The sequence below is a fragment of the Danio rerio genome, chromosome 11 (assembly GCF_049306965.1).
Source record: "Danio rerio strain Tuebingen ecotype United States chromosome 11, GRCz12tu, whole genome shotgun sequence".
Taxonomy (NCBI): domain Eukaryota; kingdom Metazoa; phylum Chordata; class Actinopteri; order Cypriniformes; family Danionidae; genus Danio; species Danio rerio.
The window spans coordinates 34,481,451-34,553,539 of record NC_133186.1 but is presented as its reverse complement, the minus strand read 5'-3'; the positions used below and the strand labels follow the sequence as shown (position 1 = coordinate 34,553,539).

General features: G+C 35.3%; 1 long non-coding RNA gene across 2 annotated transcripts; it reads right to left on the bottom strand.

Moving 5' to 3' along the window:
- Positions 1-20,074: 20,074 nt before the first annotated feature.
- On the bottom strand, positions 20,075-49,940 carry LOC141376635 (uncharacterized). 2 transcript variants are annotated; one of them, XR_012387231.1, is made up of 3 exons: positions 49,738-49,940; positions 32,593-32,710; positions 20,075-23,175 (listed from the first exon to the last, which is right to left on the bottom strand). It is a non-coding gene; the product is annotated as an uncharacterized lncRNA (long non-coding RNA). The 2 variants fall into 2 exon arrangements; XR_012387232.1 differs by having other exon boundaries at positions 20,077-23,175; positions 49,567-49,940.
- Positions 49,941-72,089: the final 22,149 nt, after the last annotated feature.

The following is a 72,089-nucleotide window of genomic DNA, read 5'->3' as shown; positions in this document are numbered from 1 at the left end:
AAGTGTAAAAACTGAGCAGTTAAACAGACCATCTGCAAGGCAAAAATTAATAAGGAGCCTCCTCCACTTTGCATTGACTTTTGCTTTCTGACTTTCATGGATAAGGAAATGTGTTGAACACACTCACTGAAGACATCCGTAAGCCTACATAATTAATTTCATTTGTTAAGCACAAAGATTTGTCTCAAAACTATTTTTAAATTCAGTTTTAATTTACAGCAAACAAATAAATTAACAATAGTAACGAATTGTGGTCAAAAGGCATATATCCAAAGACACGCCATGTGCCTCATATGGTCCAAAACCTGACAGGTGCAAAAATCTAAGCTTGTTTTTTTTTAATAAAACAAATATAAATATGCATAAAATAAATAATACTGATAATAATATTAACATTATACAGAAGCAAGTTGACTTGAATAAACTGAAAGAAAAAACACCCGATGTGAAGGCATGATGGAGATACTAGTTTTCAAATTTATGTAAAAAAAAAAGAAAGTTTTTTTTGTAAAATTTTATTACTTTAATTCTATTTAATTTGTGCTGAACTAGACCTGCTCTCAGCTCTCAGCTTAAACAACATGCCGCAAAACAAAAAAAATTAGGGTTGCGTTGGTCTGAAAATCAAAACACATGTTGAAAACACGTCTTGCACCTTATTGCGTCGGGTGTATGATAAGGCCCCGTGTGAGCAATTATAAAGTATTTGTGAGTGGGCCTGACAAACCACCTGTAGAATCACTAATTTCTCTCAAAAATAATAATAATAAAAAAAAAAAATTTCTTACTCTAGCACCAATTATCTGAGGATTAATAGTTCATTTGTATAATAGCATTCGTGTGTGTATTGCATCTATTAAATCGCGGAGTGCCTCCTCAAAGTTGCTTTGGACAAAAGCGTCTGCTAAATGACTACATTTAAATGTAAACCAATAAAATGTTTTTAAATAAAATAATATATTTAAAAAATCCAATTATTGGAAAACTCGTTAAAAAAGTATGTTCTATATAGTTTCAAATACAGTTGAAGTCAGAATTGTTATCCCCCCTGAATTATTAGGCCGCTTATTTATTTTTTCCCCAATTTCTGTTCAACGGAGAGAAGTTTTTTCAGCACATTACTAACATAATAGTTTTAATAACTCATTTCTAATATATGATTTATTTTATCTTTGCCATGATGACAGTAAATAATATTTTATTTACTACATATTTTTCTAAGACACTTCTATACAGCTTAAAGTGACATTTAAAGGCTTAACTAGGTTAATTATGTTAACTAGGCAGGTTAGGGTATTAGGCAAGTTATTGTATAACGATGGTTTGTTCTGTAGATTATCAAGAAAAAATATAACTTAAAGCGGCTAATAATTTTGTCCCTAAAATGGTGTTTAAAAAATTTAAGACTGCTTTTATTATAGTTGAAATAAAACTAAAAATAAGACTTTCTCCAGAAGAAAAAAAATATTATCATACGTACTGTGAAAGTTTCCTTGCTCTGTTAAGCAACATTTGGAAAATATTTTTAAAAAGAAGATAAATAATTCGAAGGAGACTAATAATTCTTTATTTTAACAAGTAAAGAAAAAAGTTTATTCTATACACACTTCATAATCTTGCCAGAAATAGTATCTGGGTAATTTATGGCAACTTTTTTACTAACACTTTGATTCCAGAGAACATACTTTTATTTTACCTGTTATATAGTAGACGTATGCAGTTTTTGCTTTATTTTGCATAAACACTTTATGGTTTTTCCCTGATGATTCTCTTAGTTCAGCAAGTTCTGTTGCAACAACAAACAGATCCAGACGATTGTGAATTGAGATAAACGTGTTTAGAACGCAGCATCACAAAGCCAGAGATGCATTAAAGTCAGAGTTGGAAAGGTGGAGAGTCAATCTGCACTGCAAACTCTGATTTATACGCTGTCATTTGAGCAGGTGGACTCACACCAGCACATTGTGTTTGTGCGGCACTGTGATGAAATTACACTTAACACATTCACAGCCTATGGTGATGAAGTTGGTGTCATATAGTCTTGAAATGTCAAGAATTCTGCACATGAGTTTAGCATTTCTGACAGTGTTTTATTTCATTTTTATTACTTTTGTTTTTCAGTTTAGTTTAGTTTAGTTGTAAATAATGTTTTGAAGTATTGTCAGTCTAGTAAACGTAGTATAGTCTAGTGTATATATTGAAGATACATTAATCATATTTTAACTTCTATTATTATTATGTATTATTCTTATTATTGTTATTATTATTATTATTATTATTATTATTATTATTATTATCGATAATAATAATAATAATAATAATAATAATAATAATAATAACAATACATTTTATTTACATTAACAAAATGTCTAATGTCTTTTATTTATATAATTCAATAACAACAACAACAAAAACAATATTATTTATTATTATTATTATTATTACAATAACAATAATAATATTATTAATAATAATAATAAATAATAATAAAGTGATACCTAAATTATTTATCAATATAATTAGTATTTTTATTGTTATTATTATTATTATTATTATTATTATTATTATTATTAATAATAATAATAATAATAATAATAATAATAATAATAATAATAATAGTAATGAACTATTAAAATAAATAACAGGCATCATATTTTTAGATTGAAATAAATTAAAAAACTTGCCGTGTAATTGTTATTGTTATTATTATTATTATTATTATTATTATTATTATTATTATTATTATTATTGTTGTTGTTGTTGTTATTATTATTATTATTATTATTATTATTATTATTATTATTATTATTATTATTATTATTATTATAAACAATTAAATAATAAATAATAGGTCATTTTATTTTATTTTCTTTATTAAAATTAAGTTATTTCTGGTGATTTTGTGTCACCATTCTCTATATGCCAGAGTCTTAATAATAAAGATATTCTAAAGAGGTATGAATATGAATTGATAAAAGGATATTTTATGGCTATAGTTCCCCATGGTCTAGCTGAAGAACTACTGAGAGATTTCAGCTTGCTTTCTGGGCTTTCATTGCATTTCTACACCTCCTTTTTTTCATGTGTTCAATACTTTTGTTCTGTGTCATTTCATTTAATTTCACATAACTTCATTTGCAAACTAATTAATATTGTTTTGTTTTTGTATATGTATTTCTTTGATTGTTATTAACATCTGGTAAAAATTTCAAGTCAACAGCACCTTTAGAAATATGTTTTCTGAGAAAAATGTTGATGTTTTGAATACTTATTTCCCCCACTGTATGTACTATATAAGTAAATTCATGCATGCACTTTAATATAATATTCAGCAGCATTGCTTTTGAGTTCACATTTCCTTGCAACAACATCTCACATTTGCGTGATGTTTTTCCTCCATTACCGCATGCTTGTATGCTCTGAAACTGACAACAGGCAACTCCGTACTGGACGAGGATCTTAAAGAGACTGGCTTTAGAAGGGCTTGATAATTGACGCATAAACCGCTGTCACAGAGGCAGCGACATTTGCCGAGTAACACTACGATTAGACCAGTCCAGCACTCACATCACTTTGATGGATGAAGTCTCTGTATGCTCTCCTTCAATAGCGAGGCTGTACATAGCCCAAATTCTCAGCGAGGAGCCTGTCAAACGCACTTTGCTTGAGTTTTCTCCAACCATTATATTTCCATCGGCTTTTAAAGCTGATGTGTGTGTTGATCTCAAGACCTCGGCTGCCAGTGTTTAGAGGCCTTTTTGCTGCACATGTTGTCATGAGATGTGAAAACCCTGTACATGATGAAATCCAGTGGGAAAAAGCTCAGCGGCGCACTTGAATCACAAAGAAATGTGAATCTATACAGCATTATTGTATTCTGCTCATGCAGTTTTGATCTATCACAGTCTAATGCTCGGATTTGGTTTTGGTTTAGATTGATTATAGATGTGCAGTCAAACCAAAATGCATTCATTCACATTTATCATATTATTACAGTTTGCTCACTATAGGTTGGAAAATAATGATACAATATGACAAAAACTCAGAGTCTACTCATTCACACATACGTTTTAGATTCTCCAGCTGTGCCTCATGCAGGAATTTCTTGTTTTAAAGTCTGAATGAACCAGAAGTAGCTGAGACTTTTATTTTACAATGTTGATGTACTTCTAACAGAAACAAAATATTAAGGCGGAGTTTTCTTTTTGAGCATAATTTCCTTGTAGCAAACTAATGCTAAGGGGCGAGGTTAGAAATATTGTGGGTCTCCAAATGTGCGTGTAAATTTCCATGGCGACGCTTCCGGTTTATAATGTAGCACACAGCAGTCTGTATGACTCATGAATATTTTGCTTTATTTTGTTATAGTTTTATTTGTTGTTGTTTGTGACGAAAGTCGAGGCTGTCTTAAAGTTTTAATTAGTCTCCACCCGTTTGACGTTAATAGGGAAACGGGTGAAAATATAAAGAAGAAGGAGGGGTAGTGAAGAGGTGGAGTGACGTGGTATAAGGCAGTGTGTGGAAGAAAGAGGAAAACGGAAGAGGTGGCATGGCATGGCATAAGGTATCGTGTGGAAGAAAAGCGGAGAGTACAAAACTATTGTAGTGTTGTACCAGTACAAAACACTGAGTATAAAACATGGGAAAAAAATGTTACAAAACGCTTTCACTCATCCTCAGTTGACGTTGTCGGAGGTTCCTGCTTTTTGCCTTTTTCCTCCCTTTTCTGCAAATATTCACAAACTTCCTAAGTTTATTATTAAATATTAAATATTCTAATTCTCAAATGTGTGCAAAAACCAACACAGGTTCATTCTGAAGACAGTCCTGTGGACGTTTCTGGAGAGTGCGAATCATGTAGCCAGAGGTACATAAGGCTGCATTTCATTTTTTAAGCGAATGCTATGGGGCGGTGTGACGCTGTTCCTTTTCGCGCTTCTGGGCTGACTGTTTACCTCCATATGGAGGGCTTTCCCGCTGCAACCAGTTTGTTCAGTTAGCTTGTCATGTATGTCGGTGGACTTGAGATGCAGAGAGGAGCTGACCACGACAACAATTGATGACCGGGTTCGAGTCCGAGGAAGAGCGATTCTGGAAATCAGGTAAGGCAAAATCAAGTTCATAACAGGGTGAAAATGTGGTAAAATACGGAAACGTGGTAAAAATCAGACGAGGGCTTTCCTTTTTCTGGACAGCTTTTGCAAATTGTTGATTGGGTTTAGGGTTAAATGGGTTGGGTTAAGGGAAGGAGGAGGGTGGGTCAGTCGATTGGCCGGTTGCACAGTCAATCATTCAGTCAGTTAGGTAGATGGTTGTTTGACAGCAGCCTCTGGTGGGATTACGCAAGAACAGCGCGTGTGCGATCGGCATACAAAAAAGAGCACAAAGCAACCTCTTGTGGAATCGAAAAAACAAAAACTGCAAAAATACATACCTCTTGGGACGTATTTCGCGGTCTCCAGAAACGTCCATGGGACTACATTTTCAGAATGAGCCTGGGTTGGCAAAAACACCTATTTTGTCATTTTAAAAAAGCTTAATAATGATCATATTAGTTGACGGGTGATAGGGACCACCATGTTAGTTTGTAATGCAGTGGAGAGATTATAACTGCTGGATTTACAACATGTAAGTCATCGATTTCTCCCATAAAACAAGAAAGTAAGCTGCCTGTTTAACATAGAGGAAAAATAGAGTAAACATAGATTAAACACTCCTCACCGAACAAAATGATGTCTGCTAAATTGTTGCAAACAATTTATGTGTTCAATTTAAAAAAACAAACAAATTGCGTAATGTTCAGCTTAATTTGTTTGCTTAAATTCAGCCCAAATAAATATTTACAACCACTTAACTTAAAAAAAAAATTTAATCCAAAAATGTTGTAATCTTAAAATAGTTTTTTCAGTGTAGTTTTCTAAACAGCTTGTATCTGATATGAATAAAGGACATTGTCAAATTCTGCATAAAAATCATTATTATTGCCTTTGCTATAGACATCAGCATGTATCTCAGACATTATTCCATTTCATTTTGAGGCTTTGCAAGAAGTTTTTTAAAAAGTTTCATTTAAAAAAATGGTCTGCTTTTTGCAGTGATTTGCATTGGTTTACATTGTGCACTCCTGAGCATGTCACAAAACACAACAGAACGCAATTTAGTCATGATAATAGATGTTCAATCTCTATTTACACAACTATCAATACTTTGTTGGGTCATCCTTGTTCTCAGGGACAGCTTGTAATCTCTTAGGCTGTTGTCAACCAGGCTCAAGAAAAACTAAACTGCAATATTTTTCCAGATTTACTGGGTCTTCAGTTCCTGTTGGTTTTCATTCCTCTGTTTGACGGATTTTCAATCGTATCTGGCTGTACACTTACGTGTACTTGAATGTATTAGTCAATTGAATGGTCGTTACCAGTGATTATCAGCTGATCAGCTGATTATCATCGGCTAATACAACCTTATTTTATTGTGTTATCAAAAAATCAAATCTGATGACTGAATAACATTTGGTTTGACTGCATATTCTAATCATACCTGTCAACCCTCCCATTTTTCTCGGGATTCTCCCGTATTTTAGTTATATCCCGCTATCATCCTCTAAGGTATATTTCCGTATTTCTCCCATATTTTCAGTCCTTCTCTGAAGGGTGGCAATAAACATTAAAGAGCTGATCCTCCATATACACAACCCATACTGCCAAACCACCAGGGGCCGTCCCTTGCTCTTAAATGTAAGTCTGTTGTGTGTTTTTGCTTTGTTTTGGCATGAAAACACTTTGAAATAAATATAAAAACAGCAGGATTCCCTTTCCTTTTTATTACAGGTGCCGTCACCCTTTCATATGCAATGCTTAAAAATGTCATATAGCGGTGCGTGACTGTCAGCTGACGCGCTTCATAGTGATAAATAGACGCTGTTTCCCAAATGGATTCTGTACACCCGATTTGAAGTGGAGTGAAAGTCTGGGTTTCGGGTGCTTGTTTAAACAAACATATACACATAATTAACAATAATAATATCTAAAGATGTTGATCTTGGTGGGTAACTTTGTCCACAACAAATTTTGTCCTAAATGAGCATAAAAAAAGTTAGGAAAGCAATCAAATGTTGTCATTATAACGTTAGATGTGTGCATTTTTAAAGTGACACCTGTTATTTAATGTAATCAAACGAAAAAAAAATCGAAATAAATAACAGATTAATTAGATTAAGCCTTAGATTAGGCCTTATTTTCACATCCCAATGTTGACAGGTAAGATTCTAATGGGCTACAGTACATACTGTAGTGTATAATACACATACTGTGTAAGATCTCATCTGAGAAATGAGTCTCATTTAGGCATTCGTTATGAAAAATGTTATGGATTTTGCTATTCCGTTAACAGCGTGGTTTCGGGAGGCGTGCTGAATGAACGGCAGTGTTGCGCACATCAGCAGGAGGAAGCCACATGTTTATAAACACACGCTGTGATCTTTGCATGATGGGTATTCACGGATCTGCTGCGTGTCTCATCTCTCTCTGTCTCTCTGCAGTGCGCTTTTAGAGAATTATAGCTTTACGAATCTCTCTCATGGGGTGCCTTTTATCTTCATATGTCCTACATACAGGGTATATGTTTGTTTTGATTGAACTGTTCTGGAAAAAAAAAGAACTGAAAGAAAAAGAATTGAGGCATATGATGAGTAGACAGACAGTACGTCTATGTCTTCAGTCATTGCTTACAAAGATCTGAGGAACGTGTTTTGCATGCGTTCTGAAACATAAACATTGTAAAGACACTTTCTAATTGTTTATTTAACAGCTCGGTGAAAAGTTTTAGCGATGTATTTCAGAATGTTTCATCAAATTTACCTACTAGATTAATAAAAATAAACATACAAAGGCTATTCTGATGAGTATTTAGTATTTAATCTGTCACTAATATATTTGGATGTAATTAATTGCATTTACATAATAGAGTACTGTATATATTTATTGTGTATACATAAACACACACATACATCTATATATTTGAGAAAATGCTAATTTATATTTGTATTTTTTTTCTTTTTTAAATATTTCCCAAATGATGTTTAACAGAGCAAGGAAATTGTCACAGTATGTCTGATAATATTTTTTCTTCTGTAAAATGTGTTATTTGTTCTATTTCGGCTACAGTAAAAGCAGTTTTTAATAAAAAAAATAATAAAATAAAAAAACATTTTAAGATCAAAATAATTATCCCCTTTAAGTACTACAGGACAAACATTGTTGTACTATAACTTGCCTAATTACCCTAGCATGCCTAGTTAACCTTATTAAAGTAAAGCCTTTAAATGTCACTTTAAGCTGTAGAGAAGTGTCTTGTAAAAATATCAAATAGTATTTACTGTCATCATCATCATTATGTTTAGAAATGTATTGAAAAAAATCTTCTCATTCATTTTCTTTTTGGCTTAGTTCCTTTACTAATCTGGGGTTCACAGCGGAATGAAACGCCAACTTATCCAGCTTATGTTTTACGCAGAGGATGTCCTTCCAGCTGCAACCCATCTCTGGGAAACATATGTACACACTCATTCACGCTCATACACTACAAACAATTTAGCCTAAAATTCACCTGTACTGCATGTCTTTGGACTGTGGAGGAAACAGGATCACCCGGAGGATACCCACAAGAATGCGGGGAAGACATCCAAACTCCACATAGAAACGCCAACTGACCCAGCCGAGGCTTGAGCCAGCGACCTTCTTGCTGTGAGGCAACAGCACTACCTACTGCGCCATCGCGTTGCCTATCTTCTCGTGGCATGACCTAGTAATGGTATGACCTAGTATTAAGCTTGCTTATGAGGATGTACCTTGTGTCCTTAATTCAAAATGATTAAAATTTATACTTAAAGGGGTCTTTTTTAATATTAACAATTTTCCACAGATTTCCTGTGAGGATAGGGTTTAGAGGTAGGCTTAAAGTAAGGCCATATAATAATTGGTTTTACAGTATTAAATACATTGTTGCTATGTGTGTTTACAAGATATATGTACAGAACTCTTCAAATTTAGTTTTACACAATTCTGCATTATAATCCTGAATAAACACATCGATGAACAAGATCCTCTATTTTGTTTCAGCGTATCTGCTAAAGACAAATTTTGGTTATTGTTTTGTAGTTCACTGCCTGACAAAAGTCTTGCCGCTTATCTAAGTTTTAGGAACAACAAATAATAACTTGACTTCAAGTTGATTGTTTGGTATTAAAAGTGGCAAAGGTAAGATCATGTCTTGATTTTTAATCATTTTATTAGAACAGTAAAGTCTGATTTGCTTAGACAAAAGTCTTGTCACTTAACAGAAATAATGTACAGTATAGAACATAAAATCATGGAACAGTGAAATAAAATTAATATTGTGATTTTAAATTGTATTATTATATTTTTTATTTTATCACTTCGTTATCTGTTATATGTTTTACAAAAAGTCTGGCTGTGTGTATGTATGGGGGGAATGGGTGGAGGGTTTTGGGTTAAATTTTTACAAAAGTGTTTTAAAAGTGTTTAAAAAAAGAAAAAAAAAACAGAAATTAAACATTTTTATACAACAAATGCTATTCACCTGTGTTCAATAAATAAAATTTACCAAAAAAAAGCAAAAAAGTATTAATATTGTGTATGACTCCCTTTAGCTTCAACAACTGCATTTAAAAATCTCTGCAATGACTAAAATAACTTATTAAGAAAGTCATCTGGTGTAGAAAAGAAAGCATTATTGCAGGACTCCCAGAGTTCATCAAGATTTTTTGGATTCATCTTCAATGCCTCCTTCATTTTACCCCAGACATGATCAACAGTGTTTGTGTCTGATGATTGGGCTGGCCAATCCTGGAGCATCTTGACCTTCTTTGCTTTCAGGAACTTTAATGTGGAGGCTGAACTATGGATGAAGTGCTATCCTGCTGAAGAATTTGCCCACTCCTGTGGTTTGTAATGTAATAGGCAGCACGAATGTCTTGATACCTTAGGCTGTTGATGTTGCCATCCACTCTGCAGATCTCTTGCAAGACCCCTTTACTGAATGTAACCACAAATCATGATTATCTTTTTACCAAACTTTCTGTAAGAATTTTGCAACCATGCTGGTTCCAATAGGTCTTCTGCAGGATTTGTGATGATTAGGATGCAGTTCAACAGATGATTCATTGGGAAAATCAACCTTCTGCCACTTTTCCAAAAGTCAAGTTATTATTTGTTGCTCTTTAGGATCAATGACAAGACTTTTGTCGGATAGTGTACACTATAGACTGGATCAAAGCTAATCAACATGGACTAAAAGCCACAGAAATCCTATTTTGACTCAATTGGGGTCTTTAGAAAGCAACTTTGAAAGTATTGGTCTCCATTTCTGATGACTAGGTATGATCTAGAAATGGCTGACTACCTGGGCAGTGTACTGAACTATAGGGCTTACTGAGACATACCCCCTATTTTAGGTTTTCACATACTCTTTTTTTTTTCACTTTTGTATCAAACAATCCTCTCATCAAAGACAATGCTCCACTGTTTTCATCGCAAAAAGAAATCAGGCTGCAGTTTTCTTGTTGTGCAACTTTGAAGTGCGATGCGGTGTGTGTGAAATGGAGGCTGTATCCTGCTTAAATGTATGTTGTGTGGTAGTGGATGCTTTAATCTGGTGGCTCCTGAGAGCCTGGTCTCCAATCTCAACAGCATCTGAGAGTGTGTGGATCATACAAACCCTCACACATATCACCATTAACATTAGAGAGTTCACAAACACACACACACACACAGAGACACAGACACACACACACACACACACACACACACACAAAAGGAGAGAGTATGAGCCTGCTGTGTGTGCCATTTGAAGATGGATGGAGTAAGAGGGAATGAGCCCTGTGTTACCTGTTACCACGGTGACTGCTGATGCTGATGCTTCTCTTTCTGTTTCTCTCTCTCTGTTTTCCTCTTGAAACACAATTTTCTCTGACAGCATGATTACGTATGGGTCTGCAAAACATTTGATCTATTATTAGACACATGTATTGCATAAGTAAATGGGGGGTGCGGGGAAAGGGGACGCATATACGTGTAAGAGAAAAGGAGGACATGTAGCTTGGTGGGAAAAGTTTATAGAAAAGAGATAGGAAATATGTTTAAAAATCAGATATTAAACTATAAATCATGTGTTAGATCAAACTCTCCACACCAGCTAAATAAGATCTAACTCTAGATGCCAGTAAAACTCCCCAAAGGACGAGGTAAAATAATTCAATTCAATTCATCTTTATTTCTAAAGCGCTTTTACAATGTAGATTGTGTCAAATTATAATGAATTAAACAGTGTCAGTTCAGTTTTAAGTGTTTGAGTTCAGTTCTATTTAGCTCAGTTCAGTGTGGTTTAATGTTCTTTGCTGAGAGTCCAAACACTGAAGAGGAAATCCATCGATGTGCAGCTCTACAAGTCCAGAACCATGCAAGCCAGTGGCGACAGCGGCGAGAAAAATTAATTGGCGAAAGTGAAGGATAAAAAAACCTTGAGAGAAACCAAACTCAGTTGGGCATAAACATTTTTACTATGGTCAAATGTCTTGTGCAGAGCAGCAGTCGGAGGCTGGAAAATGCTGGATATTAGCGAAGACTCGTCTGTCCCTGGAGTCACACAGGAATCTCTCACAGGAGTCTCATGCTCTCCACTCCTCTATGGCCACCACAGCAGCTGCTCAGGATACGGCCTGGTCCAGGATTATGGGAACCTTAGGTTTATCGAGATCATTGAGATTTTATTTAAAATAAAAATGGCAATAAATTATGTGTTTAAAAAAAACTATGTGTTAGATTCTTCACATTGATCAAAAAATGCAAAGATGCACTTTTGAAAAAAGGAATAATTTCTCAGGTAAGGCAGTGGCGCAGTAGGTAGTGTTTCCCAGAGATGGGTTGCGGCTGGAAGGGCATCCGCTGCGTAAAAACTTGCTGGATAAGTTGGCGGTTCATTCCGCTGTGGCGACCCCAGATTAATAAAGGGACTAAGCCGACAAGAAAATGAATGAATGAATGAATGCATGAATAATTTCTCATTTTGCTAAATTGTGTAGCTTTTTCACATTTACCAAAGTTAGCATGTTGACACAATAGAGCAGAGACAGCACAGAGATGCTGCCGATTTGCCAGTTGCACTTTCATGATGTGACATATTAAGCGTGTTAATCGCACAAAATGCTAAATCGCACCACTTTATTCACACAAATCGCATCATTCGCTCTGCCTCATTCACACGTGTCGTTCAACGTCCAACCTAAAGCCAATCACATATCAACGTATAATGATGTTACAGCTTGACGTTGTGTGGATTTTACCACTATCACGTCTATCAGACGTTGGATTTTGGTTGCCATACCTGACGAATAAATGTCAGTACATGACGTCAATAGGACGTTGGTTTAAGATGTTGGCTCAATGTTGGATTTTGGTCACTTTCTAACACAACCTAAAATCAACTAAATATTATTGGACATAACACTGTTCTTAGACGCTGGCTAGACATTGAATTTTGGACACCTGACATCACAACCTAAATCTAACCTAATATTAACATCTTATGGCATTGTGTGCCTGCTGGGCAATAGCTAAGTGCACTACAGAATGTTACGTTTACACACATGTAAATTGCATGTAAATGCATCAGTGTTTAACAACGTAATGCTCACTACTCACTACTCTTCAGTACTTTTGAAAGGGGTACTTATTACTCCTACTTTGAGTAAAATTTACAACAGATAGTTTTACTGTACTCGCACTACATTTTTAGGCAAATAACAGTACTTTTACTTGAGTATGATTTTTCAGTACTCACTGGCTGCAACAGGCTCAGTGATAGTACAGAGTGCCAAAAAAAAAGGCCAACGTCCATCAATACAACCAACGTGACCATCTGCCTTGCAACCATTTTATTTTTCAACTAATTTTGTGTTGCAACTAATTTAATATTGATAGTTATATAAGATATTGTCAGTGTTTTTCATTCTCCTTTGCAACTTTTTAAAAAAGTGATGAAATACAAAGTCTCTCACTTCAGAAAACATAACTTTCCAGACCTGTCAGCTGGAAATTCAGTTATTCTGTCAGTCAGTAGGTCAAGAAATTACCATACATAAACATATTTAGAATGATTTGCATGGAGGTATCATGTTTAATCTTTGAATCAGGAGTAAGTTTTATTAATGGTGTTGTTGTCTTATTTTGTACATTTTTCAATTTAGAAAGTCTTTAAAAAGTCTAAAATCACTAAAATATTGGGCTGTAGGTCTTAAATCATTTTAAACAGGTCTTAAATGTCCCACTGTATGTCCAGGTAAAGCTACTCTATCAAAATAAAACCCAATCGCCAGTAATCTATCTCAAAACGCATACTCAATACAAAAACTATTTACAGAAGTAACCAGCCCATTAGAAAACAATCCTAATGTTTAGCCCTGTATAAATCTAAAATTTCATTCATAATGGTCTTAAAAAGTCTTAAATTTGACCCGAAGAAACCTGCAGAAAAATACTGTCAATACATTTTGTGGCTCACACTAATTCACTAAATTGACTGTATTGACAAAAACTTGTTTGGGACTGCTTTTAAACTAACTTTTTATTGTTTATTCATTAGAATTTGCCACATTCTTTCAGTAAAGACTTTTCTGCTTATTATATTATGCATACTTATGTTTGGCAACTATTTTTTACTTGTAATTTTATTTATTTTAGAAATTGTGTAGTTATAGTTCCATAGCCAACCCAGCACACACACTGCACAAGTAATTGAGTCATATCCTTCTCAATTTGTAGCATATAAAATGCAAATTTGTGTTCACAATATCCTGACTAACATCATAGGGTACTAGGAGGTGTAATGAAATACTCCCTCTGCCTTGAAGTTTGGTTGTGATGAATGCTGATTCAGTTAGCCTTTAGTGTCTAGTTTTTCCTGTTGCTTTTCTCATAAATAAAAATCTTATTTAGCAGAGAAGAACATTTTGCCCCTCGTGGAGACCCTATTTCTCTTTCTTTTTCATGTCGCCCTTCTGTCACAGTGACAAGTGAGCGATACGGTTATCTGAACAAACCCCAACAGCGGCGTGTCAGGCAGACCCGACATGCAACAAACCGAAGTAAGCAGCTGATGAGAAACACACAGAGAGAGAGACGAGCAGTTTACGGTTTTGGCATGAAATGTTAAGAAGTTTATAGCCAAAAACTGAGGCAATTATTTTTATCATATGTGACTGCGGGGCCGGGGGAAACAAGCCTAGAATTATGTAAATAAAATGCAGATTAAAAAATAACAATCAGACATGATAAGTGCATGAATTATTGCCCTGTACGCTAATGGATTCTGTTCGCAAGCCCTTCTACATACTCTGCTTGTATTTATCTACAGAGATGTGCGTTTAATTGCTTTAGCCGCTAGCAAGAGTTAGCTGGCACATAAATAAACGCATGCAGAAGCTAATGGAAACGTCATATTAGCTGAATAATTACTTCATAAACAAAACAGCCCAGTTCTAGTCATGGGATCATTGAACCACCACTGGCCTAAATTTCACTCGACTGTTGTATTAACTCCGGTCTAATATAAACACTCTTTATAGGATTTAAACTGATAGATCTTCGCCTGAACACAATAACTGGACTCTCGAAGAGACAAGTCATGAAAACCCCTTCGAGCAGAAGAAAATCCAAGCAGAGAAAGATCCTCGCATCAATAGGTCAAGGAAAGCTGGGGTATAAATATACCATTATGGCACATCAGATCTGATTCTTTCAGATTAATCTGACAGATAAGGACGCTGTTAATATTCACTCTTGGTAACTTAAGATTTTAAAAGCTCATGCTGAGTTGACGCCATGCTAGGCGCTCAGATGGGACTAATCTACATCAACATGCTAAATGAGGACTTTAGTCTTGGTTGATATAATGAATATGAGTACTAAGTGTGGGTTACAGTACAATGACTGAGTGGATCTTTCATCTTAATGATGGCTAGTTCAACCTCCACTTGCATGGATTTTTATTTTGCGCTCGGAGGTACAAAAAGCGCATAAGATCGGCCGAAGAGTGGACACTCTTCATCCCAGATATCTTATTGTTTTAATGACCAGGCCCTTGCCCATTCTTAGCCTTTTCAGGCCCATTTTTTGCCCCACGCACAGGACAAGTCACACGTGTAAAGCAAGACGACACTCAGGACTGGATTTGTGAGTGTGACTCACCGCGCTATAAGAACTCTTCTGCCGTGACATTCTAGCATGGACAGTTGTGTACTCGCCGTAGCGCAGACGGAGTGGTCATTTTCCTTCAATTTTGCACTGACCCCCTCAACAGCCGAACTAGAAAAAGATTGAGTGAGCAGTGGAGGAAAAAAGGACGATAAGTGGCTGCGCGCTCCGGGTGAGCAGAGGGGTGGGAGGAATCTAACAAACACAGCCTTTATGAACCTCGGTGTCCTCAAGAGAGACCACCTGAAACCCAAGTTATACAACGAAACGGTCAATGGTTCATTTAAGACCAGGCCTTTCACAGGAGATAATGTTGTTTTTGTCCCTGTCGCCTCTGTTGTTCAGGTAAAGATCTGAACTGACGTGCATCGAAAAACCAAGGGTGCTCTTTTATCCTCAGTCCAATAGATGACCTACGAGCACGCATGTATTCGGTACATCTGGCCATTACTGCTAAATGCAAAATGTTCTTGTAAAATAGCCTGAGCTCGGAGCCCTTTGAGAGCCTGTGAAAGAGCAGGCGAGGAACAACGTGCCGCTTCTCCGATTTTGCCGTGACTCACTCTCTCAAAAGAACGGAGGAAATGTAATTGAGACTGTCAGATCATCAGTCCCTGAGAAATACGATTCAGAGAGAGAGAGTTATATTAAAGAGTTTTGTTTTTTCCTCACTTTAACTTTTTGTTGCCCTTTCACTTTTTTTTTTTTTTTTATATACACACAGGAGGGGAGGGACTGAAGAAAGGAGAGATGTGAATAACAAAATACAAAAGAGGATAGAGATGGCACTGAGAAAGATGAAAGCAGACGGAGTAATGCTAGAAATCGAATGAGAGAACGAAAGAGGCAGGAAATCCAGCAGAGATTTAGATTTTGTTTTTCAGATTTTTTAATTAACACAGCCTCATTGAGGCGAAAGACTGATCCAGTTCTGCTCTCTCCAGCCCCATATTCTAAACACAGGACACCTGCACAGCATGGTTTGGAAAATACAAAGAAGTGACAAAGAAATGAGCGAGAACGAAAGCACAGAAAGAACGCTGGAGTAGGTATCAAAAATGTGAAGTGGGCACTCAAACCCTTACTGCTTTTACAGATGCTTTACAACATTTGCCATGGTAACCACAATTCCTGGCAGAACTTGTTACTAATCCTTTTAAAATCACAAAAGCTTCAAATTTATCTCCTATTAGGGTAAAGAAAATGAGGAGATGGGGCAGAATGTATCGGGCTAAGAGCAGAGGTTTACATGAGCAATTCATACAAACATTTTAGAGAAAATGTCAAACAGGTGGGCGTCCAAAAATTGATTGGAGAAAGAAGTGGGCCCCAAAGTGAAAAAGATTGAGAACCCCTGATTTAAGCCACGGGTTTCAAAATTAATAACTGGAGGGCCACAGCTCTGCAGATTTTATCTCCAACCACCTACAAATTATACCTGCTTAATAGTCTTTAGCAGTCTTGAACACCTTGATTAGTTGGATCAGCTGTGTTTGATTAGGTTTGGAGCAAAATTGTGCAGAGCTATTTATATATATATATATATATATATATATATATATATATATATATATATATATATATATATATATATATAATTTTATTTCAATTTAATCTTATGTAAAACTAAAGCTATAAAATTATATATAAAATGTTATATATATATTTTATTTTAAATATATATTATTTAAAAAAAACATACCAACATGAAGATTGCAAAAGACCATCTTCTGCTTTAAACTTGACTGACTGAATATCTACTATTAAATATCTACTATTCAAAAATATACAAACAAATGTAAAATACAGTAAAACAGCCAAAATCTGTTGAAATGCATCGATCTGATGGCAGTTGAGTTTGCAGCTGGATATTATTGAGAGATTGCTGACAGGAACAGTAAACTGCTCCACCAGAGAGCATCTGAAGCTCATATGCAAGTTTATATTACATTCTATAGTAGAAACCCCATTGTGCCTCACTAGATCATTCTGTATGGATGCACGTCCGTTATAAAACACTCACAGGACATATAGTTGGAAAGCTATGAGGATATATTAAATAGTTTACACAAAAATACACAGAGACATTCACTTACACTCCACTATTTAAATCTGGAGATGGTTAGGAGGCCATGATGGACAGAGGCCAGTGGGCAAATTTGGCCAGGATGCCGGTATTCTATTCTTTTTCATAGGACATCCTAACATCTCATCCGAAAGATGGTACTCACTGAGCAGTATAGAGTCACCATCAATATACTGGGCCGTTAGGGCACACACAAAGCACAGGTTGAGCGCCCCCTGCTGCTCTTGCAAACACCACTTCCGGTAGAAACCTAGCTTTAGCTTCAGCTGGCGACCATGTGAGCATTGCAGACAGCTAGCTGCAAGGTAGTACATTTGTTTAACGGTTCGACGCGCTGTGCATTTGAAGATGCTGGTCTCTGCAGGTCTCAGTTGTATTAAGTTGTCAGAAATCAGTTTCATAACCCTGTTCCTGCAGGCACACCAACACTACACACTGATTATTATTATTATTATTATTATTATTATTAATATTAATATTATTATTATTTTATTTATTTATTTTTTTGTAATTATACATAACATAACTCATCAATTTATAAGAAGAGACTCAGAAGTATGTGGGTCAGATGAGGAAGGTATCCAGAATGTGTACTGTTGGTAGCCTACAGGAACAGGGTTGGGAGACACTAATCTAAGTAACTGTTACCTTTCTATCAGCTCAAACCTGTCTGGTCATTCTCCTCTGACCTCAGGCATCAACAAGACATTTTCACCCACAGAACTGCCGTTCACTGAAAATTTTCTCTTTTACGGTCCATTCTCTGTAAACCCTAGTGATGGTTGACTGTGGAAATCCCAGTAGATCAGCAGTTTCTCAAATACTCAGACTAGTCCATCTGGCACCAGCAACCAAAGTCACTTCAATCATCTTTATTCACCATTCTAATGCTTGGCAAATTGTCTTGATCATCTTTATGTTCCTAATTGCATTCAGTTGCTACAATGTGATTGGCTCAGTAGATATCTGTTTTAAATGCATTTAATAAATAGACTTCAAATTTCTTTAAGTAAAATATTAAACAAAAAGACATTTGAAGGTTTCAAAGAGTTACTCTCTTAGATGTGCAGGGTCTAGTATACCCGGTATGAAGAATACGTCAGACACTTAGATTACATTTACATTCCATTTACGCAGTGGCGTAGCGGACGGGCCCGCAGGGCACGCACCGCGGGGGGGCCCCGCGTGATTAGGGGGCCCCACGTCGTCGCGATTTTTAATAATTGAAAATCCAGGAACCGCAATAATCAAACTCTTGGGAACAACTGTGGTCGGAACCAAAGTTTACAGGTCTGTGTTCTCTGAACTCCGCTCAGGCGGTGGACTACTTCATTCTGATTGCTTGCCGCCGAACCGCGTCATAGCCAATGAAGACGCGCCGCTGTTTCTCGCCGCAGGTTCTCGTTAAAAAATGAATGACTTCTGGCTACTTTGACGCTCTCGCCACTTTCGGTTTGTGATCGATCGCTCCTCAGTTTGAAGGATTCCCCGCGTTGTCACGCCACTCCGCCTCCTTTCCCCGCTCCTCAATTTGTGACATAGATATATACACTAGATATCGCATAGGGACCCTGAGCATGCGTCTATAGCGCCGCCACATTGGTAGTCACTTACTGCATTCACCATAAGGCAAAGTAGCACCAACTCGCACTAAACACTCGGTTTATGCTAGGTTTGTTAAATAAATCAGCAAACAATGCAAAAGAAATATGACAAAGAGATGTTGTGGTGCCAGAAACTTGTATTATTGTCGGCTAGTGAACGAGTCGTTCATAACGGAGATTCATTCACAAACGAATCGCTCCCTCCGTCAGTATGAAAAGTAAAAACAGGAGAGGAGGTGTATTTCAGCACATGATTAGATCAAATTTAACAGGGAGAGTGAATAGTACATTTACATACACACAAACACAAGCTTTTTGTCAGGAATGCCCGTGCGATAAGTGATCCATCAATGTAGAAAAGTGATGTCAAATAAAAATGCTAATCATTAAAAAAAAATGCATACTAACATCCAGGAAAACTCCCGATCATAGACATATGTGTATATGTGTATATCTATGTGTATATCCCCCCCCCCCGCCTTCAACTGGGGGCCCCGTCGTCGGTGATCCCTGCAGGGGGGCCTCCGCATTTTGCGCTACGCCACTGCATTTACGTTTGTATGTTTTTCAGATGCTTTTATTCAAAGAAATAGTCCATTAAAGGACATACATTTTCATCATACATTCTCTGTAAACTCTTGACCTTGGCGTTGCTACTGCCATGCTTAAGCTATGATAGTATTAGCAAAGCTATTTAACTGTCATGTTATGTTGATAACATATGAGCAAAAATGTAGAGGTTGAAGTATCATGAAATGATAAACAACACAATTACCAAGAGGTATGTTAGCCTATGCCTCATTATATATATATATATATATATATATATATATATATATATATATATATATATATATATATATATATATATATATATATATATATATATACTATGTTCAATTTACAGTTAAAAAAAAAAAAAAAACTTTAAAAAGTGTCTTTTCCCACCCTTTTCCCACCATTTGAGAGCACAAAAATGGTTTCCAGAAGTCACCCTATGATTACAAGGGTAAATGAAAAAAATAAAATTCTGTTTTCTATCACACTTCTTTCAGACTGCAAGCTGATCTATCTTTCCACCCGTGTCTTCCTATTAAGTCAAGCACTACAAACATAACATTAATTACACTTTATTTAGAAGCGCTGGTACATTCCATTAAGAAACAAATGTGTTTTCAGTTCTTAGGGGGCGCTGAAATTTGTGCCGTGCTCGAATTAAGCATCCCAGTGTATTAGTGAAAAATGCATTACAGATAATAATAACAAACTTCATTGTGGGGATCAAGATAAGGAGAAGTCAAAGAGAAAGAATGAGCATGCCATGCTGAAAAGGCTGTTAAATCCAAATATGTCAAGCCAAATAAAGTCTAATTTAGTTCACTCTTGGCCTCTGTCCTCTTCTTTCCCAGAATAATATTGCGTTGAGAAAATAGGTACGTTTAATATGACCCCTCATTTAAAAAGCTGCTCCAAACCATTGCGCCATCTTTCAGTCTTTCGATCTTCGCACTTAATACAAACTTTCTTTGATTCGAAAGCTACTTTGCGAACTGCCAAGCTCGATTGGTCATCTGATTTATTGTCTGCATACATACATCATTGAGTATTTCCTGTCGGGCGACAGGGTGGACAGCCCTGATTTGTATGTCTGTTTCCATAAAGACCAGTGCCACCACTTTAGTCTGAGTCTCATACGGTTAACGTGACAATTTAGACATCAATGGCCTGTGTCAGCTTCATAGGCCTGTCTCTCCAAGAGTATACAGGGAAGAAACAACAGCTCTGTGAAAATGCTTGATTAACCTTGTATCAGCATTGACCCCCTCTCGCTCCGTCAGTATGACAGCACACAGATTAGAAGGATGGTGAAAGCAGAGCCAGCTCTACTCATCTAATCTCATAGAGAGCGCTAGAACAAAGGTAGGCAAAATAAATAAATTAATAAATCAACATGCAATCGGGAGAATTGCCTGAGAGGGTTGGAGAGGACGGGGAAGAGATGAGACGGCAAGATGACAGCAAAGTTTGTAAAGCTGAACCACCTTTGTGACATGACCCCAATGCTACTTCATTTCCTGTTTATGATGGACCTGCCAATCAATCAAATGCTCGATGACAAACGAAGGGAAACTGTGGAGTTTCTACATGACCAACTGGAGGTACAAACCAGTTCTACAAATTCTATAAATTGCATCGCTGCCAACAGTCGCGTTTTTCCCGGGAATCTACTGTATTTCAGACCCATCCGCCGCCACCATCCCGTTTTGTTATTTCTCCTGGAAAACCGTCATTTTACCCTGCCCCCAGGCCTCAGCTTTTTGGTGCAGGCTGCTGTAACATCCGCGGGTTGCCAACTTTGGTCTAGTATCTGATCTCAACGGCTAACTTGGTTAATAACTGTGTAATTCAGAAAAGCAAATACCGCCAACAAACTGCTCCCAGTCCTCAGCTTTTTGGTACAGTCTGTAACACCCCTTCATTGCCAACTTTGGTATAGTATGTGATTGCAGCGGCTAACACAGTTTATAATGGTGTAATTCAGAAAAACACACACCACCAACAACCCGCCCCCGGTCTTTAGCTTTTGGTACAGTCTGTAACATCCCCCGGGTCCCCAACTTTGGTATAGTATTTGATTGCAGCGGCTTACCCAGTTAATAACTGTGTGATTCAGAAAAACACACACTGCCAAACACCGCCAACAACCCACCCCCGGTCCTTAGCTTTTTGGTACAGACTGTAACACCCCCGATCGCCAACTTTGGTATAGTATCTAATCGCAGTGGCTAACTCGGTTATTAACTGCATAACTCAGAAAAACACACACCGCCAAACACTGCCAACACCCCGCCCCTGGTCCTCAGCTTTTTGGTAGAATCCCCCCCTTTCCAGAATTTCTGGAGAGAATAGTTGGCAGGTATAAAATTTTTGATTCTGTAACACACAAATAGCTTTAATTTTCTTGCAAAGATGTTAAAATAACTTATCAGAATTAAGTTGCTGCATATAGATATACAATGATGTGTATTAGATATAAACACTACCTTACAAAAGTATTGTTGTCTATCCAAGTTTTAGAAAAAAACAAATAATAACTTGACTTCTGGTTGATCATTTTGTGTCAGAAGTGACATATGAAAAGCAAAGGCCTCGAGATTATGTTTCTTTTACCAAAATAAACTTTGATTGTGCCTTAACCTATTAATAAAGTCATATGGAATGGCATTCTTGCAGGACTCCCAGAGATCATCAAGATTCTTTGGATTCATCTTCAATGCCTCCTCCTTCATCTTACCCCAGACATGCTCAACAATGTTCATTTATTCTTGTCGTCTTAGTCCCTCTATTATTCCGGGGTTGCCACAGTGGAATGAACCGCCACAATGTTCATAATAATATCTAAATCAATAAAATAATAATGTCAATAAAATCTAAATCAATAATAGCAAATGTCAATAATATCTAGAGACTGGGCTGGCCAATCCTGGAGCACTTTGGCCTTCTTTGATTTCAGGACCTTTGATGTGGAGGTGGATTCCAAATTTCTCATCTGTTTTTGTGCAAAGCTAAACATAACTGAAGTCTCTTTGACTAAACAAGCATGATCTTTCATAATTCTCTTTGAAAGTGCAAGGTTATAAAAACCTTTGCACTGTAAACATCCCTCCCAATCCAACAAAGCATTCATAACATTTTCCCTCATTCCTTCTCATTGTTCTTTGCTTGTCGTGCACTATTCAAGAAAGCCTGACTATTACCAGGAAATGCTTTTTTAAAACTCTGTCACATTTGTATTCCTGTGATCCCAGGCCCACTTTAGAGGATTGAGAAGGAGAGTGTATGCATGTGCAAAAAGAATAAGAGAGACATAGAATTTGTATGTATAGAGAGCCATGATTATATTCCCACTTCCCCTAAAACATCTCAAGATTGCCTCTACCCACAAGCTCTTCTGCTGATTGGATTGTAGCCAGAGACCCGTACGTGAGTGTATATGCGTCAGTGTGTGTGTGTGTGTGTGTGTGTGTGTGTGTGTGTGTGTGTGTGTGTGTGTGTGTGTGTGTCTGATATGGTAATGATGACCACAGCCGCTCTGTCCAAGGCCCATCAGCAAAGCCAGGCATCATCTGAGGAGGCGGAGCAGGTGTCGTGTGTCTCCAGTCTCTCAGTGCTCTTAAATCATACACTCTGTTGCGTTTTCATAACATTTTCATCCCTGTAGGAAGAAACCACATATTATAGGCAAGGCACTGTACATTTTCATTACTGTTAACATTCAAAACGAGACAAAAGGTTGTGTTTCATTTTACAAATGTCATCGGTAATCCTGTTCTAGATGTCAGAATGACTTTGAAACTATTTTCACTCGTGTCTGCTGGAAAGTTTTAAGAAACAGCAAGTAACAAATGAATTTTAATGGGAAATTTTTAATTAGAAAGCCTTAAATAGTTTATAGATGTCATGGCTTTTTTCAACATTACATAAATGATTATTTTAAAAAAAATACTATACTGAAAAAGGATTTAGTGGTGTTATTTAAATAAATGTAGCAGAAAGATTTCCATAATAAATATGCTAAAAACAATCATACAAGCATGCACTGTTTGTAGAACTAATGTTTGAAACATAGGCTCATTCTGAAAACGTAGCCTTATCTACATTTCTGGAGATCACAGTTATGTAGCCAGGGCTACATATGGCTGCATTTTTTCTTTAAAATGAACGCTACAGGGGGGTATTATGCTCTTCCTTTTCGTGCTTACCAGCTAACTGCTTACCTCCATATGGACAACTTCTCTGCTGTCACCAGTTTGTCCAGAGGCTCATCACAAACATCAGAGGATTTGAGACGTACAGCAGTTCCAGAAAGCAGGTAAGACAAAAACAAAAAGACCAAAAAATATGAATAAACAAGTAAATAACAGGGTGAAAATGTGGTAAAAAAAAAAAATAGGCGAAGACTTTCTTTTCTTCTGGATTGCTTTTTAAAACTGTTGGCTGGGTTTGGAGAAGTGGGTAGGCAGGTCAATCTGTGCTTTTAAAAACTCTATTGGTAGGGTTTAGGTAAGGAAGAGGGTTGGTCAGTCGATCGCTCAGTCAGTCACTCAGTCATTTTAAAGCGGCCTCTGGTGGATATACGCAAGAACAGCAGGCACGAACAGCACTCACGAGAGAAATTTGAGATCTCAAAAAGTCCTGGGACGTACTTAGTGCTCTCTAGAAATATATAAAGCAGTACGTTTTCAGAATGAGCCTGGGTTGGAAATAGTTTACAGATGTCATGGCTTTTTTCAGCATTACATAAATGATTATTCAAATGATGATACAAAAATACCATGCAAAAAATTAATTAGTGTTGGGATTTAAGTAAATGTAGCAGAAAGATTTCCCTAATAAATATCCTAAGAACATTCAAACATGCATTGTTTGTAAAACTAATATTTACATCATAGGTTCATTCTGAAAATGAAGCCCTATATACATTTTTGAAGATCGCAAATTATGTAGCCAGAGCTACAAATGGCTGCATTTTTTCTTTAAAACAAATGCTACAGGGGGGTATGACACCGCTCCTTTTCACGCTTATCAGTTTGTCCAGTGGCTCGCAGCATCAGAGGATTTGAGACATGGAGTTGACCGTGACATTGAGGTTAGGGTCTGGCGAAGAATGGTTCCAGAAAGCAAGTCAGAGAGTGAGGGTGAGAGAGTGAGAATGAGGTAAAATCAGTAAAAATCAAACTGTCGCTAGGGCTTTTCCAGGTTTCTTTTGAAAACCTTGTCGGTTGGGTTTAGGGAAGTGAGTGGGTGCTGGTCAATTGTTTTTTTTAAAAAACACTATCGGTTGGGTTTACAGAAGGGGATGGGATTGATTGGTTGGTCAGTCAGTCAGTGTACAGCAGCCTCTGGTGGCACTCTCGACAGATATTTGAAATCTCAAAAAGCATACACACCAGCCTCTAGGGGATTCGCAAAAAACAAAACTGCAAAAAAAAAAAAAAAAAAAAAAACGTAGCTCATGGGACATATTTGGTGGTCTCCAGAAATGTATATGGGGTACATAATCATAATGAGCCTGGGTTAAATATTTAAAATGTAAAACAAACTTTTCATTTTAAACCTAGGATATTACCTTAGATAATGTCCAAAAAAAAAAGGGTAAACCTAATAAAAAGTTGGTGGATATAAAGATCTGATCCATCTCAATTAGTTTATGAGATACTCTTTAATGTACAGGTTCATATTGGTATAGATTAAATAATTCTGCAATACTTTTGTTATTACATATAATAAGAGTAATGAAAATAAATGTAGTCTTCTGAGGAAAACACATTACATTTTAAAAAAGTGCAAACAAGAGAAAAGCAGCTAACAAAATTGATGTAGGAATTAGTTAAATCTCTACTTTGATTAATTATGAAGCTATGAAAGTATAATTAATCATTAGACAGCAGTTGTCTCTATGTTTTCTTTTGCTTTGGGGCTCACTGGATGAAATCCAAAACATTTTCCCCTTTTATTATTATTTTCCAGGTTTTTTTGAATGCTTATTTTCCAGATGATATGTCTCACTATGCTCAGACCACCGTATAATGACACTTTATTCTCATTTTATTTTTAAAATGCACCCCAGCGGATAGCTGTTTGTACAGCCAGATTTGGTTAATAACCGCTAGAAGCTTTTATGTGTGTGAAAGATTGCTTAGATGTAACCACATAATTGCACTGTCAGGCTTGAACAAATTCTTTTTAATTACATAAATGTGTGACTCTTTTTCAACCCCTGGACAGAAGGGAAAATAACCTCAAATACCTGACAGCAGGCCCTAAGATTAAGCCTCCAGTTAGGTTATCACACTGCAGATGATACATTCCTTGTTCCATTTATCCAGCATTATCTCCATCCACCCATTGTTCAATCTAACCATCCATTTGTCCATCCAATAATCCTGTTTATTCTAGCCACTGTCCATTCTATCTTTTTCCCCAATTTCTGTTTAATTTTCTGTTAAATTTTTAAATATTTTTTTCTTTGCCATGATGACAGTAAATAATATTTGACTAGATATTGTTCAAGACACTTCTATACAGCTTAAAGTGACATTTAAAGGCTTAACTAGGTTAATTTGGTTAACTAGGCAGGTTAGGGTAATTAGACAAGTGATTTTATAATGATGGTTTGTTCTTTAGACTATCGGAAAGAAAAATTGCTTAAAGGGGCTAATAATTTTGACCTTAAAATGTTTAAAAAAAAATAAAAACTGCTTTCATTCTGGCCAAATTGAAACAAATAAAACTCTCTTAAGAAGAGAAAAATATTATCAGACATACTGTGAAAAATGTCTTGCTCTGTTAAATTTCATATGTGAAATATTTAAAAAAGAAAAAAAAATCAAAGGGGGGCTAATAATTCAGATTTTAACTGTATCTATAAAATTGTTCTACATTTATTTGTTGTCTCTATCTCTCCACCCATTTTCATTCATAATTCCTTACATCTATCGATTATTTGTTCTATCCACCTACAGTATACACACTTCATGTTATCTGTCTCTATCTATTGAATCATCTATTTATTGTTCATTATCGGTCATTCCGCCCATCCATCCAGCTAACACACTGATTATTCTATCCTGCTCTCCATTTTTTGTTCTATTCATTTATCGTAGGTTCTATCCATCCATCATTTATCCATTATTATATAATTAATCCAGACACTGTTCATTTTATCCAACAATCCATTTCATACCTCTATCAGTTCATCTGTTTATCAATACATTTGCCTTCTATACACCATTGTTTATACAGTATGTCAATTTACTGAATAGCTATTTGAATAACAATCATACCATCCTTCTACAAATGGTCATACTTTATTTTGATGGTCTGTTTGTTGAATTTAAGTTATATTGTGTCTACATGCCAACTTATTCTCATTAAGTAGGTCTCATTAAGACTGTTAGGTTGGGGTTAGGATTAGTGTAAGCTGACATGTCCTTGCAAAGTTTCTTATAGTCAGTTTAATATCTGTTAAAGGAGCACATCAACAGATATTAAGCAGACAGTCTACTACTGACTCAAATGAACTATTAAAATAAAGTATTACCCAACAAATTGTTTATTCTGTTAATACATTGTCTGTTCTAACTATCTAACGAATCCTCCATTTATTGTTCATTTTATCTAGCCATCAATTATTCAATCTGTTGTCCATTCTATCTGGTTCCCTATTTTTGTTCCATCCATCCATCATTCTATAATCCATATGTACATTAATAATTATGTCCATCATCTATTCTATATCCATACTGTATATATATTTCTCTTTTTATACATCAATCTTTGTTATTAATTCCATCCACTATTGTTTGTGTGTCTATTTATTTAGTAATTATAGATGAATTACTATATGATTGTATCATCGACCTATCATCCATGGTTCATTCCATTCCATTCCATCCATTCACCTACATCCTTCCATACCGTATTTAGTCTATTCATCTGTTGTCCATTCAATCCAAATATTCCATCTATCTCTCCAACACTGGATCTATTTATTTATTGTTTGTTCTATTCTATCCCTCAGTCATACATTCTATTAATCCATCTACCCATTCATCTATTTATCATGTATTATTTTCTCTTTGTGATCTATCTATCATCTATCTATCTATCTATCTATCTATCTATCTATCTATCTATCTATCTATCTATCTATCTATCTATCTATCTATCTATCTATCTATCTATCTATCTATCTATCTATCTATATATCTATCTATCTATCTATCTATCTATCTATCTATCTATCGTTATACTTATTACTGTACAAAGTCTGACTGGCATTTAGTCATCGTTAAATGCTTCCTGTTGAGAACAAAGAGTGTCACTTGCAGTAAACAGAGGTGGTAATAAAGTATAAGAAAGAGTCATTTTATTCTGTGACACAGATTTGCTAATTCAAACATGAGCTTGTGTTAAACACAGTGACATATAAATTATGAAATAGACCTGCTGTAACCAACTCCCAGGAGCAACAACCGAAAACTGAAACTGAAAACTGACACGCATGCCAACATTGCTTAGTCCCACAGTGTAAGAAATATCCCTAAATTAGCAGTTTTCCATATTTTGTGGTATTTTAATTATTCTTTACATTGATTTATGTTTTTGAATTGCATTATGAGACGTTGATCTTCCTTCCAACAAAATTTAACATTGAAAAGTTTAAAAAGGTGACTTTTATTAACATTTTTAATAGTTTATTATGGTGTATTATCTGGGTTGGGATTGTACATTATGGTACAAAAACATTGTAATAAACTGCCAGTACATTTTCTGTTACTTTACAGACTTATTTTTCAATATATTATTTCTTTTTTTAAACTAAAATGTCAAAAAAAAAAACTCACTTTGTTAAATTGCATAGTTGAATTTTCAACATCAAAAGTCGACAGAGCAGTAATTATGGTCGGATAATGAAATTCACCATTGTAAATATACATAAAACACTTGTTAATCACAAAATATTTTTGCAAGGCATCTACAAAACCAAGAAAAACAATAATTTTGCCCAGTTATAAATAAACATTATGTACCCAGCCTCTGAAAACAACACCCTAACATACACACTTGAATAGAAGTACACACGTAAATAGGCCTGTTCCCAAAGCACGTTTAATAAATTACAAATGTTGACTAAAGCAGTCCTGACCCTGCACTTAATAAACTTCCCTTCAGTCCCTGTAAAAGAGATCTATGTGGTTGCATTATATTTATGATCACTTCTTAACTGTAATACCAATGGTCCAAAAGACCTTACACATCTTAATCAGCAAAAATACGACTGCAAGCATATTTCACTTACAGCAGTCTGAATTGAAATGTAGCACAACAACCAGCCAATACACACTACTGTACTGAAACTATAAATAAACCATAAATCCCGCTTTGGTTTTCTAAAGACCGCAGCTTCCAAACTGTGAACTTGTGGTTTCTTAAAATTAAAATTTAAAACATTTTAAAATGGTAAATCTGCGGAAATTCTAGTTCCCTGATGTTCACTTCATCATTTATTCTCCCTCATGTGGTTTTAAGCCTTTTTTTTTTCTGTTGAACACAAACGAAGATATTTTGAAGGATGCTTGTTCCGTAGTAGGAAACAAAACACTATTGAATTCAATGGGTCTCAACAACCACCTTTTTTGGTTTCATCGCAATACAAAATATCTTTGTCTTAAACAGAAAAAAAAAAAAAACTCAAATGAGCTTTGATCAAGTAAATGGTGAGTAAATGATGACAGATTTTTCATTTTTTAAGTGAAATATTCCTTTAAAGGTACCAGTGGGCCATTTAGGGAAAAGCTACCACCCAAGTGACCCTCAGAGCTCATTTATTGATTCGTTTTCCTTCAGCGTAGTCCCTTATTTTTCAGGGGTTGTCACAGTGGAATGAAACGACAACTATTCCAGCGTGTTTTATGCAGCAGATACCCTTTCAGCCCAAACCCAGTACTGGGAAACACCCATTCATTCTCGCATTCAACAGACACTCAAATACTACGGCCAATTCAGTGGGGAAGCACCAGGAGGAATCCCATGGAGATCATGCAAGCTCCACACAGAAATGTCAATTGTCCCAGCCTGGACTCAAACCAGTGGCCTTCTTGCTGTAAGGCGACAGTGCTACACACTGAGCCACCATGCAGAGCCCAGCCCCAAAGCTTTGTAATTTTATTTATGATACTAACTAAAGCATATAAGCTTTAAAAAGCTCTTTCTATTCTCCCATCATTTAATCTATCCATTAATTTTCCATTCTGTAAACCCAGTGTATTACTTAATGTAGTAACTTGTTCATGGTTAGCCAATAGTATCACAATACACTCTCAGAAATAAAGGTACAGGAACTGTCACTGGGGTGCTATCTTTTCAAAAGATACATATTTATACCCAAAGAGTCTACAGTGATACCTCAAAGGTGCATATTAGTGCCAAAATGTACCTAAAAAGTACCCTTGAGGTACCATCATAGGCTCTTCAGGTACACGCATGTACCTTTTGAAAAGATACTACCCAAGTGACAGTTCCTTCTCAATGTAGCAAATAATGCCAAATATATATGGAGGGTGGACTATGCGTTTAACCAAGACAAGAACCTTTGATTCAGTCCAGATCTGTCAATTAAAACAACCACCTCACTAAAAAGATCTACAAAATTTGAAAAAATGCAGATTTATTGTCACAAACTCGCCATAGTGGAATGAGATAAACATTTTTATTAGAAGTTTTAATCACACTTTATTTTTGCACAGTTCTCACTATTAACAAAGCCATTACATAGGACTTTTACCTTAATAAACTACTAATTAGCTGCTTATTAATAGTAATTAAGGTAGTAGCGAAGTTTACAGTAGGTATTGGGTAGTATTAGGGATTAGTGATGCGCAGGTTGGGATTTTTCCCACTATAGGGTCCTGCTTTAAGGAAATTATTAGACCGCCCTGCACCACTGTTTCTATTTTTACAACCTGTCCCGCACACACTAACAATAAATAGACATATAGGCAGTGTAACACACATGAAAAATACCTTTATTCAAACCTGAAAGTGCTTGGCCATATGACCCACATCACCCAACAATAAGGATGTGTCCGTTTTGTTGCTCTCTTGTTTATATACTTTTTCACACAAGTTGCACTTCACGCAACCGATACTGCTGTTGTCTCCTGCTGCAACTACTTCTGAAAACCGGTTGCAAACTATGTTCTAAAGATTAGATTTAGCAGGCTGAACTGTTTACTTTTAATGATGCAAATTCCTGACCTCAATTTCTCCCACACTTCGTCTTCCATCTTCATATTTATTTCCCTGTTTTTGTGGCTGGCAGTAGAAGATACTTGACATGTTACATGATGCCAAAGGTTTGGGGATGTCACTTAAGTTAGTTTGCTATTTAGACTACACTGCCTGACAAAAGTCTTGTTTCCCATCCAAGTTTTAGGAACAACAAATAACTTGACTTCTAGTTGATCAATTGGTATCAAAAGTGGCTTATATGAAAGGCAATTATCTGCAATTACTTATTAATAAAGTCATCTGGAATGGCAGAGAAAGCATTCTTGTAGGACCCCCAGAGTTCATCAAGATTCTTTGAAATCCTCTTCAATGCCTCCTCTTCCATCTTACCCCAGACATGCTTAATAATGTTCATGTCTGGTGATCAGGCTAGCCAATCCTGGAGCACCTTGACCTTCTTTGCTTTCAGGAACTTTGAAGTGGAGGCTGAAGTATGAGAAGGACCACTATCCTACTGAAGAATTTGCCTTCTCCTGTGGTTTGTAATGTAACGGGCAGCACAAATGTCTTGATACCTTAGGCTAATGATGTTGCCATCCACTCTGCAGATCTCACACACACCCCCATTCTGAATATAACCCCAAACCATGATTTTTTCCTTCACCAAACTTGAATGATTTCTACGAGAATCTTGTGTCCATGCTGGTTCCAATAGGTCATCTGCACGATTTGTGATGATTGAGATGCAGTTCAACAGATGATTCATCTGAAAAATCTCCCTTCTGTCACTTTTGCAAATGATCAACTAAGTCAAGTTAATATGTGTTGCTCTTACAACTTGGATTGATGACAAGACTTTTGTCAAGTAGTGTACTAGGGCCTTTGTGTTGTAACCTTATTAGATATTCCCAAATATTAGTTCAGACAATAGAGAATTACACGCAACGCACATGGACTTTATTATTTTGTTTTTAATGACCCCGCCTTGCAAATAAAGTGACAATTTTCTTAACCGCCCCACTCAACCCGACCCGCTGGTTATGAGACAACCCATGCATATTAGGGATATAGAAGAAGACCCTACTTTTTAAGTGCTAATAAACAGACAATAGCTTAATAATAGGCATGTAATAATACAGTAGTGAATGGTGTGAATTGTTACTTAAGCTAGTAGGTCCCACCTGTGAACTTACATGGTAACTAGATGTGTATGTAACTACAGTGTATGTACACACTGTTACATAGTATTTACTTATATATCCACTCATTATAAAGTGTAAAATGATCACAAATTACTGTGTAATATATAAAACCCAAGCCTTTGTGCAACTATTTAACATGAGCAAACTTCTGTCAAAAATGTATAAGTGTATATAGAAATATACAAATGCCGTATATGTTGTTTTAAGGTGAATTGTAGAATCACTTCAGTAATTCACATTAAAAGGGTAGTTTACCAAAGATTGTGTTATTTATGTCTTGTTACACATTTGAACTTATTCAGTGTGTTGTTACATGTGTGAAGTTAAACCAGTAATACACAAGTAAATACTATATGTACCAGAGTGTACATACATTTTAGTTACCATGTAAGTTCACAGGTATAAGTCACAATATAAAGTGAAACCAATTAAAAAAAAAACACATCAATTGTAATGGCATGAATACAAACATCAAAAACAATAGACAATCTGTTAGATATACAGAACACAAAGACAACTAAACAATAACACAAGTAACCAAATTTTGCCCAAATCTAATCAGATGCTTAAATTAAATGCACATTATCTGTGTCATTGGTTCAAATCTAAACTTCATCTTTCCAGCATAATCTTACCCCTAATCTGCAGGACCCATGGTTCCTTTTTCTCCATTTTCCATCCTCTGTGTCAATATGGAGCACCGAGCCATGTTAAATAAGCTGATTAGATTCCCCTTTTCACTGCAGGAAAAACCTGGAGGAGAAAGCAATCAAAGGGAATCAAATATCATTGCACATCATCTGAATTTTTTAACCCATGCTCAATTCCTGTGACCTAATTAAAATCAAACAAGTGCTAACTGGAGTGTTAGATAGTAGTGGAGAGCCATTACTCTGCCTAACACTCTGCAGTTTACCCACTTTTCTCTCCACGGCTGTGGGATTTGCTGATGTTGTTGTGTACCGTACGGGGTCATTTTAGTCTGACCCTTGCTAAACCTTGCTATACATGATTACAGATGAGATGTGTGAAGTAAGCTCTCCTGGGGTTATGGACAAGTTGAAGAGAGTCCCACAGGAGCCATGTTGACTGTACGAAGGCCACCGAGAGGTTCCTGCTCCCATTTTAGGCACACACGCACTCACACACACCGACCTTGGGGATGTTTTTCACACTCATACATACACACAGGAGTTTGTGATCCCGCAGAGAGCCAGTGGATGTTAATGTAACAGATGTGAGGATGATTGGTGAGTGCGTATATCATCAGGACATGTAAATAACAAAGCACTATTCAGAAGGGAGTTGTTATATTTAACAGCGTCTTTGTAATTACTAAAGCAGTGTTTGGATGTGCACCTATTGAAATAAAAAGATAAATGTGCAAGATATGGGGTCAGTAGCTATTTTAGACTCAGCCACACATGCTCAAGCAGGAAGCATTTAGGTATAAGATTTTCTTTTTAAAAACTACCTTAAATTACATCAATTAAAATCATGCAATGTAATGCGATTTCTACATTAAATCATTTGATTTAGATAAGAATAAAAAATAATTCTTCAGTAGATGACAAAAGTCTTGTTGCCTATATAAGTTTTAGGAACAACAAATAAAACTTGACTTCTAGTTGATCATTTGATTTCAGAAGTGGCATATATGAAAGGCAAAGGATTACGCCTCTAGATTAAGCTTATTTTAGCAAGATAAAATATGATCATGCTTTGGTTTTTAATTATTTAATTAGGACAGTAAGGTCTGACTTTGCTTAGACAAAAATCTAGTCATTTAACTGAAATAATGTACAGCATAGAATATAAAGTCATGGTGCAGTGGAAAAAGAATGAATATTATGGTTGACTACCATGAGCTTGGACGACTGCAATGACTCAAATAACGTATTAATAAAGTCATCTAGAATCGCAAAGAAAGTGTGCTTGCAGGACTCCCAGAGTTCATCAAGATTCTTTGGATTCATCTTCAGTGCCTCCTCCTTCATTTTACCCCAGACATGCTTAATAATGTTCAAGTCTGGTGACTGGGCAGGCCAATGCTGGAGTGCCTTGCTTCACTAAACTTAACTGATTTCTGTGAGAATCTAGGGTCCATGTTGATTCCAATAGGTCTTCTGCAATTTTTTGTGAAGATTGGGATAGTTCAACAGATGATTCACTGGAAAAATCCAATGATTGATGAAAAAAGTTATTATTTGTTGCTCTTACAACTGGGATTGACGAAAAGACATTTTCAGGTAGTGTATATCAGTACTGAATTCAATTTAGAAAAATAAAAACTTCAGCTTATAAGCAGTGACAGGTTTAATTAGTTACATATTTACTGCAAATACATTTTTATTCCTAAAAAGTACAGTAAAAGGGGATTACTTTTAGGGTAAGTTACTTATAATATACTTGCCTTAAATACTGCGCATAATGTATATCCAACAGGAAAGATCAATTTAAATGAGCAGAGTTTTTTGTTATGCAAATGTATTTTGTGGAATACTTTTTCTAAGCTCAAGATTTACATTCACAAAATCAGATTGCACTTGCTTATCAAACAATGAACTGAGTAAGCATTTAATTGTATGTTTAAAATATGGTGTCATAAAATCACAAATAATTGAAAAATTAAGTGTTTTTTTTTTTATTAAATAAAACTTAAAGGTCTTCTGTTAAAGAATGAAATGCTGAACTTCTATGTATATGTATTTAAAATTATATGGATTTTTAGTATTGAGATATGGTTTCCAGTACTGGGTGGCATCCGCTGTGTAAAACATTGGCTGGAATAATTGGCGATTCATTCAGTGGTGGTAACCCCTGGCAAACAAGGGACTAAGCTAAAGGAAAATGAATGAATGAATGAAAGTTTCGAGTCAAGAATAGATTACAAATTGAGTTATTTAAGTAATTAGAAAAGTAATTTAATAGAATTTTAATATTTTAATTAGTAATTAATTCATTGCTTTTCTCAAGTAACCTAAACAACAGTGCTTATAAGAATGTTAATTATATTTTAAATGAATTAGGTTAAACCTACTGAGCTTTCCAAATCTAGAGTTCCCATCGTGTTTATTTTGCTAAGTTATTTATACTGTTTTATTACTGCTTTTATTGCTTGGTATAGTGACCTTCTATTTTATGACATTTCAAAATGACACATTCATATTCTATATTCTGTGTATTTTCAACATCATCTAGTCTTCAATACCACATGAAAAAAAACTATTTTTATAATAAATACTATTGTGTTTTTAATAATGGATTATTAATTATCATTTAATTTTGCTCTGTACGCTGCTTCTGCATGGCTCTTTATGCTCTTATTCTGATCTAATTATCTCTATCAGTGTTCACACCCCATGTTGTCAATCAGATCGAAGTCGAAACTGAAAAAAAAAAGGTCAAAAGTGGAAATAAAAAAGTTTTTGGGTTTTTATTTGTGATAATATTGACAAAAAACCATATTGTAACATGTAAAAAGACCCTTCATTCGGTCCCAAAATTGCATGAACCTATATCTGAAAAGTTTTGCATTACTCGCAAGCAGCAAGATATTTTACTTCAGTTCTGACATTCAGCGAAGGTCAAAATAAACAAAAAGAAAAGTGTGGAAATAATATGAAACCAAGATTAGATTTCTCAGAGGATCTCCGACTAGCCAAATAACAGTAGGTAATTAGCTCCTTCTTTTTTTCCGCTTTAACTCAGGTAGTGAGAGAGAAAAAAAAAAACTGGTTTGATACAGAAGGGATTTAAATCACACAAAGGACATACGACAAACACAAATTTACCAGACCTGCTCTGAATTCTGTATGAGAAAAAAGTGTTATGTGTACTCAAAGTCAGAAGTGATTATAAATACAAACTGAAAGTCTTTGAATGCTGGTGATTTGTATTACTCTTCTATTACAGTGGCCTTCAATGTAAAACTTAACAAATTGGCTTTCGTTTCTCAAAACCTCTTCAAGTGGTTTAGTGTTTAATTAAATAGCTTTACATTTCTTTTTATAAAGCTTTTTTTCAACTCCTCAACTGTTTCCCAGTGACCTTTCAGTAAGTCTTTTTTTTCTACTGTTAGACATTTCAAAGATTATTGTGAAAAAACATTGTGAAAAGCTCAATTTATAGAAGTTTTCTATACATGACTAGATAGTTAGACAGATGTGTGTACATGTATAACCTCAAATCAGTTGAGACAGTACAGATAATGCGAATACAAATTAGTGATTTTTAAATTTACTTTGACTTGTATTTCATTGTAGACAATACAGCAAGCATTATTTAATGCATTCCACAAGACTGTTATTGTTTTTGTTGTCAAAATAAACACATATTCCATTATTTGGGGTTATAGACCACTACCATTTTTCTTACAGACCAATTGGTGGGTATTGGTTTAAGTTTATTGCAACTATCTTTTATGATATGTACAATACTTATTTATAAACAGGTAACATACACTTACTAGCCATTTTAACAGGTACATCTGTCCAACTGCTTATTAACGCGAATTTTGAATCAGCCAATCACATGGCATCAACTTAATGCAATCTGCTGCAGTTCAAACCGAGCATCAGAATGGGGAAGAAAGGTGATTTAAGTGATTTTGTATTTCTGAAACTGCTGATCTTCTGGGATTTTCACGAACAACCATGTAAAACTTTACAGAGAATAGTCAGAAAAAAATATATATCTCACCAGATCTCATGTCAATATGGACCAAAATCTCTGAGGAATATTTCCAGTTCCTTGTTGAATCTATGCCACGAAGCCAGTAAGGCAGTTCTGAAGACAAAACGGGGTCCTAAAACCTAATAAAGTGGCCAGTGAGTGTATATTGGGGAAAACAAGTCTTATTGTAATATTTATTTATTATAATTAATCTATATTTTTTATTAATTTAAAGTACAATATTTCTATTTTTTAACAAATGTTAAACCACAGAGCTTTATTTAGTTGGAAAAGTGTTAATAATAAACCCCATCTTTTTCCAGCCAACTTAGCCAGCATGTTTTTGAGAGCGGATGCCCTTCCAGCCACAACCCATCTCTGGGAAACATCCAAACACAATTAATACAATTTAGCCTACCCAATTCCCCTGTACCGGATGTCTTTGGACTGTGGGGGAAACCGGAGCACCCGGAGGAAATCCATGCGATCGCAAGGAGAACATGCAAACTCGAAAATCGAACCAGTGACCTGCTTGCTGTGAGGCGACAGCACTACCTACTGCGCCACTGCGTCGCTTCATATGCTTACCTAATACTAAAAACTAAAAAGCATATCTAAGTTTCTTCCAAAATATTAGGCATCGTTATAAATATGAAATGTATAAACAATTCAATTTAAATAGCAATTAGTTCTAATTAAATAATGCAGCATTTATTTTTATTTTTTTCAAAAACAATAAAACATGTTACACCAAACTCTTAAAGACTTACAGTGGTTGTTCAGTTCCCCCACATACTTCCACTATAACTGCATTACAGTCAACACATTACATTCAAAATTATAACCATATTTATCAACCTTGACTAAGTGCTGCCTTTAGATCTGTCCAACCCTGAGTGAACATCACCTCTCTAGAGATCCAACCTCACCACTGCCTCCAAACTCCCTACATGAAGCCATGCGGTATTATTATTATCAGTCCCACTATTATTATCTAATCAAAAGCCCCCTGTGTGTGTCTGTGTGCCATTAATTCATTAACGATGCCTGGATATGCTCAGTGGAACACAACACCCTCCCACAGCAAACACAAACGCACATACACACACATACTAAAAGACTAAATTCTGAGCAGATGTGTATTTAAACACACAAACACTCACACATACATTACACACCTGTGCCCCCTCACACACCTGCACACCAAACTCATGTTATATACACCAAGAATGGAATGAGGGTGAGTAGTTTATGGTAAATTATAGAGTAAATTTTGTTGACGAAAAAATTTTTGTCATAATTGTCTTAATAAACAAGTTTCTACTAACAAAAACTATACGAAAGATAAATAAAAATTATAGAAAACTATAACAAAAATATACTGACATTTTTGTTGACTAATTAACAAAGAGACAATAATGTGTAATAGAGACCTTTTTTTAGAAAATATCCAATCAAAATTAATCTTGGTGTGTGATGCATGATGCGCAAACACACTTGAAAAGTAACTGATATACAGTAGACAGCCTGATCTTACGAGAAAAGGTAAGTATTTTACGTTTTGGCAGTTTAGTGGCTAATTCGTACAAATTTGTACGAGTTCAGTCGTACGAAATTGTACAATTTTAAAAAGGAGGCGTGGGATCTAACCCCACCCCTAAACCCAACTGTCATTGGGGGATGAGTAAATCGTACTTAAATGTATAAATTAGATCATACGAATGCATACGAATTAGCCACTAAATGAAAAAGTTACGAATTGCCGTGAGATTGTGTTGCAGTAGACACGGGATGCGATTTCATCATCATCCATAGCAACGTCTGTCTGATTCAACTATAATGAAATGGAAACAGCTGAGAGAAAAGGAAGATTCATGTATGTTGTCAAGACAAAAAGACTGTAAACCATATGAGGTTGGAAATAGCTGATAAAAACAACAAATCTAAAGCCACATCAGCATGCCAGGGAATCATCCCGAAATTAACACAAAGGTAAACAGATCTTTTTTATTTACCCGTGTGTCTGCTTTTGCTTTACTAAAATGGTAGAGTCTCCGGCTGACCTTTAGAGATATTACTCAATTAGATTGTAAATTAAAATGTATATAAAATTCGGTCAGTCTGATCATGGCATTTATTTTTATGAGGAGCTGTAGCTGTAGCACTATAATCTCTGCATAAAGCGAAATGTACTGTAACACCAACTACAACAATAAAGCTTGCTATAGACTGACATTGTAAAGTGAACATGTTTAAAGCTCATTGAAATATTTAATGGATTGAAACTGTTCAAAAGACTGGTTAAAAGATTAGTAGTTTACCATGTTAAAATTAAGGCCTCTCTAAATAAATGTACAATCCAACACTTTCAGATGGCTACTGTTCTTACATGTGTATTGATTGCCGACATATCATTTTACATATTACTTAGGATATAAATAAACAATACATATCTAATGTTTGGTCTTCAATGGAAAAGCTATATTCCATATTTTTATTTAATGTTAAGTCACAATATTTTGTATAAATAAATGTATACAATAGCCTTTTTAATTATAATACATGCAATTTAAACTAAATATATTTTAGTAAATTAAAACTCAAGTAGATTTAATCTACTATAATCTTATGAAATTTTGTCGACTACAATTAGACTAAAACTAAAATGATTCAGAAGAGTAAAACATGACTAAAGCTAAAAAAGAATTAAAGTCAAAAGACTAAGACTAAAACTAAATCAAAATTTACTGTCAAAATAACACTGGTGGTGAACCATTCCTTAAAAATAACTTCTGATCAGTGCATCCTTGACAACAGTAAACCACGATCACGTATTGTTCTCACATTCAGCCTTTGAAATACAACAGGCTATAAATGCTAATATTCCTTCCAGTTTTATTCCTCTTAATTGCAGGTGCAGTTCAGACTACAAAAGGAGAGCCTATGGAGAGCTGCAGACCAGACTGAAGCACAAATATGTATTCATTTGTCATGCAGCTCACTAAAGCAACTCAGGAAGACATTGCTTTTAAAAACAAACAGAATCCAGCGGATCAATTGCTGTGTGTGCGCGACTCTGTCTGTACGGTCTGGGAGAGGGAGAGCTTAGCTCGGTTAGACTCTGTTTGACGTCTGCCTTGAAAATGGATTAACATGAACATCTCTGTACCTCACCGCAGCTGTGTTCACAACACAACCCCCTGCTCTCTTGCTTTCTATCCACACTGCTGTCCAAACCGCCTGCCAACAGAGCTGCACGCAGTGTGACACTGGCACTGGGCTCATTTGCAGGATTATCTGTAGTGGACAGACCCGCACACACATATATGCATGCACGTGCACGGTTTTTCTCGAACACACACACACACACACACATACGGGTTCCTGTCCAGATGCATGCACATACATACACTCCTGTTGATTAGATAAGTGCGTTCATTTATTAATGCACATAGATGTGTAGAGGTGGAGTGTGTGTGTGTGTGTGTGTGTGTGTTGGGTGGGGGGATTTGAATGAAGCGGGCAGTAAAGGAGGTTTCTAGGGCAACGATGCTTAGCATTTATCACCTTTATCAGGAAATTGAGAATCTCTGAACGTTTGTGTTTGTTTGTGCGTGTGTGTGTGGAATTTAAACCAGCACAGAAGACTAGATAGGCACTTACTCTGAGAGATTTAAAGTCCCCCTGAAATCAAAATTAAACTTTTTGTGTGGTGTTAGTATCAACATGTTAGTGTTAACAGTCCTGCCAAGTGGTTTCATTTGACACAATCGCAAATGGAACACAAAGACATGATTGGACATAAACAGTTGTAGCTCCTCCCCTTCATAAAACACAAAATAAACAGCCAAGACTGGTTTGCTTTATCACAGCTCTGCCAGGGAGAGCGGTTGAGGTCAAGCGCATCAACTGAAAAGAAAAGAAGTGTTTTGAATGTTTTTTTGCGGGACATGTAAAATACTAGAGATTGGTCAGAAGATTTTATGAGAAATGGAAGCATGAGGCAATGTCAAAAAAATGTTGTTGACCTTTTAGGCAAAAGTGATAATGTTTGGATGTTTATATCTTCTAAATGTAATGTAATGTGTATTTATATAGTGTATTCACATAATGTGAACTGTCACTGTTTTGCAGCACACTAGTAAATATATATTCCCTTGCATACTTCTGTCTGGTTCTTGAATCTGATTGGCTGATAGCTGTGCGATATTCTGCAAATTACTGCACTCGTACAGTATCTTAACCCTTCACTTGTGTGTATTACTCCGCCCTAACAGCTACAAACAGAGGACACTCTACAGTTTGAAAAATATTACTGCTGTTGGACAACAAAATGTACTTTTGAGTCTTTTTCAGGTGAGAATGTAGTTGTTTGGATTGTAACTATGCAGTTTATTTATAAGGATAGTGCCTATTTTGAATATGTATAATTTCTGAGAGACAGCGCATCAGCATCCATCAGTCTGTCAATAAGCAGAGCAAAAATGGTTAGTCCGCATAATAAGCCCTTAGAGGAGAAAAGATTAGCGTATTTTCAAACTACAGCTGATCAAATCATTATAAAATTGTTGATTGACATTCTAAGATTATTTCTCTGTTTTTTATGTTGCAGTGCAGTATTTTTATGTTTAGTTCTTGTCCTTATTGCAAACACAAAAGTAAAGAAGTGATTGCGTTGCTTTTGGCTTTTGGTTGATCATTGTGATCTCCCGACTGCAACAGAGAAATACTGGGAAATCACTGTTGACTGATGGCATTTCATGGCGTTCAGCCTTATAATCTTAAAATGTGAGCAAAAATCACCTGCTTTGTCATCACTTTAGACATTACGGTAGAGAATCATTCAAACACTAGCTCTAAAGTGACGTTAGTGAAGTAGCAACAGTTTCTGCTGTTTTGACGTCAGCTGCAGATGTGAATGAGTGGTGGAAGAAAGTAGTTCCTCGTACAAAAGAGTTTTTAGACTCTCTGTGTTTGATTTTCTTTTTTATACACACAATTATGCCGTCAAACTGTTGACAAACAGGGATATTACACTCACAGTATCATGCAATATCACACACATAGCAGTGCAATATGGCTGTATATTGTCACTCGTGGGACACTAAGGCACCCAGCCTACGGCCTTAAGATGTATAGCCATATTGCACTGCAACTCATGTGATATTGCTCATACCTGTATATCATGTAATTCATTTCATTAGACCGTTAAGGTCAATGTATCTATGAGTAAAAACAAATATTTCACATTTCCATTTAGATGATATTGGCATTTAAAAAAAATATATTCTCACTTACAGTATAATATGAATCAGTGCTTTTTCATGACCTCACAGTGCACTTAAGCTTCTCGTCAGATCTTCTGACCAATAAAATTACTCTACTATCTGAAGTGTCCTGCCTCCTACAAGAATTGTCTGAAATAGTCACTTACTGTACTTCTTTGTAACATCAACATGACATATTCAACAAGCTCTCACTTGTTTATTTATTATTATTTTGGATTATTATTTTAGAAGAAATTAAACTTACACGTAGTTTCAAACTTGAAACTTGGCCAGTTTCATCTGGAAACAGTCTTGGACCACCTTCTGAAATGGTTTGAGGAATCCGATTTAAATGTCACAAATGAGTTTCCGAAGGCATTTATACCTGTTATTTTCATATAATTATCCGATCAGAAGAAAACAAATAAAGTAACCAGGAGTAAACAGCTGATAAGCTGAAACAATGTATGTGCAAGAGGAAAAACAGAAGAGGAAAACAACGGTTTGCACAGTATGAAATCGTAACCACAGTCGACTTTTTCTACTGGACATACACCAGCTATAATGAAGCAATGGAGGAGATGAGGAATGAGAAATCATCTCTGTTTTAGTTTCTTGTATGAAGGTGCTGGAGGATCAGATACTGCAGTTCTGTTTCGAAACATTCTTAGGCATCTTAGGAAAGGTGACTGATTTGTAATGCTCTACATTGGCTGCCAATTTAGGCAGCATACAAATATGCTGCAAATTCGAAGACTCACTCACAGTTTTATTAAAGTAACATGAGGAGGAGGATGTGACACTCTAATATCCGTAAATATTTAGCACATACAAATTTTGGGCTCAGTAGTCCATTCTCCTTCCATCAGTATAAACTTATAAAATAAAAAAGCACCAGTTTTCTCACTTTCAACCTCAATGTACTGTATTTTGTTTCCCTGCGCTGAACTCATCTCAATGTATTCTGCGATCTGAGGTGAACTATGCAAAGGATCATTCTGTTTCACTATTGGCTAATTACACTGCATACCTTTTGCTACAAGCTTTATGTTGGTATGCATATGCGATGCTCTTAAAATGCTGTCTCTTAAAACAGAGCACATGCGTACAAAAGCGTTTGCTTCAGCAGACAGCTAATTAATGCAGAGCAGAACTCCTCTATATCCAGCTCCTCTTTATTCCTCTGCTTCCTCTCTGAAGCTCCATGTCATTTTCCGCATTTGCTGTAAAGGAACGTCAAGTGCAGTCTAGATAAGAAAGCAACACAATTATGAATATATTTGCATCTTATCTTTAATTAGGACTTCTGTGATTCTACTCGCTAACCTATTTCACAGTGACAAATTTGAAAGTTCAATCAATTGGAGCTTGAAAGTTGTGATGGAAGCGGGAGGATGAAGCAATCAGATACTTGAGACAGCGCTGCTCGCTGTTGAGCATTTGCCCTAAAATGAAGCGTGGCAGTAGATTGAACAGCCTTTTGCATGGTCCGATGAAGTCATGGAGCAAAGGCAGGCGAGTGAAGGAGACACAGCTGACCGGCCCATCTGTGATTGCCGAAAATATTTCAAAAGACAGCCGTGTGCCTTGAATCTTTAAAAGAGCCTCGTGTGCTGCGCATGTTTAAAAGATACAGGTGTGTCTTGCATGTTAAAAAGACTGCTTGTGTGTCCCGCATCTTAAATAGGCTTATGTGCACTATCAAAAGTGTTCTTTCAGGCTGGCCAGCATTGATAACGATACGTCGCTTTAGAAACACAATATTAAATTTAGACTGGATTATGGCTGTAGCAAAGGTTCTAAGCTGAGTTTTAAAGGGAAAATAATGCATTCAAAGCTTTATCTATGACTGTGTGCAATAAAAACTATTCATATATTCTCCCTAAGAGGTTACACTAAATAAAAATGCCTTGAATTGAAATTTAGTAAATAATCAAAAGACACAATGGAACAATAACGAGGAAACATATGAAAAGAATAGCTTCGAAGTAGATTCAGCATGTTCTTTGTAGGTCTAAGAAATGATTTATTTTCATTGTTAGCATGTTTTAGACAGATTCTAGCTTCAAATTATATTTAAAAATTTGTTAGCATGTAGCTTTGTCAGCTTGTGGTAGGTTACTAACATGTTTAAGAGTTAAAACATGTTGTTTAAATAAAGTTAGATTGTTCAAGAGATTTCGAGAGAGTAGTCTGTGAATTCATGCAGAGATTGTGCTGATAAACACTGAGAAAATAAACCATACGTTCCGATCACAGAAGTTGACCCTGCAGAAAAATCCAGCTTAAACCAGCCTAGGTTGGTTGGCTGGTTTTAGCTGGTCGACCAGGCTGGTTTTAGAGGGGTTTTGGCCATTGTTGGACTCTTCTATAGTGGCCTTAACAGATACAAATAATAGTCAAAAACCCACGGATAAAACTCGGTAAGCACAAACTTTATAAAGCCCATTAGACAGAGTTTTACATTTAGATCACTGTTAGCATGATTTAACTTGGCTAAAATGAATTAGCACACTGTAAGTTTGTTTTTAACATGTTCCTGGTATGTTTGTAATACAATTTAGTACGCTAACATGTTTTAACAGGTTATTAACATGTTTTAAATTAGAATATTGTTAGCATGCTGAACATCTGTATGTTGCTTAATTGTTTGCTAAGAGATGCTATGAAGTTTTAACATACCAACGAACACATTGCTAGTTACTAATTTTATAACATAATTTAGTACAAAAATCCAAAATCAAACAAAAAGTTCTCGGGGGTAACTTAATTAATGTTCTCTTTGGGTCAGGGATTTATCCAAATTAGCTGTTTATTCTAATAATTTAGTACAGTTCTGATGTTTTAACAGATTCTTAGCAGATTCTTGTTGTTACCATGTTATAGCTTGTTGCTAAGATGTCTTAGAAATTAACATTTAAAATGCTCTTAGCATGGTTTTATATATCAATAGCAAATTTTAAAATGTGAGCTACATGTTTGCAAACACGTTTAATTAGTTCATGACATGTTTTAAAACACTGTTATATTGTAACTAGCTTAATCTCTCGAAAAACCATAAATGTTTTATGTTTGGTCAGTTTAGTGGCTAATTCATGCAAATTCACACAAGTTCAGTTGTACAAAAATATACGATTTCTAAAAGGAGATGTGGAACCAAACCCAAACCCACCCCTAAACCCAAACATCATTGGGGGTGAGCAAATTGTATTAAATCAAGTGAATGAGACATCTAAATAAAAAAAAGTTACGAAATGTCGTGAGACAGTGTCTATGTTTACATGGATATCAGTAATCGAATTATTTGTCTTCATCTGAAAAAGATAATAATATGATTAAGTTGTTTACATGAGCTGCATTTTGAATGTTCCTTTCATGATACAATCTTACATGTTATAGATAATTCGATTAACCTCATTGTGTCACCACACAAACCATATTTCCTCTGGAGTCTCCTGTAATTTCAGGTGTTTCATTTTTAATTTTTTGGCACTTTCACTTTCATTCGGGAACATTTCATGCATGACTCCTTGACAAACAAGATACTGGATGCGAGTATGAACTGCTGGAAGAGTGTTGTTTTAATAAAGTTTAATGCTGCGTGCCTTATAGGGAAAAAAAAGTTCAGCATTTTGTGATGTGTGTGTCTGTGTTCCTTCAATGATTCAGTAGGTGCAGAGAATAATGTCAAACTGCAGTGTGTGTATAGACTATCTTGTCGAAAAACTTGGCAAAAAAGTCCTACATGATGGTAATCGTTTGATTGTGGTGTTTACATGACTGTACTATACTTCAATAATGTGAGTAAAATCGGCAAACTCTACATATCTTAATTCAATTTCTGTTTAGTTCGATTACCTTAGTCAGATAAAATTAATCAAAATCACTGTTTACATGGTAAACTCTTAATCAAGTATTGTCTTAATCGTATTAAAATTGGATTATTGGGTCAAACCTCAGCTCATTTGGCGTTTCTGTGTGGAGTTTGCATGTTCTCCCTGCGTTTGCGTGGGTTTCCTCTGGATGCTCCGGTTTCCCCCACAGTCCAAAGACATGCGGTACAGGTAAATTGGGTAGGCTAAATTGTCCGTAGTGTGTGTGTGTGTGTGTGTGTGTGTGTGTGTGTGTGTGTGTGTGTGTGTGTGTGTGTGTGTGTGTGTGTGTGTGTGTGTGTGTGTATGTTTCCCAGAGATGGGTTGCGGCAGGAAGGGCATCCGCTGTGTAAAAAAACGTTCTGGATAAGTTGGTGGTTCATTCCGCTGTGACGACCCCGGATTAATAAAGGGACTAAGCCGACAAGAAAAAGAATGAATAAATGATTTAGCGTCAATGCTATAACTGTGTTCATGTTTTTACATTTGGCTACGATGGCTTACTACAATGTTAACACTAAATATATATGTGTGTTAAATAAATGTTAAATGTTAATAAACTCTCTTCAAGTAGTCTTTGGAAATGAAAAGTAGATCTGCTGCAATATGTTGACGCATCGCGACTATTTGTGAACATAATCTGATCTAAATAAAGCTGAATGATGTCATAGCTGAGAGATGTAAAGATCAAGGGAATCATAAGTCACACTGTAACAGATAGCTAAAACATACCATTTCCTCAAAGGAAGACTACACAAAGTCAAGGAGGACTGACAAAAGAATAGCAAGCAGACAACAGGAAGTGGATGCCGGCAACATCCTTCCACATGAATAATCTCCCATTGTAAGGTCTGCAAGCAAGGTCGGAGGTCATTTTGCACAGAGGACTGATGCATCCTGTGAGATCATTCTCTGATGTTTGAGTTATTTATACACCAGGCATTGGGTGCTGCAACCCAGAGAAAGGAAAGCCCGGTTCTGGTGAAATCTTGAGGAAGGAATTGGGTTGTACAGTATGAAATGCACTTGCATAATTCATGATACTATTGATCTGGGACAATTCACTTTGAAGAGTGCTGCTCAACGAATGCAACTTCCCAGTTCATTTCAGATCTGAGTTGGCCTCAAAATAACCTATTGATTTTTGATGGGGGATAACGGTTACGGCCAAATGAACCCCTTTCAGCAACGTCTCTGGACTTCCAGCCAAAGATATATGAAATGCAGAGGACATCCAAAAACACTCAGTACTGAGAGACAGACACCCTGGGGTAAACTGGCAAACGTATAATGTGCTCATATTGCATTGAACATTCATCCGTCTCTCGGCTGGATGTCTGTGAGAAAGGGCTGCCTGGACACCTTGACCTGAACTGAAGGGTAAAAATGAGTAGATATGCAACCTAATGTGATCAGACTTATCTTTCTGCTTTGGATCAGGAGTCTTGACCTAGTGGTGACATTTTATAGCATCTGACAAAACTGTAGTTAATTTAGGGGGGAGAGTGTTCATTGAGTCAGATGATTTCAAAGAATAACTCAGATTGAAGAGTCCTTGTACTCTGTACTTTCTAAAGCTATTTAATCATTCATCATCAAAGTCTGAAGGCCCCGTCCTCTCTGCTATGTAAATTAAAACTGCAACAGTAGAGTGCATGATATGTCCAACATCACACTTTTTTCTATTTAATAAGTGTATGGTTTAGGTCCAACATTACTTATTAAAGTCAGCATGAATTGGAAGTTAAGATTGTCCTTTTTTCACTCATCTTGATGTACATCCAATGAATTTTAACAAAATAATGAAGTGCAAAGCTACATCATTACAGCACTTTAATATTACTGTTCAAAAGTAAATAATAGTTTAATTTAATAATTTATTCCAGTGATTTCAGTCTTAAATCACAAGACCCTTCAGAGATAACTCTAAATTTAATTATTATTATTGTTGTTTTTTTATTGTTGTAATAATTATTATTAATAGTATTATTAATGGTAATAGTAATAAAAGTAGTGATGACTGGAGTAATAATTTTATTTGAAACAACATACGATAAGCAAGCAGTAATTTAAAATTTTCATACATTTTTAACATTTTTTTTCCTTTAATAAAAGCCGCATTGAGGAACATAATTATTTTTTTTAAAAAATGTTTAATTAAAAAAAATTAATTAAAAAACAAATAAATAAATAATTAAATAAATAAGTTTTAAAAATGATTTTTTTGTTCTTTTTTTAAAAATTCCCAAATTATTTTTAACAGAGCAAAGAAATTTTTACAGTATGTCTAATAATATATATACATATATATATATTTTATTTTTTTTTCTTCTGGAGAAAGTTTTATTTTGGCTAGAATAAAATGGGGAAAAATTAACAAGGGGGCTAATAATCCTGACTTCTTCTATTATACAGTTGAAGTTAGAATTATTACTCCCTATTATTATCTATTGTAAATACATTATACCTAATGATGTTTAACAGAGCAGGGACATTTTCACAGTATGTCTGATAATATGTTTTTTTTCTGGAAAAAGTCTTATTTGTTTTATTTTGGCTAGAATAAAAATCATTAGCCTCTGCTAATAAACAGTAAACAAATTTCCCCGAAAACAAATATAAAAGCAAGTGCTAATATTTCAGGCGGGCTAATAATTCTGACATCAACTGTATATACTACCGATTAAAAGTTTGGGGTCAATCATAACAAAAATGGAGACAGGAAAGAAACAGTGTATGAAACTTCTGATTCATTTCTATGGTCTCCACAGAAACAGTAACACGAGGTCAGTGGCTACCATGGCCAAAATGGGTTATAAAAGGCATGTGTGGTTCCAGTTGCTTTGTTGAATGACTGAGTTGCAGACCTTCCATATCCCAAATTAAGCACACCAAATGCTAAACAATGCATAGAAAGGGCATTTTACACTTTTAAATGCAAAATATTTAGCAGCATTATTTTTTCTCAGTTGGAGTTTATTAAAAAAGACAGGCGAGTTCTTGGATCAATAGACTTTGGTATGAATTTGAGCTTTGAGTTTTGGTCTAGGTCTGAACCTGGACTCAAGGGAATTAGTCTTGATCTGGATGTGTATTACCTGAAGAATAGAAGTAGTTTTAGTCTACTACAGTAGATAGTGTACATGTAGCCACAGGCTAACTCTTTGTTCAGAAATTCCAACAAGTTGAACCATTGTGGCACTGAATGTGGGCGATAAGGCAACTTGGCTTGTGCCATTTACTGACCCCACCTCCTCCTTTTTTCCAGCCTTTTTACTGTAGCCAGGAAATATATACATAAAAATATATAGATAAAAACATTTAAAATTACAAATACAATATAAATAAGTAAAACCTTAAATATTACCAAGCATAATAGTTAAAATATATATAAATTAAATGATAAATAACCAAAGCACAGCAATGCTCTCATCATTTTCAACACAATTACATAGAAATAAAACACAAATATTCACAGCGGTGTTGCTACATTATATGGATTACCCTAAATCAGATTCAAAGAAACGACCTCTCAACATAACATGCTTAAACATCATGAATACTAATGAATACACTGGAGCATAAACACTGTTATTCCCTACAACAAACTCAAGCTGTGAAGCGGTGAATCTATATGCTAATACAGCAGCTGCAATCCCATTCAATTATTCTATTGTGCTGGAATAATGAATGTTTGTGAGTACAAACAACTTCCAGTTAGCATGTACTTAACACGACCACTGCCCTTCATCAGAGCCACCGTATATTTAAAGCTCTCCTAATAAATGTAACTTACCACAGCACAACAAACGCTCTTTCACAGTAATCTCCCTTGAGTCTGCATATGCTTTCACACTTATCTGACCTTTCCAACACCACCGGGAGCAATTCACATCAGATGCACGAAAGGACAGCCATTCGCCGCCGTGCCAGCATGAAAAATGCATTTCAAATCTATCCTACACACCAAAAGCAACTTCTTCTCCATTAGTGTCTGTTTGGTCGTTTCCTCTGCTTCCCTTTTAAATCCCTGTTCCTTCTCTGGAAGCACTTGAAAAGCTGTACTGTCCTCTATCTGCCACACCGAATCCATTGTCTCACATCGAAAACAACAAAGGGCTGAATTAGAGAAGAGCTTTCCGCTAGGCCTTTGCTCCACACTGATCGAGCAGAGAAGAGGTCGGAGGTATTGATTACTATTTAGCTGTGCAGGATGTGATTACCGCACCCACTGGTGATCCTATTTAATCCCTGATGGATTATTCGAACACTGACGCTCTTTAGTACCAGGCCAACAGCAAGTACTAAACATTCTGGACTGTTTTTCCATTTTGGAGCAACTAATACTTTGAGAATTATATATATATAAAAAAAAAACTTAAATTCTGCATGAAATATCTGTTTTAGTGTGTGTTAGTATCAATATATTAGTGTTAGCATTATCTATAATCTAATTTGTTACAATACAGTGACACATTTACATCTACATAAAAGATATAGACATTCTAAGATTTAGGTCACTTCTGGCAAAAATTGATCAGAGTTTTTTCATACTTCAGTTTTTCATCAAATGCTCTCTATTATCGGGGGAGAATACTATAATAGGGGGAGGAGCTACTTTATACCCCGCCCCCTTCTTTATGATTCAGGTGAAATCACATCTCACACTGAACAGCAATGCACTTTTCAAAGCACTTCAAGGTACCTTTAAAGACTGCACAAACCAGAAGATGCTGAGACGTTTTATTAGTGCAGAAGATCTTTGCCTGAACCCAAAGGAACCTGACGGGTTTGGGCGGTTTTGGGCTTAATTTCTATCATTTTAGATGGGGCCAGGATAAGGTTGAGCTTTCGCTCGTGCTCCAGCTTGCATGGTAATAGAACGTTCATGTGATGCATTTCGATTAGCGCGAAAAAGTAATCTAATCGTTTGTTACATCAAAATCCATCCCTGCAAAGGTGAAACAAATGATTACAGAGAAGCCAAAAGGAGCAAATTTTGCAGAATGGGAAAATGTACTGCAAGGAAAATGAAGAGGTCACTCGCTACATTGAAACCGCTGTCATGAAAAATGAAATGGATGTTCTTGGCTGGTGGAAGATGAACAAACCATCCAACCCAAAACTTAGCCAGACAAACAAAATTAGCCAGATCAGTACTATGCATCCCGGCCTGTAGCAGCAGCAGTGAAAGGATCAGTGCTGCTGGACTGCACTAAAGCCATCTACAGTGGATTCAAAAAAACACTCCAAAACACGTAGCCCAATCTGGGTGAGTAAAAGATTTTTAAATTATAACTAAATATTAATTCAATCATAAATGCATAATGTAAACAGAGTATATAGGCTAATGTTGGCATTATTTTTTATTATTCAAATACCCGTCATCATTTAGAATTTATTTTAATTTAAATTGTTAAGAAAGACTTATTTTTATTAGCATGTTGACTAAGTGTATGTACATAGGCCTATTTAGAGTACTGAGATGTTATGATGTTACAGAGGACTTATTTTATTTCTTTGCTCCAACTTCTAAGTGGCCTATAGCCTACATTTGTTAGGAATAAATTATGTTAAAACACGTATAAACAACTCAATCTTGAAAAAAATGGACCCAGCCAGGGCTCAAACCAGCGACCTTCTTGCTGTGAGGCGACAGCACTACCTACTGCACCACTGCATTGGGTTTGGGCTTTTAAATATCTGTTAACCAAAATTTACTTGCAGACACAGGCTGAATTCTGTCGGGCTCAGGCCCAATTACAGCTCTACTTTTTATTTCAGTATGTCGGTGCACTTCCAATTGAAATGCAATAGTAAGTAGGGGGTGGGGCTTTCTTTTGTTTATAATTCCCTGTCTTTAAGAAGCCAGTGGCTGCTTTTTCCCAGCATTTTTTACCGTATCTGTCTTTGGATAAGTAAATTATGCTATAATTTAAATTTTTTGGTAAACTATCCCTTTAACTGTCAGTCACATTTTTAGGGCAAGTGAAAGTGATATATCAATAAAAATTTTGGGTAAATCTTCAGTGATTTGGTGAAAAGATCTAAGCTTTGTTGAACTGGTAGAGACAGCGACTGGCTCTCGCCTTTTTTTTTTTCTTTTTTTAATTATTTGTTTTATTTTTTATTTTATTTTTTTGCTGTAGTTTTGAAATTCAATCAAATTAAAATAAAACATTTAAATCGACATGTCCAGATTATTGTTGCATATTCTCCATGAGTTATATCTAAGCTAGGTCTCATTTAAGGATCTTTTTTTTTTTTTTTTGAAAAGATCATTAAATGAAGTTTTTTTTTTTTTTTTTTTTTTTTTTCAAAAGCTTTGGAGATGTAACACAAGTTCCACTTTTAAATAATAGGTCACCTATAGCTTTAGTTATGATCCACAGCTGTGTTCAAAATGACATCAATGTTTTCAAAGTGCACTACAAAGGGAACGTAATTGTAAACATGAAGATCGCTAAAACTGAACTGTAAACATACTTTGAAAGCAAATTACACCTAAGAGAGATGACTATAATGCTTTTTTTTTTTAAGTCATTCCAAGTTTGAATGTTAGAATGTTCTTAATGAATAGGGCATAGGGGGATGACTGGGACTAGAATACAGCTAGGAATTATGTTTCTAACTACAGCTCCAGAGGTGTAGTTGCAAGCATACAAGTTTGCGACGCAGTTTGGACTGACAGAATTGGGAAATGCCAAATCAATGAACTATGTTTGCAACGGCAAAACTTCCAACCCAGTTGGCTAATAATGGTTTTCGGAAATGCATCCATAAGCATTTTTTAAAATGAAACAATCTAGCCTACAGCAGATGGATCTGACATTGATTTTCTCAAAGTAAATTAAAAACATATTTGGCGATCTGAATGCAAAACAAAATTTACAAAACCTAAAAATATATTTTCCTTTGATTCATACATGTCCTTATAAAAATGTTAACTGTCTGTAAAATCCCTTTTAAGTAAGATATGTCATACTCTTTTTGTAAAAATAAAATCATAGATTTAAAACTGTAATCCAAAGTTTTCCTTTAAAAATGTCCTGCCGTTATCAAAGCTTGGTATGTTCAAAGCCGCAAAGTATCCACCGGTTGTATCCTGCATTACCTGGGAAAGGAAGGACGCATCTTGAGGCTGCATTTGAACAAAGAGCTTAGAATCACCAAGAGGCGACACTCAATAGAACGTTCCATTGCAACAGCAGCGCCCAGCAACAGCCCCGGATTACGCCATTTTGGAGTGAAAGCGATCGGGTGTCTATTGGATCTTATTGCTATTGCGATGGCAAGCAGCTGCTTTGTTTTTTATTTATTTATTTATTTATTTATTTATTTACTTATTTATTTATTTATTTATTTATTTATTTATTTATTTATTTATTTATTTATTTATTTATTTACTTACTTATTTACTTATTTATTTATATTTATTTATTTGATTAAAAAAGTGCATTAAAGCTGAAATACAATCTCAAAGATGACAATACAACACTAACTATCACAATCATTAGCACTTTTAATAGTTTATTTTACAGACTTATATAATGAGTCTGCTGTTGTTCTATTTCTAATTTTCATTCCAAAATGGCCACCATGCCATCTAGTGGCTGTTTACCAAATCGCACTAGAGTGTCACCTCTTGGTGATTCTATGCTCTTTGATTTGAAGGAGCTTAAATGAGACAATCTTCGTCGTGCTGCTATGACGCATCACCTTTTGAATGGATCCTTTGGAGGATGCAGCCTCTGAAATGAGATACAGCTAATGGGTGCCTGTAACCAGCATATTTCAAAATATCTTCTTTTGTGTTCAACTGAAGAAAAGAAACTTAAAAAGGTTTTGAAGAAGTAAAGGGTGAATAAGTGTTGGCAGAAATTAATTTTTCTGATTAACTGTCCATTTAATTAATTACTATCAGTAATACATTAATATCTATTTTTATCTGTTATCAATTTAATCGATATATAGATTTTCATGTAGTTTTGGTTAAAATATAGGACTGCGACAGTTCAAAAGGCCAGCTTTCCATTTCTTTTCTTGACCTTTAGAGTATTGATTTTAAAGGGAAAAATGACAGAAAATTCATTTAGCAGGTAAACAAACCACAACTGATCACATCTCCGTGAGATAAGACATTATGAGTGGCGAATCAATAGACATTTAGTTCAGGAAGTACACAGAGATCACTGGAGATGTGTTTCATTAAGTGTGGAATGAATCTTGGAAGTGTGGGGTTCTTCTCCTCTCATTCACTAATGAATAGATGGAGAGAGAGATTGTGCACTACAGATTTAACAAAGGAAATATGGAGCGTGTGTAACTTTCTCTCGCACACACACACAGGTGTCTTCACACATGGCCAGATGTTACAGTTGACACTTTAGTCAACAGCTATTCAATCTGCACATGGCTCACAATCTGCTTTCTTTACACACATTTAAAGGTATTGCAAAATACGCGCACACACACACACACACACACACACACACACACACACACATATGTTTGTTTTGTGAATTGAGGACATTTTATAGATTTATATTGTACATACTGTATTTTGCATTGCTCTACCGCCACCATTTTTCTAAACTCAACCCTTAAATGAAACAGTGAGCATTGTTACTTTCTGAACAATAAAAAATAAGCTTGTTGTGTATGATTTATAAGCATTTGGGTAAAATATGTTGCACTGTTATTAAAAGAAGACATGACAAAAAGACAAAATGTTTACTTAAATATTACTTTTGTCCTAATGAATTAATCAGTCAGTCAGGTTTATACATTTTTTTCTTTCATTTTTACATTTAACTTAATATTTTATTACATTTTACTTGTGTAAGTTCAGATGACTAAAAAGTTGATTCAAATTATTTAACTAAACATTTTAGGCAGCAATAAAAATTTATTTGTCTTTGTAATTCATTTATTTTCCTTCAGCTTAGTCTCTTTATTCATCAGTTGCCACAGTGGAATGAACTGCCAACTCCAGCATATGTTTTACACAGCGGAAGCTCTTGTTGCAACCCAATACTGGGAAATATCCATACACACTCATTCACACACATACAACCCTAGTAGCAAAGAATTCTGGCCCAGATTTGGCATAAAGCTGGCACAGCAGGCATTCATCCGGCACTGGCATACAGCATGTTGGCCAAACATGGCCCGGGTTTGGCAGAGGTGGCACCGTCTTTAAGGCGGCACACAAGATTTGGGCCAGATGAAAAACGTAGTGTTTGGCCCAGATTTAAAAATTTGATAAGTGGGCCATTTGAGTTTGGCCAGTTTTGACCCACATTTAAAATACACTAAAATCATTTTTGAGTAAAGAAAAAAAATTCTACCAATCAGGTCACTTTGAGAAAAAGCGTGCCCATAGTGTGCCTAAAGCGCATCACTCCATGGGTTTATCAATTTCATTGCAATCGTGACACACCAACCTATCTGGCCCAGTTCAGGCCCAGTTATGAGTTATTAATTTGGCTGAGACTTGGCCCAGATATGGTCCGTGTTTGGCCCTTGTCTGGAAGCCAGATTTGGTCCAGTCATGTACCGTAATTACCTGTGGCATGTGGGCCAAGCAAAACCTGATTGTGTGGGCCAGAGCTGGGCCAAAGAAATTTTGCTATGTGGGAATACGGCCAATTTAGTTTATTCAATTTACCTATGGAGCATGTCTTTGGACTGTAGGGAAACCCAGAGAAAACCAACAAGAACAGAGTGAGAACATGCAAACTCCACATAGAAATGCCAACTGACCCTGCCGGGACTAGAACTAGCAACCCTCTTACTGTGAGGCAATAAATGTGTGTCCTGATATGGAGTATAAACATGCACACACACACTCTCTCTCTCTTACACACACAAACTGGGTTCCCTCTTAAAAATATTCCAAAACACTGTAAAAATATTTGCTTCCTTAAATATTTTAGTTGAATCCAATTAACTTTTTCTAGTCATCTCAACTTACATCAATAAAACTGACTTAAAATTTTAAGTTTAACTTTGTATAACCTAAAGCATTGAGCTGATGTATTAAAGAGCCCCTATTATGGGTTTTTGAAAATGAACTTCCATACAGTGTGAAACAGCACTAAGTGAATAAAACATCCAGCTGAGGTTTAAATCTGATGTTTAAAACTACTGATTCTTTAACGGAATGAATTGTATTGGGTTTGGATCTTTTGCCTGAACGCAGCGTCGTCGATACAGTACATCACCAAATATGAAGTGCCAGATCTGGTAAAACGTGAACGTGCCTGTCCCTTCAGACACTAGCGGAGCATGTTGGGAACTACCGGACTGATCATGACACAAGATGACGATCACTGAGAGATGGAAATTTGGCTGTAGGGAATAAAGGTCTAAAGTTCATTTTCACAACCAACCTACTGCTGTTTGTTCCTGCCACTTTTCTGATTTTTGATACAATAACCTACGCTGCAACGTGGGATTCGCAGACCGTTTGCTATTAAAGGAAGGGGCAGCAGAGACTATGGGACTTTGTCAAACTTTTGACAGGGACTTTGTCAGTAACTGTTGCAGTTCATATGGACCAATTTCTTTCTCCGGATCATAACACATAAGAGTAATTAAAGTGCCTCATTTTACTTAGTTTGCAAAATATGTATTTAATTGTGTGTTGTAACTTGTAATCGCTCCACATGGCTTGAAAACGTGTATCTATAATAGATCTTTGCTTGTACTGTATCTCTCAGGTTAATCTCTATGGGTTATTTCACATATTGTGTCCAAAAACCTTGAAAATTCAACATGCGCTTCTTCCTTTACTAGTTTAAATGTGTTTCTAAACTCGCAATCTTCTGCCGTTTGTCGTTTCTATAGCAGCCATCAACTGTTCCTGCACATGGGCAATTAATTTTCAAAATAGTTCAACTTTTGCCAATGTGTGGATTAATACTGAATGTGTGTCGTTGTTATTACTTGGGGTTAGCTTTAAGAGTAGAGTAATATGCTGGTGTTAAACTGCATTGCTTAATTGCATTGCTGCATTGGGCTCACATATACTCTCTGCTACTTCATAGCCATGGTGGGCATTTCTCTCTGTCTCATGCTGAACCCAGTCGACCAATCATTGGGTCATTGGACTAATCAAAGCAGATTAGCCTCAAGCTTCAGTCACAGTAGGGTTTGTGTGTGCAAAATTCTGTCGTACGGCGCTGCGAACAGGGGCGGGATTAAACAAGATGATCAGACATTAAAAAGGCAAGCGATTGCTCCATGTTTTAAATGTCTAACGGAGGAAAAGCCCAGTGTGACCACAGCTTCATGCAAAGGAAGGGTTTGGGAGCAAATGAATCACTAAACAAATCACATGCGAGTTGTTGGGATAATTAGGTAAAAATAAATGCATATTATAAGACAATGAAAGTGTTTTTGACCTTGCATGCATATCAGCCTGCTGTTGCAAAACCAAAACCAAACCCCAAAACCAAAATATGACCCTTTATAGTGCATAATAGGGGCTCTTTCAAATAAGTTAAAGCAACATAAAGCAATTTTTTTCTTGACTTTTTTTCTTTTTTACAGTAAAACATTCATTTCGAAGTGATGTCATAATATCTAGATTTCTGCTCCAAAAAAAACTTTTTGATTTCTAAGTGTGAACACACATTTTATTAATTCAAATAATCTATTCCACTTTGTGGAATCATAAGGTTTCTGGATGTTAAAGGCGCAATAATATAATGATTCTGTAAAGGAGTGTGGGATCATGGGAGTTGTCATGTTCACGAACATATGGAGATATAGCAAAATAAATTACGAACTAATAATGCTTTAGCAACTTCACTTTATAGTCAACTCAAATTGTGAGAACAGTTTTACAAGATTATAAAACACCAGTGTGTGCTTAAAGGGATAGTTCAACAAAAACAAAAAATTATAAACACACACATATATATATATATATATATATATATATATATATATATATATATATATATATATATATATATATATATATATATATATATACACATACATATACATATATATATATATATATATATATATATATATATATATATATATATATATATATATACATATATATAAAGTACTATCCTTTCAAGTTGTTACAAAAAAAGATATTTTGGAAAAAAAAAACGAAAAAATGTAGGGACTGATTTGCATCATTGGAAAAATAAATACTATGGAAGTCAAGGATTACAGGTGTCCAATATTCTTTAAGATATCTTCTTTTGTGTTCAGCAGATAGCACAAACTTAAAACAGTTTGGGAAAAAGGGGGGAGTAATTCATGACAGAAATTTCAATTTTTGAGAACTATTTCCCTATAACACTGATAAAACATAACAGTTTGTAATAAAGGAATAGTTCAGACAAAAACAAACATTTTGTCATTATTTTCCACTTATTCATAAACCCCTAGAGGGTATTTAAACTGTGTGTTTGTTTTCATTTACTTGATGGTTGGCTTTTGATGAAATTGCTACCCTATATTAGATTAGATCAATATTAGGTGATCATACAAATGTATCCAACCGGTTGCTCACATGTCTAATAGAAACACATGTGAGATCAGAGTAATAGGGTCTAACAAAATCTTTCTTTGCCTCAGAAATCCCAGTATTGATCCTCATTTGACCACTCTTCTTGTCCAAAAAATTTTAATGTTTCTGTATAACAGCATTGTTATAATTGATAACAGGAAAAAAATGAAAAGGTCATTCAAATATATATATATATATATATATATATATATATATATATATATATATATATATATATATATATATATATATATATATATATATATATAAATAACAAAATATTAATGATAAAAAAACAACTACAATTATAAATAATTCATCATTTTAATAAATAAAAAATTAACAATTGTTATCATGCATATAGAGTAGATGCACTATAAATTAAAAAGATAATATAAATAAAATGAATGTATGAAAGAAAGAAAGAAAGAAAGAAAGAAAGAAAGAAAGAAAGAAAGAAAGAAAGAAAGAAAGAAAGAAAGAAAGAAAGAAAGAAGTATTAAAAGTAAAACAAAATAAATAAATACAATTTAAATGATGCAATAGAATTACAAGTAATGGTCACGCTTAATTTGGTGGTTCGTTTGTTGAATTTAAGTTACATTGCATCTACATGCAAACAAATTCTCATTAGATTATAAGTAGACTGTTAGGTTGGGGTTAGGGTTAGGGTAAGTTGACATGCAATTGCAATGTTTTTTTATAGTCAGTTAAATGTCTGTTTAGCAGCAGTATCAACAGATATTAAGCAAACAGTCTACTAATACTCAAACAGATCATCAAAATAAAGTCTTACCAAATTATTATATAAAAACAAAGGTGGTTCATTCCGCTGTGGCGTCCCCTGATTAATAAAGAGACTAATGAATGAATGAATGAATGAATGAACGAATGAAAACAAATAATACCAACTATAACAACTCTGCTCTTCTGTATAGTGATGGTATTGGCCTCTAGATATGGTTACTCCATCAATGTTTGACTATTGGATGTTTATAGTCTCATTGCAGTCGATTGCACCATACATTAAATTCTGCTTCGAAGATATACCTAGGTTTAGTGTTTTCCCCATAACCCTATGGCAAGTATTTACAGCAATATCCTTATAGTAGCTTTACTTAAGCAAACAACACTTTAGTCAGATTAAATGTACTTTTTTAAGATAATCAGTAATAATTAACACATACAATGTTTTTTTTTTAAATAAGAAAACATTCCACATTCAAATGTGACAAAGAGAGTGATTATGCATTCAATAAAACAACCAGTGCTAAAACTCCACACCTCCAATATTAAAATAATAAAGTGCTATAAATCAAGTATCCACACAGAATGAGCAAAGGAGCAAATGTCAGCTTCTTTCATTAACATCTGCTCTTTCTATTTATTTTTTTTCCCATCAGAAGCGTGTCTCGGCTTTCTTGTAACCTGCTGCTGTTGACACGCTTCCTCTTGTATGAAATATTGCTGCTCCTCGGGGCAGGTTTGCCCACACCAGCCTGCCTGCATAATTTAAAGAGAACCCCTTTGAAGAAGAAGAAGAGGAAGAAGAGGAGGAGGAGGTCACCACCAATGCATCTACAACTAGAAAATAAGTAAATACATAAATAAACATGAGCTCACAAATTAGCAGGACCGTCGACTTCCTTTCCCTGCTAATAATATTGTATTAAATGCAACATGTTTTTCAAATAGATTAAAAGCATCATGTTACATCATCTTATGCATCATTACAAGAAATAATGCAATGTCAATTGGTACTTCCTACATTAAATTTGCTGTCGCTGATCAGAGCTGATTGCTAATTGCGTCTGAGCAATCAAAACAATGAAGTACATAATTTTTTTCATAGCCCCGGAGTAAATAGATTCATTGCATTAGCATGTACAGCACAATGCAGAAGCCATTAGCGTAGCTTTTTTAAATTGGTATACTGTCTGATGATAATTTAAAGGGATAGTTCACACAAAATATTTACTTATTATTTACTCTTAAAACGGTTTCTTTATTCTGTTGAACACTAAAGATGTTTTAAAGAAAACCGAAAACCTGAAACCATTGACTTTCATAGGGGGACAAAAACAAATGGAAGTCAATAGTTACAGATTTCTTTAAAATATCATCTTTTGTGTTTAAAAGTAGAAAGAAACTCAAACTGGTTTGGAACAAGTAAAGAATGTTTAAGTGACAAAGCGGTTTTGACATTAGAGTTAAGTATCCAAATGCATCGTCTTCATTGTCAAGAGTAGTCAGACAGGCAATGGTCAATAATAGAAGCAAATGAGAACATAAAGGGCAATCCAAATATGTAGTCGGTACACAGGCAAAGAGATCAGTCCAGGCAGCTAATATTAAGAAACAATAAGCAAAGCAAGGGTCAGGAAACACGGCACGGAAAGTCAAAACAAGGAAATCACTTTGTAGTGTACAAAAACAAGACTCAGCAATGAGTGTGTACAAGTGTGGTGTTTAAGTAGTCTATGTAATAAATCCTTGATCAACTGTGTGTGTGTGTGTGTGTGTGTGTGTGTGTGTGTGTGTGTGTGTGTGTGTGTGTGTGTGTGTGTGTGTGTGTGTGTGTGTGTGTGTGTGTGTGTAATCCAGCCTAGTCTCACAAGAAAACTTAAGTATTTTACGTTTTGACAGTTTAGAGACTAATTCGTACAAATTCGCACGAGTTCAGTCGTACAAAATTGTACAATTTTAAAAAGGAGGTGTGGCACCTAACCCCACCCCAAAATCCAACCGTCATAGGGGGATGAGCAAATCGTACTAAACTGTACAAATTAGATTGTACAAATTCATACAAATTAGCCACTAAATCAAAAAGTTATGAATTGCCGTGAGATTGTGTTAGTGTAATCATATGAATGGAACAGGTGAGAATGAGGTGCACGACAGGATTGTAGTCCGAGTAAAAGTGAATGTTATCATCGATCTGCAAGCCTGGATCACTGGTGATTGTGACAGTATACATTATGAGGTCACACTTTATTTTGGTCTTTATTTATGGTCTGTTTGTCAAATTAAGTTACATTGCATCTATATAGCAACTGTTTTTCATTAGATTATAAGTAGACTTTTAGATTGGGGTTAGGGTTGACATGTACTTGCAAAGTTTCTTCAGGTCTGTTAAAGAAACATTATCAACAGATATTAAGCAGACAGTCTACTAATACACAAAGGGACCATTAAAATAAAGTGTTACCCATGATTATCTGGGGGTAAACTATCCCTTTAAAAAAGAAACAGTACAAATTTCAATCAGTTCACAAAATCTTGAAAATAAAAAAAATAGTTCTTCTATTTTCTTCATGTAAGAGCTCCAAAATCAGATTTTATTGAAACCAGGCAGCCAGTTTCAGAATTTGTCACAGTATGATGTATGACAGAATGATGGGAAAATATGCAAACACCGGATTACTCTAGCGACAAACTGACAGAGATGCCTCTGAGGATTGCAATACAACGGCTTGTCACGTCAGCCGGACACAGTTCGTTTGTTCTCTTTATTTTACTACCCATTCATTTTTAAACAAGACACAGTTTGATGCAAGCTTTTCAGAGACACTGAAAATTAAAGTTGCAGTGCTGGCATATATTGGATGTGACATCCAATAATGTTGCATGACAGAAGTGACAATGTTTCTACCATGTGTTATTATCAAGTGGTCTGTTACAATGTCTCATTTATACATTTTTCACTAAAACGACCCATACTTGGATTTTAAAGTACACCAAAAATGATTTCTGCAAAATTGTTGCAAACATTGTTTAATTTAAACAAATGTTAAACTTAGTAATGTTCAGATTAATTTGGATGTATAAGTTTAGCCCAAATAAATTGTTTACAACCACCTAACGTAAAAAACATATGAGTAAATCCAAGGAATCATATATTTTTTTTCTGTGTATAGGAAAAAAAAAAAAAAAAAAATATATATATATATATATATATATATATATATATATATATATATATATATATATATATATATATATATATATATATATATATATATATTTATTTATTTATTTATTTATTAAACAAATAGGTCATAACACAAAAAATGTGTTGAAACAAAGTATTATCTCCATTAAACAGCAAAAATGTGACAATAGAATAATTATAATTTTACCGGAAAGTTAATTTTTTTTTTTTTGCTTTAAGTTAATACATTTTAAACTGTATATAAAATTTCTGCTAACTTTATTGGTGGACTTCAAAAAAATAATCTAAGTAAAAAGGAAAGAACAATTATAAGTAAATATTTATACTTAATGGAAAAGTAGCAAATATATTACACATCGATATGCAGTAATACTTTATTAAATGTTGGTGAAAATATTTTTTTTTTTTTAATGCTTTAAATTAAGCCCTTCCTATACCTAACCCTAGCAATCAATACTTTCTTGATAAATATCCATTGCTTTATTTAAATAACATTTGAAACCTGTGTTTCTTTTTATTACAAAGAAAATTGCACCAAAACTTCTTCTACATCAATGTATTTTTGTAGACATCAGTAGGTATTCTGTCTATAAGACATTGGTGGGCAAAGTTATACACAAAAACAAGTAAATAAATAAAAATAAATAAATATATAAATACATATTCCCTTTATATATGATAATGATATGTCTTATGGGACTTTACTTTTTGATTTTATGTCATTGACTTTTAATAGTTCAAAAATAATATGCTTTCTGGGTTGGTGTTGTAAATTACAAAACACTGTCGACTTCTCTGTGCTATGAGGCATCTGGGATGGACCATCACACAATGGAAATGTGTACTGTGGTCAGATGAATCAGTATTTCAGGTATTTTTGGTGGAGAAATGGATGCCGTGTGCTCCGGAACACAAAAAAAAGAATCATCCAGACTGTTACAAGCAACAAGTTCAAAAGCCACGGTCTGTCATGTTATGGGGTTGTGTCAGTGCCCTTGGCAAGGGTAACTTGCACTTTTGTGATGACACCATTAATGCTGAAAAGTAGAGATTTTGGAGCACAATATGCTGCCTTCTTTTCCAGGAACACCCATGCATATTTCAACAAGACAATGCAAAACCACAATCAGCACACATTACAAAGCTCTGGCTGAGGAGGAAGAAGATACAGGTACTTGACTGTCCTGCCTGCAGTCCTGACCGGTCTCCAATAAAGAAACTGTGGTGCATTTTGAAGCGCAAAATGTGACAACGAAGACCCCGTACTGTTTCCCACCTTAAGAATGGGACAAAATTACACCTGAAACATTTCATGACTTGGTGTCTTCAGTCCCTAAACATCTTTTAAGTGTTGTGAAAAAGAATGGCAACACAAAGTGGTAAATGCTTTTCTGATCCAACTTTTTTTAAATGTGTTGCAATGACCAAAATTTGAATGTGTTTTTTCTTACATAACTTCTTATACAATATGCAAATTTCAACATTTAAAGTTGACAGATAAGAGATAAAGGTCCCAAAATGTAATTCGTAACTATAAATAAATGGAAATCACAAAATACAGAATGCACAAAATGCATTTAATTATTATATATTGTTTTCATATTGTTTTACAATGTAAATAGCCTCTACCAGCAGGCATCTATACATATTTATGGAGGCCATAACATGCTAAAAACACTTCATAACAATGACCTGGCAACAACCCACAACCTTCAAAATGGCTCTCTCTAATCAGAAGCAATTGCTAATTGCGTGTGAGAAATCAAAACAACGGATCGTAATTCTATTTATAGTCTCAGACTAATCGTATTCACCACATTTGCATGGGCAATGCAACGTAAAGCCATTATTGTAAGTACTGTGGCCTGGGGATGTTATGTTAAAAAGCAGCATTCTTTCTGACACATGCTTCTGAATGTACAAAGACCCCCAGCCTCATATTTCATCAATCCCCCTGTTCTTGTTCCAGCGTTGTTCCTGTTATGTTGTTCTTTTAGCTTCGGGGGTTTGGTGACTTTGAGTTACTGCACAGACAGTGCTGTGGTGAACTGTTCAAACAGGTCACTAGAGCATCTATTCTACCTGAGGCCATACCGAGAACAAGAGAAGCAGAGAGGACACGGCCGAGAGAGGGAGAATGTAAAGCAAAAGTAAAAAATATACACTGTTGTCTCGCTGCTGTTCTGCCTAAGGCCAGAAATGTCAAGGTATTGTGTGGGCTTTTTCAGGGGACAATGTGTGTGTGCGCGTGCGTGCATGTGTGTGTGTGTGTGTGTGTGTGTGTCTGACTCTTGACCATTTTAATTAATATGATGTACTGTATGCCATAGTGATTGTTGATTTTATGATACTGGTTTTATAAGATGAAATTGTTTAATTTTTCATAATTAAGGCATTTGGACTCTGATGGTGCAATCATGGTGCATTATGTTCATAATTAGGACAATCTGTTGCTACCAGGGTTGTTAATTACTGTAAAACTACAGATTTTTTTTTCTTTAACTGAAGTAAATCTGAAATATAAAACAAACTAGAGGAAATTATAAATTTTATAATATTTTCTTTTATTTTATTAGATCAAATCTTTATCCTGTACTCATCAAACTATTGAAATAATTATAAATAAATAAATAGAACTGTTAAATTGAGAAACTAAAATTAAAGGGAAAATTAAGCAAAATCAAACTACAAAAAAACAATATTTTAAAATGTTAATCACAAACACAGTAATGGTAAAAAGCAAATACTAAAATAACATTCAATAGTGACCATAAAAAACTGCTAAAATAAAGTCAGCTTTGACAACAGAACAATTAAGTGAAATCTTACAAACTAATTTTGAGAGGAGCACGTTATATGATTGATCCAACACATTCACAGGGCAATTTGTAACTTTATAATTTAGTGGCACATTTGCATGAATTCGTATCATCTCATTCACACAATTTCGTATGACTTACTTATCCCCAATGACGGTTGGGTTTAGGGGCGGGGTTGGGTGCCACGTCTAATTTTTAAAAATGTACATTTTTGTACAATTTCATTTGAATTAGCCACTAAACTGACAAAACTTTTCGTTGTGAGATCAGGCTGGAATGATTGCGACTGGTTTCTCATCCATAATCAGCAATAATCCAATCATATTGATCCAAACCTACAGTAAATAGACTCATTTTTGTTTGGAAGAATTCCCCTCATCCATCTCTTTCTTTTCCCAGTTGGAGCTCTCGAGAACTACCTGATCCCGGACCCTCTTACATGTTAATTGACCAGGGCTCAATTTTCTCCAAGCTCATGGTTCTCTCCCAGGACAGCGTGCCAAACCTGCAAATTTGCGTCAAGCAATATCTAGAATAAACTCTTAAAATAAAAGGAAGAATCGGAAAGTTTTCAAATACAAAACTGTTTTAAAAATATTTGAACATACCATACAACATAAAAAATAAAATAGACAAACACACAGACAAAATGTTTTTATCCTAGCCTTTTTCTAGCATGCATTATTATTTGTTTGTTTGTTTGTTTGTTTGTTTGTTTAGTTGGTTGGTTTTTGTTTTTGTTTGTTTGTTTGTTTGTTTGTTTGTTTGTTTTATTGAATAGGGATTTGAGGCAGAATGTTTTAAAGGGAAATAGACAATGGGTTTTAGAAAGTGTTTCACTCTGATATTCAAAAAAAGTCAAGACAATTTCAACTTATATGTCAAGCCAGCAATGTATGAAATGTATAACACTTTTTTTAAAATGTAATGATTACAGGTCAAACATAAAACGTTATATAAAAAGTAAACAATGTACTTTAAAGATTGCACATTTCTCACAATGTCTATATTCATAGTTCTGTCTGCATCCTCATAATGCTGTGCACTATTTTGATCATATAAATTATGAAAAAGTTCAACCGTAAACAAATAAACAGTATTTCGCAATACCTCAATATAAATGTCAGAGCATACTATATGAAACTATAGACTTTTTTATTTGGTACATATAGTCATATCACAACTCTATCTGAGTGAAAAGAAGGAGTTTTACTTTGGTTTCACATTAAAATCTGAACAATTGGCAACTTCAATACCAATGGTTGATTTTAATCAACATTATTTTTCCCATAAAGGACAGAGAGAGCCCTTTATGCTTAAAGTCCAAGTATCTATTCTTATCTCCACACTTACCTCCTGTTCTCCCTGCATGTCTCTCTCTTCTCAGCGTTTCTCCTCAAGATGACCCAAAACGTTTCTAATTATGAGCTGGTTCCTGCTGCCAGGGAGTCAGTCGGGATCGCTGATCCCTCAACGTGTACAGCTGTTATCTTTGACTTGTGTCCAAATCCCAGATTGGAGTCGAGCTCAGAATCAGACAAGTGCGGATTCCTCTGTTTAATTGCTATGGGCGCTGCTGTTCCTCTGGTCAGCCGTTCCTCCAAAGGGACCACACCGCTGCGCCCAGCATTTACCTGTGGATTAACAGAACATCAATCCAGGGGAAGACCTTGGAAAGCAAGATGCAATGTGAGCTTAACTGTGTCTGCCTGCTGTGAAACGGAGAGAAGTAATTGAATTGAAACAATAATGGCTGGACAAAAAATCTCTTTCTTTCAAAAATCTCATTCTCTCATTGATTGCATGATTCATGGAAACTATTTTGATTCAGTAATTTATTTTTAAAAGCTAATTAATTAAACTAAAAAGCAACTTGTGTTACATTTTCAAAAACTAAATTAAGTCTTATTACTTATTTATTTAATGCGTCACTTTAATCAATACATAAAAAAAGTAATATTATTACTTAGCTCGCGTTACTGGGAACACATTACCCCAACACTGAAAATGTCATCACACTATGTCGTCTCATATAATATCAACTCATGATAACAAGATTTATGCATTCAAAAAATTAAAGTTGCTGTTCAAAATCTTCTTAAAATAAGCTTAAAAAAAAAAACATTTCTTAATGTTTTTGGGGGGACAATTTAATTATTTTAGGTTCAATCCACTTTGTAAAAACTAACAAGCCAACTTAATTCTATAGATTTTTTGGAACCCAGTATTTTTTACACTGTGTATATATCACCTTAAAGTATAGTAATATAGTACCTTTTCTGTATTAGCAATTTGTGTATATCAACCACATGGAAAGAACTTTTTTTATTAAATTTGAAAATATCTCGAAAATCTCAAATATTTGATTAACCATTTAAGACCCAAGGTATTTTTTTTCTCATTCATTTTTTATTTCTCTTTGCTATTTGGGCTTATTGGAACTTCATTTGAATAAAACCCAAGTATAATCTTTTGATATGATGACTTGTAGAAAAACAAATATGTCCAGATATGTCTGAATTTCCATAAAACATTTTGTTAATGCATATATAACATTTACTTTTTTTGAAAATGTTTTGACTATCAGCAAGTTTTTTATTTTTTTATTTTGGACAGTTAAAAATAGTGATTGGGACATTTCATATGCTGCAAAACAGTTGCAGGATGACACTTTATATCTATAACAAAATATAAAACATTCAAAGTATTTTAAATAGTCACTTAAGAGCTAAAATGTGCTGTCCACATATGTGAACACTAATCACTAGGAGGTTAAGATTGTAGTAATATTAAATAATATGAATAAAAAATAAAACACTTTTTAAAATCTAATGATTGCAGGTCAAGAAGGTTGCTGGTTCGAGTCCCTGCTGGACCAAAGTATATTTGGCATGCACTATAGGTAAATTGAATAAACTAAATTGGCTGTGGTTTCCCAGAGATGGGTTGCAGCTGGAAGGGCATCCGCTGAGTAAAACATATGCTGGATAAGTTGGTGGTTTATTCCACTGTGGCGACCCCTAATAAATAAGGGACAAAGTAGAAAAGAAAATGAATGAATGAATGAAATTGGCCGTAGTGTATGAGTATGTGTTTGAATGTGAATTTGTATGGGTGTTGCCCAGTACTGGCTTACGACTGGAAGGGCATCTACTGTGTAAAACATTTGCTGGTATAGTCAGCTGTTCAACTCTGAAATAGACACTAAGCAGAAGTAAAATTAATGTGTAAATGATTAGAGGTCCAACATAAAATGTTCTTAAATAAAATGCAAAACATAGACATTATACTTTCAAGATTGTAAATTTCTCACAATGCTATCATTCATATTTCTGTCTGCATCTCAGTAATGCTGTGTACTACATTGCTCATATAAATTAAGAAAAAGCCACAATATAACTGTTAGAGCACAATATGAAACTATTGACTTTTACTTTGTCCATACTATATATAGTCATATCACAGCTCTAACTGAGAGAAAAGCCTTCATACTACGAGGTGAAAGTAACTCATTTCTATCATCTTCTTCTTCTTCTTAGGAGGTCTTTGAGGATCGTGCTCTGAAAGTGGGTGATAGAGGATGAAAGGTCTGCACAGGTCTTCCACAAGCAATGTAAAAATGACTGCAAAACTCTACATCAAAGTTAAGACAAAGAGAACTTTTATGATGGAAGCCGGTTAACCTTTTGAATTTGCTGGAATGAATCCGATGTTTTCACACGAAAGTGTCAATTAAAACAAATGCAGTCAGCTAAGAAACGTAAGAAAGTCTTAAATAATGCTTGCAGTTCTCACATATACCATATTGTTCTCATGCTTGAAAATAGTTTGAAAAAAATACCTAACATAATTCTTGACATTTCATGCAGTTGAAGACAAAATTAATAGTGCTTCTTTGAAACTAAACTAAGTAGATTTGGTTAATTATGCAAGTCATTAAGCAACAACAGGTTTATTCTGTAGCCAATCAAAATAAGCTCTTAAGATGGCTAATAATACAAAGCTTAAAAATCACTTTTTATTTTATAATATATATTTTTTGTATTATATTTATACTCACCGGCCACTTTATTAGGTACACCTTACCAGTACCAGGTTGGAGCCCGTTTTGCCTTTAGAACTGCTTTAATTCTTCACGAGATAGATTCAACAACATACTGGAAATGTTCCTCAGGGATTTTGGTCCAAATTGAAGTGATAGCATCATGCAGTTGTTGCAGATTTGTTGACTATACACATCCATGATGCAGATCTCACGTTCCACCACATCCCAAAGGTGCTCCATTGGATTGAGTTCTGGTGACTCTGGAGGTCTTTTGAGTACACTGAACTAATTGTTATCTTCAAGAAACCAGTCTGGGATGATTCATGCTTTATGACATGGTGCGTTATTCTTTTGGAAGTAGCCATCAGAAGATGGGTACACTGTGGTCATAAAGAGATGGACATGGTCAGCAACAATACTCAGGTAGGCTGTGGTGTTGACACATTGCTCAGTTACTACTAATGGTCCCAAAATATGCCAAAAAAATATTCATCACACCATTACCCCACCACCAGTAGCCTAATTCGTTGATACAAGACAGGATAAATCTATGCTTTTAAGTAGCTGATGATAAATTCTGACCCGACCATCCGAATGTCGCAGCAGAAATCGAGACTCATCATAGATTTTTCCAATCTTCTATTGTCTAATTTTGGTTAGCCTGTGTGAATAGCCTCAGTTTACAGTTCTTAGCTGACAGGAGTGGCACCCGGTGTGGTCGTCTGCTGCTGTAGCCCATCTGCCTCAAAGTTGGACGTGATGTGTGTTCAGAGATGCTCTTCTGTATACCTCAGTTGTATTGAGTGGTTATTTAAGTTACTGTTGCCTTTCTATCCGCTCAAACCAGTCTGGCCATTCTCCTCTGACCTCTGGCATCAACTCGACACTTGTGGCCACAGAACTGCTTACTGGATATGTTCTCTTTTTCGGACCATTCTCTGTAAATCCTAAAGATGGTTATGCATAAAAATCCCAGTAGATCAGCAGTTTCTGAAATACTCAGACAAGCACTGTCTGGCACCAACAACCACACCCTGTTCATAGTCGCTCAGTTTGAACTGCAGTAGATCGTCTTGACCATGTCTACATGCCTAAATGCATTGAGTTGCTGCCATGTGTTCGACTGATTAGAAATTTGCAGTAACGAGCAGTTGGACAGGTGTACCTAATAAAGTGGCCGGTGAGTGTATGTATATGTATGTGTGTGTGTGTGTGTATATATATATATATATACATACCCATGCTCTGTTAAACAGCACTTATACATTATATAAATAAAAATGAATTTGGCTGCATGCACCAACAAAGATGCATGCATTTCACATAAAGTATACATTTTTTAATTAATTACTGATATAATGAATACAAAATTCCAGAATAACAGAATCCACCCTGCTTTAAAGCTGTCAAACTTTCAAAGTGTCAAAACTACAGCGCATACTTATAATAATAAACAGAACATTATCATGCATTGCTAATATATTTAACGTTCTTGTCATGAATGGCCCTTTATTTGCATGTTTCTGCATAAAACTGAAATACAGCATGCATCAAATCTCATTTGCATACATTCAATTATGCTGTGTAAAGACGTGCTTTCACCGTGCTCGACGTCAATAACGATGCAGGAATTTTAATTCGGTGGTAAACTATTCTTGGAGACGTTGATGTTATTTATTTTATAAATGTTAGTTTACCTGAAGAAACTTTCGGCCTGAGAACTGCTTATCTGCTGGAACACGTCTGGCAGGATCTTAACAGACTGAACCGCTGTTGTCCGACTGTTTCTTCACACTGATCTCCACAGGCTCGACCGCTTCTCTACAGTGAGGCTATCTGCACTTAAAGGTCATTAACATAACCTCTGGTGCCTCACAAAAGAAAGACAGATGAGGAAAAGAAGTCAATTATTCATCGAATGAATAAATCATCTAACATATAACTCCAGCACCACCCTGCTCATGCATCAGCCTGAGAAACAGGCGATGAGAAGCAAGAAAAATATCCAGGACGGCTCTCCTGACCGGCAACCATCTCTTCTATTATTCATCTCCTTTATTATAGTGTCTTACTCTTGACCTCTCACATGCCCTCAGTAAATCCACACACTCGCACCGAGAAAGAAAGACATGCAAATACACCAGCATTTCCCACATCCCATAATTCAATCTGATTCATAAAGATCAGCGTCTCATCGAAGCATACTGTACTGGCCGGAATAAAAGAATACATGAGTAATTATCTCCTTAATTTCAGCTTGCATAACCATCATAATTATTATTCACGCGGTTAAGCACTGCAGTGTAGGCTGCAGGTTCGTTTTAATATGCAAGGAAGGTCACCGACAATGCGTGTATTACAATGTCAAACGTTTGTAATTCATATCCACAGACCATCAGCATACTGCTTCATAGTCACTCGTTATATTAAAATTCATTCAAAAGATGAGAGCCCTGGAAGAGGCACGTTATCCACTGCCTCCGGGTTCACTGCAGGCCAAATTATACTTCAGTGTCAGATGTACAGTTGTGTGATGTTTCATATGCTTTCATGTAAACAAGATAGGCCTACTGTTAAAGTAAACACGCAAATGCAAAATACTGTTAATAATAACACAAGAAGCAATAAATGAGTTGTGTATATAAAGAAGTGGATTCTTCTTGAAAGTATAGGATGGCACCATTGAAAATTTAATTATTTTTAGAAATGAGTCAGGGCCGAGGCAGTGGGGCAAGCAGGTAGTGCTGTTGCCTCACAGCAAGACGGTCGTTGGTTCGAACCTCGGCTCAGTTGGCGTTTCTGTGTGGAGTTTGCATGTTCTCCCTGCCTTCGCGTGGGTTTCCTCCGGGTGCTCCGTTTTCCCCCACAGTCCAAAGACATGTGGTACAGGTGAATTGGGTAGGCTAAATTGTCCGTAGTGTATGAGTGTGTGTGTGAATGTGTGTGTGGATGTTTCCCAGAG